Below are 60,948 nucleotides of genomic sequence, written 5' to 3' on the forward strand. Positions count from 1 at the left end.
ATTGTAAGTATTCGCAAATACCATTTCACGCATTCAAGAAGTCACGCATTCAACACTATAACCAGTACCATTTCGTGTCTTCAACAGTAAAAGTATCCATAACACTCGTATTTCGCTCTTGTGCGCTTTCCAAAAAAAGAAGCACTATCTCAGCATCCATCGGGTAACATACTTTTAGGACCATTGTTCATAGGACATTTTTGCCTTATTAGAACTGAAATAAAACGCCCTAAAATTTATGACCTACTTCTTCGTAATACTCTGTATATATTTCAAGATTGAATATACAATCAGAAATAAATCTTATCTTTGTTATTAAAGACATCAACAAGTCATCCCCACCGTAATGTTGTTTTCACATAGAATGTGTAGACCATTAACATTTTCCCTTAACGTGCCGGGAGACAGATAAATAACTCCAATTTGGGTCCCCAGATAGCCTTTATTAATATTTTCCCTCGATTGATGCGTCATTTACATTTGTGGTTCTAATCCCTTCGCAAACTCCAGTGATTCTCCCATGGTGGGTATTTTGAACGTACGGAATAAGTGATTCGCGTATGAAGGTAACTGAATTATTTTCGGGTTTCTTTTTTTTGCGATTTGTTTTATCAAAATTCCGTAGTTTCTTTAAAATCTCCTAACTTTGAAGAAAGCCAGGCTGTATTTCGCCTTTTTTTGTTACCCTGTATATTTTGCAAAATTGGTATTATCTTTATAGATTTTCCCACAGTAAACCGGTTTTGGCTTACTAAGACTCAACATAATACTGTTTATGAAATCTGGCTTTATTTTGAAATCATCCGATATCAATAAATAGAATAATTATAATGTATAAATATTAAAGCTACCTTTGGGTCAACTTCAAACACCTTCCCAACGACGTTATTTGGAATTGGCTTTGGGTTCACGGAGAAAAGCCTAATTTTTGCAGGGTAAAATCCACTTGGAATATGGTTCCATATATTATTCTGATATGACAAGTCTCTCAATATCACGGCAACGTCGTATATCTAAAATCAAAAAGTCAAACTTTTCTTAAAAAAATTCATATAAGACAGAACAATTTAACACTTGTGTGGAATTCAGTCTAAAAATTTACCTTAATAATTAAGTTGAGTCTACGGGTCTACTATTGGTTGGAGCGACTAATGTTCTTTTCGAACATATTTCGGGAAATTGTATTATTTAACTAATATTATATTTTGTAAAACCACCACAATTTCTAACGCAAAGTTTTTAATGTCGGGATCGCCTGCTAGAATGCGTCTCCAAGGACTTCCCCGAATTATATTTGTTTAATTAAGTTCCTTTATTATATGACGTACGAGGAATCTTCCATTATAGTTGGAGCGAAATATTTGATGTATCAACGACTCGTGTTTTTATTATTCCTGCCTTTGTGATCAATTCCTTCTTCAAGAATTTTTTCCGACTTTGGTCTTGAAAATAAATTTTTGGAAAGTTAATTTTAATGATAAATAGGGTTAGGAAGCCCTGTGTGTTATTTATTTGAAAAAAATTACATAAACTGCTATGAGGTTAAAATCGAGGTTCAATGGCGTCAAAAAGGAACCGTTTCAATTTTTGTATAGAAATTGAAGAACATTTTGAATAAAGATACACAGAAAGGGTAAAATTTACGTTATTTTGAAAAGGTGTTATCAGAGTTGTCCGCTCATACTCCCACAGATAACGTAAATCACAATTAACTCTGCAACAAAAATAATAGTTAATTATAATGAAATAATTAATGCAAAGAAATATATTCTGTATAAAAAGTGTTGAGCTCGGCGGGATCTGTAGCTTTATTTTTGTTGACTTTGTGAAATTCCGGACAAATGATTATTTTAAAATTTACAAGCTTCAAGTGCTACCATGAATGTATTCATTTCGACCATGAATATCGAACTGCATTAGGTAGTCTGACCTCAGTCGCTAGGATGGGAGGGGCTTAGCTATCGTGATGTCGGTCACGCGCCACCGCTCAAAAATTGTATTGAAGGGCAACGTTTTGAAACTTGACTAACTTTCAGTGCCATGGCTTAGCGTTAAATTTTGTTTATTCCTTTATTTCTGATTATCAATTGATTTTATAGTAGTAAAGGTATTTTTCTAAGAATCATTAGTCATTTTATTCGCCGGTTAAATCGCGCAATCCAGTAAACGTTTTGTGGATCGATTCAATGACAAATGTCTGTCTCGCAGAAAAGAACCGCCCATCTTAGCCCCAGATGGTAGAAAGGGTGATGTTATAATTCGATATTCATGGTTGAAATGAATACGTTCATGGTGCTACTGTTTAACGTGAAAATTGCAATATTATGCATGTATTGTATAATGAGAACCAATCGGAAGTCACCTATATTAAATATTCAAGATTATTTTATAAAAAACAAATAAAAGCCCAATGATATTACTTCTTATGATCTTAGGAAATGCTTGCACAGTTATATTTGGGTATGCTCACCCTTCAAGAGCGACACGTTTCGTTATGAAAATATTACTTAGTTTTGATTAAAGCAAAGAAAAGAAACCATTCATCAAAAATTCCCTAATTGGAAAACCACCTTATACCAATTTTCTGCTTTAGGAAATTAATAGTTGTTTGAATTTTTTTGCTAAGTGGTTTTACACACCCACTTTGCATTTGAGCGTTTATAATTTTTTTACGAATGAATGCTTGACTAAAGAGGAGCTACGTCCAATTGCTACGAATTGCGCAAGCGATCAAAAATGTTTCTTACGTTCTGTTACATCGTTCAAATATAATGATTATTTGCTTTACTAATCCATTATAGACAATATCGTTGTTCCAGTTGTACTAAAAAAAGATTGTTATAAAAATGATTACTTGATCTATCAGGCCTACGTCTCAAAAACTATTAACTCTATAAATCTGAAATATTTAGGGTATATTTATTCGAAGGAGAACTATTCGAAAAACATTTCGCACAATTAAGGAAATGTATTTTTTCATCAATAGGTTAGTTAGATTTATAGCCCGGAGGTCTCGTCATTATTCCCTACGACGGCGTCCAGACCAAATATTTCAATGAGAAAGCTGGAACTTATACAGAAACATATATATGGAAGCGACTGCCGTTCCGTACCTTCGATCAGGTGCTAGAACCACGAGCGAGACCTTCGTTTGACAATGTTATATATCTGGAGTGTTCTACATCAGCTAGGCTAGGCTAATACGCAAGGCACCATTTTAGAACCAAATCATCTAGCGACTTATAATGCCTTAAACAGGTGGCTGGGTTACAATGAGTAGGAGTGTGGTGGCAAGCCCTTCATGCCACGCGAGCCAACAGCTCCCTACACTAACAATTACCGTTAACATCGTTACAACTTTCATTCATCGTATATTACGCCGATATACATTGTGTAACTGGTTAAGTAATAAGTATGAAGAGTACCCGGATTTCCTCCATTTATTCTTATTGTCCGATGAATGCAAGAGATGAGCCATTCAGTTACCAAAATATTTGTAATGACCACCACCACAAAAAAACAATTGAGACTTAACAATTGGGCAGGTCAGGTTGGTGATCGTATTATTTCTTTCCAAATAAACTTGATGGTTCTTACTTCGAAACTATTTAGCTAGCGTATGGATGATATACTTTCGGTGATTACGTTGTGGCGTATATAACCTCAAAGTCGCTCAGCGATGGAATGGTCCCGTGTAATGGCCTATAACATCCCCATCAAGACGATTTGGAAGACAAAAGGGCCAGTGAGGTGATCGCCAACCAAACCTTCCCAAACGTGAAGTCTAATTTGTTCTTGACTGTGGCATGGAAATAACCAGTGTTCAGCGATTTGGTATCTAGGTAAAAGATAAAAGATATTAGGTAAAAAGATATTTGTATCTAAGGTTAAAGTATCTAGCGTATCTGTTGATTGTTAGTGGAAAGATACTTTTATCTAGTTAATCTATGATTATCTAAACGTGCTATACTGTTTATCTTCTAATACGTATTCGAGAGTTATATTCGCGTATCGGATATTTCCTCGAACATCTTTTATCTTAAAATATAGTACCCAGCTAAAAGTGATTTTATCTAAAGGTAAAAATATCTGTATCTAGGTAATAGCAAAAGTAAATAGGGGGAGAATGTCTGGCACTTGGGTCCAACCGCACGACGTCTTATTTGAGGGGTAAAATTTTTGGGCTTCGGAAATGACTTCCCCCTCGCCTCTTTACAGGGACACAAAGGTATCGGTTGTACTCCGCCACGATGAAAAATAGTTCTCTATAAAATACGTGAATATTAAACTTTTGCTTTCGATAATTTGGTTAATTTAGTTCCTAAATAAAGTAGATATATGATAGAAACTAAAATGCGACATTTTAAAAATAAAAACACGACTTTTGAAAAGTAGTAAACCGTAACTCGAATAACGCTCACTTAAATCGTGGAGAGCGTGGCGCCATCTAAGAGCACAGATCGGGACTAATTGGTAAATTAACGATGTTAAGGCCTAACAATTTGCGAGTTTTACTGAAATAATAGCTATAGCTACGAGCTTTTTTGTTTATTTTACAATTGATATAGTAATTATTAATTAAAATCAACCGTTATCGAAGGAAATAATGGTCAGCATTTGACAGAGAGACCATTTGAAATCGCGAGGCGGTGACATGGTTGCCAGGGAATAAAATTCAAAATTTTCATCTTGAGCGCGGACCGGAAAACCACAAATGCACTACTTCGCGCGTAATGTGCTATCCTTATTGGTTAGAAATATCACGTGATCACTAGCTCTTCAAAAAGGGTGTCCAGCATGGTGGAAGGTAAAATTTGAAGGCAGTTATAGACTTTCTCCCCCTATTTACTTTTGGTAATAGGTACAGTTTAGATGTAAATAACGATTCCTATGTAATTTGAGTAGCGACACGAAATTTAACAGAACATTGCAAAGAAGAGCAGGCATAGACAGAATATCAACAAAGCTAACTCAAGACGTTAAATCGACCGATAGGTAGATCCCAGCTTATGTCATTGGGTGAAAACTTGGAACAACTCCTTCCGCGTTGAGTTTGCAAGTTCTCTCCCCACTGGATAAAGGGGTTTTCCCCTGAGATATTCGGTTTCCCCTTCCATAAAAACTTGTTGAGGTCAACGGTAAAAGTTAGTGTAGGGAGCTGTTGGTTCGAACGCGTGGCATGCAGGGCTTGTCACCACCCTCCTACGCATTGTAACCCGGCCACCTGAATTAATGGCTTCAAAAGTCGCTTGATGACTTAGGCCTAAGGTGGTGCCTTGGGTATTAGCATAGCTGATTATTATTATTATTATTATTATTCAGAAAGCCAGTGGGTGAAAATTTGCGTGAAGTGAAGTCCAACTTCCCAGTGGCGTAGCTAAGGGGGGCGGTCCACCCCGGGTGCCACCCGTTTGGGCGAGATTTGGGGGTGACACCCGACCGTGAAAACACAAACTATAGAGACTAGCCCACCATGATATCCGCCCGGGGTGTCACCCATGCTAGCTACGCCACTGCAACTTCCCCCCTCAGGCCCACCATTATAGAGAAGGAAAAAAGAGGGGGCGCACTAATAAGTGCCGCTAAGTACGGGGGGAAACCAAAAACCCCCGCTAAGTGCGGGATACCAATAAGTGTAGCTAACTGCGGGATCTCAAAACATGTCGCTAAGTAAGAGAAAGTGGCGTAGACCAGGGGTGTTCCGGGTCCAGACTTCGGCCACCCCCTTTGACGGATTTATGCTGGCCCCCAATAAGTGCCGCTGAGTGTGGGACTCTAGGCGGTCACGTTTGTCGCCATTCCCTAGCGCCGACCTTTTTTCCCTTACGTCATATCGTCGACTGTTTCGTCGACTGTTTCGTCGTCTTCTTTATGATAGGATAGCGGAAAGATGGAGAAACACTGAACTCAGCGGTAGTCACCATACTTTCCGTATTAATAGTACCAACACATTTATGCGAAATACTAATTAAATTACATTCATCACTGCAAACGACGATGTCCGTCATGTTAAGAGTAGGCGTTTCTTTTAAAGTCTGACCAGGGGCGGATTGGACAGGTGGGCAGGTGGGCTGGTGAGCGTTATCTCACGGGGCCGCGACCAAAATTACCCTTTAGTTCGACTTGGGACCGCAAGCCTACAGTACCCACTTCACGAAAAAGACGCCTGTCCGCCCCTGAGTCTGACTCTCGCGCTACAAACGTTAATAATGCTCAGTGTTTCTCTCAGAAACGTTTTCTCGGGGGAAGGTAACTAGGCTCAGGGTGGTTTTTACCAGACAAACGTGTGTGTGATGTCCATTGGCAAGCTCTTAACGCCCGGGAGGTAGACATTCCCCCCGAAGAGATGCCTGACAGAAACCCAGATAATGCTTATTCAAACTAAAAACATAATTACGTTCGTTTTCACTCTCTGTACCTGGTATATCTTTTTATCGATGCTTTAAAATATAACTACCAAAACAAGAAAGATACAGATAAGGAAAGTCGCAGATATAGTCCCTCAAAAAAAAAGAGATACCAAAGGGCAATAATTTAGATACATAAGATACATTCTTTGCAAACAGATACGGAAAAAAAGGGTATGTGTAAGAGTTTTTTATTTATCTGTGTTTGCCTGAAAATTGGTAGTATCTTTTACCCAGAATTGTATCTAGTACCTAAAAAAAGTACCTAAAAACGTAGCTAGATCCGTATCTAGATATCGTATATCTAGATATCGCTGAACACTGGAAATAACTAGTGAGGGCTGACGTCATTCCACATGTTTTTAGTGGTTGAATGGCACATCTATCGTAAAATAACATTCTTCGAACACTAAGATAAGACGCGGGAAATCCGGATACTTTTCATACACATACTGAACCAGTTACAAAATCCATGTCGGAAGTGACTGATGAACGGTTACACTATATGGAAGGAAGTTGTAATAACTGAGGTTTCTCTATAAATATGCCATTGACAATCCAAGGTCGTAGCTCTCAGTTCTAACACAAGATCTAGGGTACGAAACGAACTTAACGAAGAATGTGCGGACAGTCTCTAACGTGTCTGTTTCTATGCCCTTGACCACCGGTATCGCTGATATCCTAAACATCTTAGAGAACGGTGGTGTTTGTCGGCCTACTATAAGGATTGTTCTTTCTAAATATCTAACTATATGAGTAGCTTTACGATTAAATTCGCCAAGATAATGAGATAGTTGATTTGAACAATTAATTGTTTATGCCAGCGTTAAAGGTAATTATTGTTATAGCCATATCTAAAGAACGAGTTCCCTCGGTCATAAATTGAAAATAAGGGTCTCGTTCTATAGTTTGGATGGTCACAGATATGCACCGCTTGAAATTTTTCCAAAGTGGCTTCATAAAGAAAGAAGATGCCGGGAAAAGCAAGGTCATCGAATCAACAAAACAGGCGTTATTGGTAATCCGAATAGAATACAGGGGCAACTTCAATACATCCTACATCGGGACGAAGAAGTTTCGGTGTATATTTTTCAGGTGAGGAACATTCAGTAGTGGAATATTCGTGCCGTAATTACCTGGTGGATATTTCAATGCATGTGCGTTAAAATATTTTGGTAAAATCGTTTAATTTTGGAAACATTTCGTAATAGTTTACGGTTGAATAGAAGCGACCAACCAAATTAACGTCCGTTCACCAAACTAAACATTTATGGTGCGTTTTCATTTAACCCTAATCGGTCAATATAACGAGTTTAAAATGTCTAATGAATGTGGATCCCTAAGTTCAGAGATATGGGTTCGCAAAAAAACTACCCCCAAAACTGGTGCTTAGCCTTAAAACGGTAATCTTCCTTGAACCAAATTATTTGTATAAAATCATCAGTTATTTTTACTGGTTAAATTTATAACGTGTGAAAAAGTGCATTAACGAGCTTTTAGAAGTAAGATAAGTCTGACAATAAATTCAAGCTATTTCAAAGTGTTGATTCTGTTCCAAATGAAGTTAAAATTAGATTTTTGCCAGATATTGCTCTCAAATGTTCTAATTATCATACTTAAAGATACAAAAGCCTTTCTCGCTTCACACTGTTACGAGTGTTGTTCCAAATTACCAGCTCTAGCTCTAATACCAGCGTGGGTACTCGTAGAAACGATTCATTTACTTATTCAAAAATTCCAGGTGTGTTACGAACAGTCTCAAAACCTTGAATTATGCATTGTCGCAGATCTACGACTTCAATAATCCTTCAGATAGCGCCAGAAGAAAAAATACACCTATACACTTGAAAGGAAACGTTGCATCCAGATGAGCTCTAACCGAACGACGGAAATGAGTTGGAGCTTCGTCGTGCAATAACCACATCCGCCATTTGGTTCTAATGGCACGTTTTCGAATAACTCGGGTAAATAATCTCACAAGAAAATTAGATATTCCTCTCCATTTAGCCTGGCTGGTTGAAATAAGGTCTTACTTAGTAGAAATTGTTCAAAAGACTGGGAATGTTTATCCATGTGGGAAGCTCTTTTTAGCCTCTTCCTCAAGTGTAGAGGAAAGAGGCTGTTACTTTCGTTGCTGATGTAGGCGGTGGTGGTGTAGGTGAATAATACAGTGTAAGCTAGTATACAGTACAGGCTATAGCTCCGTACCGGACCCAGCGAAACGACAAATACTCTTCAACGGAACTCGATATAAATTTAATTCAGACGTCATTCGATTGGTATTATTTATCTCTATCTAACTATTCCAGTGGTGAGTCGCGGTTTTTAATCAAAGCGGTACAATCAAGAGTGCTAGGAGGAAGAGGCGCTACTATTGTGGCTGTGCCATCTTGTTATTAAATAAATCCAGAATATAAGGAGTCGCCGCTTTCTTTAAAAAAACTAGTATTTGGCGGATCTGCATTCGAGTTCCTTTAAAACTTTGATAAAAGTATGCTCTGCTTAATGTTACTAATTTGAGCCAGCAACGCTACACCTACCACGCCAATTAATCGCTAGAATGGAGTTTGTCTTGATTCTTAGGCGATTATCGAATCTTACATTCAGTTTCTACTTTGCAATGCAAAAATGAAATGTCAAGATACACTCTAAAAAAGGTTGGGTAAAATTTTATGGGGAAATTTTGTTTTTACCCAAATATGGTAAATTTTACACCAAATTGGGTTATTTTCACTAATTTGGGTTGTTCGGTTTTACTCTATGAATTTGGGTTAATATGAAAAAACATGTCTAACTCAACTTGGGTAGAAATTACCCAAAACTTGAGTTACATAAAATTGATCGTCTGCTGCAGTTTCTTCAACTTCAAATTCTGTAATATCATTTGATAGTATTTGGCGCTCAAACTAAAGACTCCGCCTATTTCACCGCCAAAAATTCTTAACATTTCATGGTAGCTAAAGCATAGGTAGCAGCTAGCCAAATATCTTGATTGGTAAATATGTTTTCTTCCCTTTGACATTTCTTTTGTTTATATTTATTAAAACTAAACTTGTGAAATTTACTGTTAGTGAATCAAAACTTAAATAACTATCATATTATTAATGTGTAAGCCTATGAGAAGCTAAGCCTAGTATTAAATACATGTCGGGTAACAAGATTAGAAATATTTGTGGCTATTTTCAAAATGAAAATGTACATAGAAAATACAAAATGTATAATTTAAAATAATGTAACAGTTACACTATTTTAAATTATACATTTTGTCATTTCTATGGATGATGCTCAAAGATGAGTTACACTTTAACTCATCTGTGAGCATCAACCATTGGCGTAACTATAGGAATTGGGGCCTGTAAAATAACTGATTTAATTTTGTTTAATATTAATTAACCATATCTATATTTTTGTGTTAATGCTCAAATTTAGTGTATTTAATATTTGTCGTAATTTTTTGTATATTTTGAAATTGGTCGTAGTTTGTGTTTTTCCATGTTTATATATTTTACCGTTTCTAAAAATTGTGAAACTAGTTTGGGAGAGAGGAGCTGGGTTTTCTTTATTTTTCATTTGGACACTCCTTGGAGCGAAGAATGACTAGAAATTTTCCTTAACCCCCGTCCATAGACTAAATATGCTTATAGACTGGAGGCCGGGATCGGGTGAAATGTTAACGGCTTGGCTTGAGACCCTCTACCGGGTGGTCTTGAAACCTCAGGCCATGTAATTCGTGTCGTCTGCTTAAGTTGTTGTTTCCACAGCTCCACGCTGGTACCACGTGTGCTATGCTTTTGAAAATAAAATTCTGGATAGAAGACAAAGGTATGACTGATTAAAATTATTTTATAAATTAATTTTATTATTACATTTCTTATATTTTATTTTCCATAGTTTTATGGATATCTTCTGTTTTGCGAAGCCTTGTTTATAATGAAATTTAAAATTGGAACCAGAAAAAGGTATAAAAATGAAAATATTAGAAAGTATTGTTATAATATTTTGTCTTTGCTTAAATTTAAATTTTATAGTTTTTTGGATATCATGGCTTCTCAATTGAAATCTCTGGGCCACAATTGCTTAAAAATATTTATATTCTTTTTATTTTTCTATTTCATTGGTGGCTAATTTCTAATACATTTTTCTTTTTGATAGTTTAACGGATATGGTGACTTCCTAATTCTATTTTGAAATGTCTCAAGTTAGAGTTATTTTAAAGAACTAAAAAAACTCAATTTTCAACTTTTGAAATTTTAAATTGGATTCCAAAAAGGTATAAATACTTCAGATGTTTTTAAAATATTTTGTCTTTGCTTAAATTTAAATTTTATAGTTTTTTGGATATCATGGCTTCTCAATTGAAATCTCTGGGCCACAATTGCTTAAAAATATTTATAATCTTTTTGTTTTTGTATTTCATTGGTGGCTTATTTCTTATACATTTTTCTTTTTGATAGTTTAACGGATATGGTGACTTCCTAATTCCATTTATTTTATTAAAGATAATTGGAATGGAGAAAAAGCTAGATCGCACAACTGGAACCAAATATTGTGCTAAAGCAACCTGCAAGAATGCACAAAGAAAAGAGTGTGACCTTTCCTTTTTCAGATTTCACAAAGATCCTGATAGGTACGTATTAGAAAAGCAGTGAAAGCACCTGTTACTGTAATTTTTTCTGTAATTATTACAAATATTTCCATTATATTGACAGGTGTGGTCAATGGATTAATTACTCTCAGAGAGAAGATTTGAAAACCAAAAATCCCACATATTGCTACAATAATCTACGACTATGCTCCTCCCACTTTAAATCTCCAGAATTCATGAATAAGGAAAAGAAAAAGTTGATTTGGAGTGCTGTTCCTTCATCACCAACAGTAATGAAAGAAATTCAACAAAATATAGTGAATATTGAAGACGCACAAAATGAACAAACACTTGTAGTGCACAACACTGTAGTGACTCCAACTCCTAAAAAAAGAAAACAATTTAGCTTGGAAAACGGAACGTCACGAAAGAAGCTTAAGTTTGACGAAGAAACTACAAAAGCTAATACAAAATTAGAAATTAATTTCATTGTGAATGAATATTTATTAGCCCATGGCTATGAAGAAACATCTAAAACTTATTTTTGGAAGCAAATCTTGAAGAATTAAACTCTTTGGGTGAAAAGCCCCTAGACTTAGTGAAACTTTTCGAAACGAGTAGTGATAATGCAGATAACCTAATTTGCAGAGCAGAATCCCCCGTCAACAATGAAACTGAAAAAGTAAAAAATTTGGCAATCAGCGTAAGGAGAACTCCATTTGCAGAAACACCACGAAGGAAAATATTGAAAAAGAAGTTAAGGGTCAAATCTTCTATAATTAGCCGGTATAAAAAACGAATAAATGAGTTGAAAACCCTAAAACCAAGAACACCTCAAGATAAAATATCAAAAATAGTGCAAATTGCAAGAGATTTTCTTAATGATGACCAAGTTTCTTTTTTTGAAACTCAGTTACGGCTATCAACAAAAAATTCCACTGGCAGAAGATGGATTCAAGAGAAAGACAAAGAAATAGCTTTGTCAATTTATCATCAAAGTCCCAAAGCGTATCGATTAATAAGAAAATTATTTTATCTACCAGATCCACGCACGTTAAGAAACTGAATGTCTGCCATTAAGCTTCAACCTGGAATAAATGATATATTGTTTGAAAGTTTGAAGAAAATACTGGAAAATGTTGATGAACGAGATAAAAATTGCATTGTAGCTTTTGACGAAATGTCACTTTTACAAGCTATTTCTTATAATCAGACAGATGATGAAATTGAGGGCTTTGTCACGTCAGGAACAAAGGTGGAAAAAGTAATTGCAAATGAAGCACTTGTCATTATGGTTCATGGTTTATTTAAACAGTGGAAGCAGCCAGTTTCCTACGCTTTTTCAAGAGGAACCATGAATGCTAATGAATTAAAGCAATTATTACTTCAGACCCTGACAAAACTACAAGAAATTGGCTTTAATGTTAGAGTTATTATTTGTGATCAAGGCTCAACGAACCGCTCTTTATATAACCAATTTAATGTTTCCAAAAACCATCCTTTTTTTATCCACAACACTAAAAAAATATTTTTCATGTATGATGTTCCGCATTTACTCAAAAGCTTGAGAAACAATTTTAGGAAATATGTAATAGACTACAAAGGACATTCAATTCATTTTCATTACGTTGAACAATTTTTTAAAAAAGACAGCACCAAACCCATTAGACTTGCTCCCAAACTAAAGAAAAAAATGATCCACCCAAACAGTTATTCAAAAATGCGTGTCAAGGATGCTGCTAAGCTCCTTAGCCATTCTGTTTCTGCTGGCATGTTGACGTACGCAAGTTTGGGAGAACTGGATGCCAATTCTGTGTACACTGCAGATTTTATTGAAGAAGTTGATCAACTTTTTGATGCTTGTAATGCAAGTAAATTCAAAAGTAAAAAGGTTCTACTTGGACCATTCCGAGAAGCGTCTAAACATTTGGATGTTTTACAATCAGGCAAGAAAATACTCGAAAGTATTAAATTTCGACTTCCACCAAATGTAAAAATATATTGTGTGGAAGGTTGGATCCACACAATTAATGCAATAGAGCAGTTGTGGCAAGATTTGAAGTCTGAAAATGTCCAGTTTTTCTTCACTAGAAGATTGAACCAAGACACCTTAGAAAATTTCTTCTCGGCACTTCGTCAAAGAGGTGGAAATAATCAAAACCCAACACCCTCCAAATTTAGAAGTCATTTAAAAAAATTAGTGGCCATGTCATATGTATCTAAAAGTAACAACCAGAATTGTGAAATGGATGATGGTGTAACTCCTTTAAAGCTAAGCACCATAAAAAATCTTGAATCAGAAAATTTCCGAAAAGAAGGAATTGAATATGCAACAGCGCAACGAAAAATTGGCTTAAATATTTTAGACACTTCTGATGCAGAAAAAATTTGTGAAAGTTTTGGATCGAATATAGACTTAAATTGCCTTTCATACATCGTTGGTAGTTCAATGAAAAAATTTCTAAAAAACACAACGCTTGTCATAAAGAAATATGCAAATTTATCCATGAATCGCAAATAATGGAAACTCAATATCAGATTTTTACCCATATGAAAGCCTATTCTCATTCTAAAGGTGATTTTGGTAGTTTAACATCTCCCTCAGATGCAGTGTTACAATTTATGTTGAGGTGTGAAACGGTATTCATTCTAGAATTTAACACATCAATGCACAAACCAAATATACTAAAAAACATCGTATCAAAGTGCAATTTTGAAGATGAAAATATATGTGAAGAATATAAAGAAATGCTTATTCGTGCTTACTGTAAAATGAGGCTTTTTTTATGCTGTTAAATTTGTTAATGAAGCAATAATAATAGAGAAAGAAGAAAAAGCTTACAAAGCAAAACAAAAAAGGATAGCAAATGGGCAAGTACCTATCATACAAACAAAACCGTCCAAGAAATTATTGAAACTACAACATTTACCTTGCTAATTTTGGTATATGAATAATATAGACACTGAAACATCCTAGTTTCGCTAATTGCATTATTTTATTGAACATTGCACTGCTGTTTTAGAGGATGATGTGAAACCACCAAAATCATTTTTTCCTATGAATAAAAATGCTATATACATCATCCCTTTAAAATTAATATCTGTGTTCTTTTTGGCAACTGGTGTTTTTTAAGAAGAAAGCAAGATATTGTAATAATTTCTCATTGCCGGTTTTTTCAAACCTGTTGATTTGCATAAAAATTAGTTCTGTTATAAAGTTTTGACAAAAAAATTTGGACTATATATAAAAATAGTATAATCCTGCTTGTTAAGCTTAGAGTTATTTTTTTTTAATAAAAACGAAGAGTTATTAAGACAAATATTAATTTTCTAATTGTAATAAAAACATTTTCAACAAACCAAAATGTAGGTAATATTTCGCTGATTGAAAATCAGCGTTTTCCAATACAATGTACAAGAACATTAAAACCATTTTCTATAACCAAAAATATTTTTAGCACATAAATATTAATTTTTAATTCTAATCAAAGTTTCAAAAAAGGTTTTTCTTACATTAACAACGGCAAAAATAATTTTTAAGATCTAAATATTAATTTTATAATTCTAATCAAAGTTTCAAAAAAGGTTTTACTTACAATTACCCATTCAAAGTAGCAAATATTTCGCGCCCTAAAGCGGGTATGTAATAGCAGCGGTGGAGGGGTAAAATGGGGGTTGAAACCTAGTTTAGAGACCGGCCGCTAGAGGTCACCGTTCCGAGTTTTTAACAGTTTTATAACGTTAACCCTCCAGTCTATAAGCATATTTAGTCTATGCCCCCGTAGCCCCCGAATGCGCCAGCTCGCTCTCTCTCAATCGCATATCAACTCCTGTGTATTGTATTTCAGCGCTTGCAAAAGGGAAGGAAAATTTCTCCCGCCCTTTCAACGGTTTTGTGTGTCCGAAAAACGGACAGAATTCTTTTAGTCGCCCAAGTAAAAGGGTTAAAATATTTAGACCTCAACAATAATAAACTACTTCAATATCTTAATATAGTCGAAGTTATTTCAATTCGTTTAGTAGAAGAGTAGTTAGTAGTTTAGTCAGTATATAAATTATTTTAGTTCACCTAATTACTGATTTTTCAGTCGGTCAGCAATTAGCAACATAGCTCTCCCAAAAATTAGTTAAAATTAAAGTTAGTGAACCAAACTGCGATAGCAATCCCCAACATGTTGCCGAAACCCGGGAACCTGTAAAAATAAAAATAGTTAAACATAGTGAATAGTGAGTGGATAAACAGCTGAGAAGATGAAAAAGTTAGACGATTTAGCGAGGCAAAAAACACTAAGAATACCGTTAAGATCCAGTTTAACAAAGGCAGTGAACGAACTGGAACGTTTATTGAAGGACACGACCATTGACGCGGGAGACATCGAAGATCAACTAGCGACCGTAATCAAAAGAGAAGAGGCAATCGACCTGTGCGACCAAACCTTAACGGAGCTCATCGATGACAAAGACAAGTTGGAGTCGGAAATGTCGGATATTCTACCCTACCAGGAGAAACACAACATCATCGCAATTAAAAGTAAGGCCAACCGCGTGTTACGAAAGTCAGCGGAGCTCTCATCAGACAGATCACATCACAGCAGAGAAAACAGCGTCGTCACCATCACCAAAGATAAGGGAATAAAGTTACCAACATTAGTGATACCAAAGTTTACCGGAGACATCACCGAATTCGAAGGATTTTGGAGCCGTTTTATATCGACCATCGACGATAAACCTAACATCACCCAGGTAGAGAAGTTTAATTATCTAGCCTCTTATTTAGAAGGCGACGCCAAGCATGTTTTGGCGGGAATGAAAGCGTCAGATGTTAATTATATAGAAGCTGTTAAATTGCTTAAAGAACGTTTCGGTCGTAAAGACCTAGTAGTTCATACCCATGGTAAAAGATTGATGAATTTAGAACCTGTAAATTACTCTAACGATATTAAGGCATTGCGTAATCTTTATGATCGGATAAATTTAAATTTAAGATGTCTATTAGCTCTAGGAGTAGACGCCACATTAAGTGGTACCTTTTTGTGTCCGGTATTACAGTCTTGTTTACCGCGTGATATACGCCTAGAATATAGCAAAAGTCACATAAAAGATGCAGAGTGGAATGTCACCGCCCTGGTAGAGTTTTAAAAAAAATTAAGTTGAAGGCCGCGAAACGTGCGCGTTGTTAGGTGAAGTGTCAAACCGCGAAAGGGTCAATACGCGATTTCAACCGTCGTCGCGAGCGCAAGAAAAATTAGATCATCATCCGAGACCGGCGCGTTACGAAAATAGTTTGAGAAATTATACTACAAGCGCGACTTCGCTTCAAACCCATATCTCCGCGAAAACCGTTTATTGCATGTTCTGCAAGAGCAACGCCCACGCATCCGCAAATTGTACCAACCACACGCTCGACGAAAAGAGAAATCAAATCCGCGAAGAAAGGTGTTACATCTGTCTCAAGCTCGGCCACGACGCGAGAAGTTGCGACTAGAGGATAGCGCCGCCGATCGAACGCCGCCGCCGCTGATTATTTAGATAACGCCGAAACGCCGCCGCCGATAAATTTAATATCGGCGGCGCCGCCGCCGCCGAAACATTTTTATTTCGCCGCCGAATTAATTTCCATTATTAAAGTATAATAATTGCGTTGTGAGATCTAAATTCGAACTACATAGATTTTTCTTTTGGTAGTGCTACGATTCCTAGGCTGTTGGGTGCCCCGTACTAGCGTTATAAAATTGGAAATAATTAATAATTTCCAAAAGATCTGTCACCACTGCACCGCACGCACCAAGATTTTCTGCAGCAGATAGCTGGGATCGGAGAGAGAACCGAATTCGGCTTTGGAGTTGCCTCGCCTCGTATTTTGTAATAAGTACAGAAACATATCAGCTGCATTCAGCAATAACTAGTCTAATATATTTTAAAAATTCCTTTGATACAAAGATAAAATAATTTGTGATAATAGACTTAAATGCGCGGGGGGAAAACGGGTTTTGGACGGATGAAATTTCTGCGGTAGAGGGCTGGCTCGTTGGTTGTCTGTACGATAATGGCGGCGCCCAGTAAAAGTTTCTAAAAAGAGTGTATAGATAATAATACTAGTGAAATGGTAGTAAATAAGTACAGTATTGTTATTACTAGCGTAAATGTTTTAGTTTAATAGTATCATATAACAAAGTTACTCATAAGTGTGCCTCTGTTTAACATCTCTGTATTAAAAATTTAAATGAGACCTTGTTTCACAGCCACCAAAGACTATATAAAGCTACGCGTAGCTTTATATAGTCTTTGACAGCCCCCAAAGAAAATACAGCACTAACGTCGCGTAAATCTGGTTTTAACTTCCTTCCCCCTCCGCCAGAACTAGTTTTGATGACGATAAAACCGTCATCGACTGGGAAGTGACGTCAACTACGTCGTATCCTTGCATCAAGGTCTCATTATGAAAAAGGTCTTTCTGAACACTTATAATTAAATAAGTTACATATGATAGTATGTAACCAAAGTTACCTCTTCTTCGTTTTGGAAACAAATGGTTCCTATTTTAATAAAATACATTCTATTAAACCTGTATTTTTTTAAAATGTGTTTAACAGTTTAAGTTCTAGCGGTCTATTAGAAGGCTGGCGCTATTTCTGAGGGGGGGGGGCAGTTTTTCCCCTTAGGCGCCGCCGCCGCCGATTTTTTTCAACGCCGCCGATTATTTTCTGCAAATCGGCGCGCCACGCCGCCGCCGAACTAATTATCGTTCCCGCCGCCGCCGTTGAAAATTGGTTCGGCGCTATGCTCTAGTTGCGACTCCCATTTTAGAAATTGCAAGATTTGCCGGGGAAGACATAATTTCGTCGTTTGTCAGAAAAACGTTGCCCATAGAACAACTCAGTAGGACGCAAAAACAGAAGCTAAAAGCGGTACCGAAATAGGAGCCAATACCGTCATAGCAATCCCCAACAGGGCCTAAGGTTGAACTTGATAAAAGGGCCCCAACCAACACATTTTTAAGCTGAGCTTTTCTAGTAATTTTAAAATATAATTTTCTAGAATAGTAAGAAATATGAAGAAAATAAATGTGTGATGCCTGGGTGGATAGAAGTTGTAGAATTTCATATTATTTTTATTTAGAATAATTTACTTTCTAGTTCATAGATTTGTTGGCCCTTACTTTTGGGGGCCCACGGAAACGAGTCCGTCAAACGCGGTGTTAGATACGCCACTGGCATTCTCTGACTAAAATGTTGGCTGAAAAATATTACTTAATTCAAAAGAGAGAAAATATAAATTTGTAGTATTTTGAACTTTCTTAAAATTTAACATTGTGGAATCAGTTTTAGCATAGATGGGTAATTCTGACCTAAAGTGAAGGTGACTTACAAATTTAGCCAGGATTATTTTAAGGCATTAATTTGGGATATATATTTCTTGAAATACTGGCCCAGGTTATTTTTGCAAATTTCCAAAAATATCCATGCCAAATTACTACCTTAAAATAATTATATACATTATACATGTGCAATGTACTTCTACATACAAATTACCAAATGCCGGCATTTAAAATAGCTTAACTCATCCGTGAGCATCGTCTGGCTAAAATTTTTGGTTGAAAACATTTTACTTGAACCAACATGGAAAAAAGTTAAACGTTTTAGTATTTTAAATTGAAAATTTAATATTCTGGAATCAGTTGTTGCATAGATGGGTAATTCTGACCTAACATGAAAGCTCAAAGCTAATGCGACTTACAAATTTAGCCAATATTATTTTAAGGTACTAATTTGGCATAGATATATCTGGAAATATTGAACAAAGTTATTTTTTGGGCAAAACCATTTAACCCAATTATCCGAGTTAAAAAAACTTCAACCCTTTTGTGTTGGGTAACTTTGTGGTTTGACTAGTTTTTTGGATTAATTTGCTGCACCCAATTTTTGGGTAATTTCTGTTTGACCCAAGGGTGGGCTATTATTTGACCCAAATTGGGTAATATTTTTATTTGCCCAAACGTTTGGACTGGTGCAATACGGACCCAGATTCTGGGGTCAAATTTGACCCAACCATTTTTAGCGTGTATTATTAAAGCTTCGGATTAAAGTGAAAATCGCTTAATACTTTGTTTCGGGGTCAAAAAAAAACATTTATTTATTATATATTAATATGTTTATATTAAATACATATTTTACCTTGTCTGCTAAAACTACCCAATGAGTTCTATTGCTCTGCAATTCCATTTCATTTGTAGTTTATTTAGTCAATGCAGAAAGCGTGTTTTTCGATTTAAATTTCAAAACCAAAACTTGAATTTCCTTCAAAAATGTATAAACTGGAGTATAGGCCAGAGAAATGCTCCTTGGTTCAGTATGACAGTTCGAATCAACGCTGCCAAGAAGGCAAAAATTAAGCAGAAAAAAGGTTTATAGGTTTTAAACGTCTAAACATGTTCTGATTTTAGACAATGGCTAAAGATGGTGTTTTTTAAGTAAACCGTACCGCGAAACGTACATTTAATTTCTAATTGATCATTCCCTTAGTCTAACAATGATAAACATCATATATAAACATATCTAAGTCATATTTCAAAACTTAAGCAAATCATTTTATAAAACCAAGTTAAACATTGATGTTTTAAAGGTGTATATAACTATAAAGTATACATGAAAGTTTCATATCTTTTAAATAATAAGTTTATTTAAAATTATCGATATTTTTGTTATTGTAATCATTATATTAATTATTTTTATGTTATTGAGAGTTAGAATACTTTTAAAGAAACAAAAATGTTTAAATTAAATAAATAATTTAACTCTAAAACCTTTGATTTTTCTTACTGATATAGCTTAGTACTAAATTTAAACTGCATGAAAATATCGATTTAACATTTTACTATCCTTTATCAGTTGCAACTGTAAATTAAAGAGCATAAGTAAATTGGTTTTACATTATTTGAAATTTCAAAGTGTCAAATACACTAGTTATAAAAACCCTACAATTTTGGAAAATAAAATATGGTCAGAGTGTGTAACTCTGAACAGTTCTAACTCCGAACACTTTTCATTTAAAAATCTATATCTTGAAATTGGTTTAATAAATATTTACAAGAAAGACAATGTTTTACAGCTAAAGAACCGTCGAATGTCATAAACAATATTTTAAAGTTGTAGAAAACGATCCAAAAAATTGTATAACTTTAAAAAAACATACCCCCCAACTTGTTCATTTTAAAAAGTTTTAATTTTGATTCGCGCCAACGACTTGTGGCCCCGTAAATAAGGTTTCGCAAATATTACAGACAGCGTAGCTTAAAAAACTCGTAATTACAAAAAGGTTAGCTTTATCTCTATGAAATCCATATTTTAAAACTTAAATTGCTTCAAAACTAATTTTTTAAATAATTTTAAAAAATCCAACTTAATTTGACAAACTCTGAACACTTCGCGATAAAGGTTTGTTGGCTTTATTTTAGTAGTTTAATAAAAAATACAATAAAAAAATTCTATCAGCTTCTATAACATTCATAGGGGTTAGAAGGTCTTAGAAATTTTTGAATTTTGCGCCTCTAAATAAGCCCCTAGGTGAAAATCTCAATGATTGTTTATCACAGAAACAGATGGCGATACTGCCTTGGGATCTCGAGATCATTTTCGGATGACCTTGAAGACATGAGTCAAGGCATAAGTCTATAATATTGTTCTATAAGTTTGTCACTTTGAGGAATATGTTACTGAGAGCTAGTCACGGAGTGACGTTATCACAATAAAAAAATATCCCCCTATCGAAGCGCTGTTAAAGGCTAAGTGTGACGCGAGAGCAAGAGGACGCCAAACGGTGACGAAGCCCGTAACGCAGTTTGTCTTGCAAATATCTCTCAGTAAAACTTTTCTATGTGAAGAATAGGAAAAGTCACACTTATGTTACAATATACTTATGGTATATGCCCAAAATTCAAATTCGTAACTGAAACACATTGAGATTATCACCCTGGTTCGGTTCTTAATTTACACCCTGTATATACAGTGTGTATACGCATACGGTTAACTCATAAGCTAATAGAAAATAGAGAAGTTCATTAACTTACCTTACCTAGAAAATGGGAAATTTCTTTGGTGTTCAGAGTTACCCAATGGTGTTCGCAGTTGGAAAGAGGGTGTTCGGAGTTTCACGCATTTGTTCGGAGTTAGCCTTCAATACCGTCTTTGGGGAAATTGATTTAATTTAAATTTAATTAAAGTTAGAAGTCTAAAATTGAGGGAGAATGTGTCTAAGGAATGGTTCTTAATATCCCCCTATGAATTTTTTCCCTTCGTTAACAATCATTTCTGTTATTAAACGATTTGTAAAAAGTGTTCGGAGTTATAGCATCCCACCCTAAATACTAAAAATATTTGAAATGGCAAATTAAATAAAAATAAAACACATTTTGCATTTATTTGATAGTTTTATTGAATAATTTAAATTTCGCAACTCTTGTAGTTTTTGAGAAAAATGGTCAGTCAGAGAATTTCCGTTTGAAAACTAGGCATATGAACTTATGTTTTAATCTAGCACATAAGAACACGTAAACAATGTTTTAATAGGGAGCTTGATAACTTATTCGCGTGTTTCATGTCTAAACAAATACATACGTATTCAAACGTTAAATATAAAATAACTTTATACGTTTCAATATGTTACAGTAAAATCTAGATCTAGGTCTTGCTATGACAAAGGATTTCATTTTCTGATTAATTTAGTTTCCTAAATATTACCAATTTTTAATGACCATTATGCAAATTTATGTCCTAATACGCTTAGTTGAAAAAGCAAATTGAACATTTTACACATTAAAGGCGATTGCGTTCGAAAATTAAGATAAATCTTAGCAGCAGATATATTGTTTCAATACGAATATTTTTAATTTCCTATTTTTGCATAAATTTAATAAATGGTCTAATTAAGTTAATTACAAAATATGTCTACGAACTTTCTTAATAGGTTTTTGCTGTACGGTTGCCGGTCGCTTTGATTATCACGCGAAGAGATATTGCTAAAACACGCGGGTGCATCAAATATATTTCACCACAATTTATTTTATCACGCTTATTACATAAATTAGTACCTATCTTGCCGTTATTAATCTCCGAACCAACTGATTAGCGTGTTTCTCCTTATCTGATCTGCCAAGACTGCGCTATTCCAAGATATATTAATTGGATCCAACTTATAGTTCTTAAAGACAAACAAAGTGGTGAAAAAAGAACGCGCTTCGACGAGTTCGGTTAGCGTAAATATTTACGATTCAGAATGACTTTAAAAATGTATGATGTAATAATGGTTTGACTTAGCCAATTGCTAACAAATTTTAAAAAATAATAATGAAAGGATAAGCCTTCCTCAATAATTACGGAAACTTTGATTATATGTATAGTCGTAATGAACATTGGATAAACACGAAATTTAACAACCGAAGACATTAAACAAACTTGACGTGATTTTCGAATATTTCATAATGGCCAATCCCATTTAAGTTTTATAAAAAAATAAGTTCTCTAACCACGACTAAAATGTAATTTAGTGTACACTGAAGTGGGTTTTATGAAAATAATGATTTTCATCGAGTACCAAGAATTTCTGTTATGAAAAGGAAGAATGACTACTCGGGAATGATGGTTTCCGCCGACCCGAGCGCCACGTCACCAGCGTGTGCTTAAAGCGCGTCGAAAGACGTGAGTCTTTGGGAACCAATGATATAGTAAGCTGATTGGATACTTTTTTAGGAGGAAGAATAAGTCAAGCTAACAAGGGCCTCAGGATAGTCATTCACTCTCAGTAGAAAAACACAAATTCTTGTGAGAACGAATTTCGCAAAACGTACCGTCCTAATATCGGTTAGAGCTAATGATACGGCTACAGTTATTACTAGCAGAATTAATTATTTAAAAGATTGACTTAGTTTGATAACAAGTTTTTAACGTTATATATTTCGCCAGCCGTTTGAATTTGATTAAAACATGTCACGTTTTATTTAGTGGCGCTTTCGAAAACTTTCTTTCATGGTGTCCAGAAATGATGCGGGTCTGCTAAATCGAAACAAGGTGCCTCAAAGCAAATTAGACTTTTGAAATCAAAACATTAAATGTATACCGAGATTTGTCATTTAATAATTATCACGCTATAGTTGTAAATGGGCAAAAGCCACAAAGTTATAATGCTTTTAACTAGATAGAAGAATTGGCGCGTTTTAATATCACAGCCTTCGAAAAAGTATGTCGTATATATGAGAAGATATATTTTTTAAACCAGAAATTGGGTAACTCGTTGTATGCCATATGTATTAAATGACGGTCTATTTATCAAAAATCGAACTATAGATATTTTTTACAATTTTTTTTTTATTATAGATGGTACTCCAAACATCAACAGATTCATTCGAAAAAAAGACAATTGCTTCAAGGAAAGTTCGACTTTGGACATCAAAGCGCCACATTATTTCCTAAATTGGAATTTTTCCGTTTTAATATAACAAAGTGCTAACAGTTTTTATAATAAACATAGACCTAGATAATGAGGACTAACGATTTTACAGGGCTCTTCAATGGACAACAAGAGAATTCGTTTTGACAAACTTTAGAAGATAAACAAATTTGAGGCACAATTAGAGAAGAGTGCGACATCATTTATAAAATTTATGTAATATTAACTAAATTTTTTAATAAATAAATACAATCATCAACAATTTCAAAAACACGTTACACTATAAATAAAATATATATAAATTTAAATAATGTATTAAACTTTCAATTAGAGTGGTTCATAGATAGCTCAATTTTTTAATTGTCTCGGAAATAAAAGTAATTTAAAAATTAAATATAAAAAATACTACTGAATTTATAAAACAACAATATTAATTATAATTATAATATTTTAGGGATTTTAATATAAGCCAAGCTCTTGTCATCAAAATGACTTTTATTGTTGAAACGAATTAAACTTTAAAAGTATCGTTGCCCTAATTTTCCTTTTATTTTACGATCTAAACTGCGTTGAAATTTTATAACTGAGGTTTAATAAACTTAATAACTAGAGTCCAATTCAAACCTCGATACTATAGATACACAGTGCAATTTATACGATTGATAAACGGTGGTGTTGCGTCGTTGTAGCCCGGCCACTTGTTTAAAGGCATTATAAGTCGCTAGATGATTTCGGCCTAAGGTGGTGCCTTGGGTATTAGCCTAGACTAGCTGACGTAGAACTCTCCGGAAGCTAATGGGCTTAGAATACAGGGCGTTCCGTTTTGCTCAAAACGTCTATAAATAACAACATGATTTTTCACGAGAGACTAAAGGCAAGTTGTTCCCAGCCCCAAAGTCACTCGACGCACAGCAGTTGGCCGCAATTTCTCTAAAAAGTCATTTAATCTATTTCTGATTTTTTTATTCCAAAAAATATTTTGAAAATTTGCGGGAGCTCACACACTGTACAAGTTTCAATGTAATAATATTAATAGGTTAAGAAGGCAAATATTTATCTAATAGAATTTAGTTATATACCGAGTTATATACTTTTGATAATTTTTATAGCAACTAACGAGGAGTGCTGGGTGAGCCTTTCAAATGGACATAATTTGAGAGGAGTGCTGATTGTGCCATTTAAATGAACATAATTTGTGAGGAGTGCTGATTTTGCCATTTAAATGAACATAATTTGAGAGGAGTGTTGATTGTGCCATTTAAATGGACGTAATATGAGAGGAGTACTGATTGTGCCATTTAAATGGACGTAATATGAGAGGAGTACTGATTGTGCCATTTAAATGGACGTAATATGAGAGGAGTGCTGATTGTACCATTTAAATGGACGTAATATGAGAGGAGTGCTGATTGTGCCATTTAAATGGACGTAATATGAGAGGAGTACTGATTGTGCCATTTAAATGGACGTAATATGAGAGGAGTACTGATTGTGCCATTTAAATGGACGTAATATGAGAGGAGTACTGATTGTGCCATTTAAATGGACGTAATATGAGAGGAGTTCTGATTGTGCCATTTAAATGGACGTAATATGAGAGGAGTACTGATTGTGCCATTTAAATGGACGTAATATGAGAGGAGTTCTGATTGTGCCATTTAAATGGACGTAATATGAGAGGAGTTCTGATTGTTCAATTGAAAGGCACAATCAGCATTTCTCCCTTATTACGTCCATTTGAAATGAGTAATTAGCACTTTTTTCGTATTACGTCTCTTTCAAAAGGACGTAATATGAGAGAAGTGCTGATTCTTTCAAATGGACGTAATAGTGTTTCGACTATCATTTTTTAGCTGGCCAATCAGTATAAATTTCAAATTTCGGGGGTGACCCGGACTGCAGAGTTAAAAGATTTTGGACGATTGTCTTAAGTACATGGAACTAATTTATTTGAAAATAAATAAAATATGTTTAAATTAATTATGTTAAAAATAAGGTTTTTGTGAAATAATTTTAAATTTATTAAATAATGTGACAATCACGCCACCTACAGTGACGCTTAGTCACGACTTGTATCGCAACCACAAACAGAACTGCTTTGTTCGGATCAGCTGATGGGTTTCATTTTGGTAAATTAAAAATATGTAGGTTTTTTATCTTTCAATTTTGTACATGTACGTAACACGAATCAAACGGAAAAGGAAGGTAAAAAGATCATTTCCGTTAAAATTAACTAAATTTTAGAAGTAGTACATTAGCTAAAGCTTACTAATGGCGGGAACAACTGCTTATAAGGCCTTATGTGACCTTTGGTCTAGACAGAAAAGAAGCAAAACAAATTAGTTTATTGGTAACGTTTGTAACCCTCTAATGCTGTTGGATCAAATGAATGCAAATGAGCGTCTAGCTGGACTCAGCCAATTGCACGACAGTCATTCTGTAGATGAAACCACGAATAATAGAAATAGCTCTTTTAATTATAGTAGCGATGATCCTAGCGATGGGAATTTAGGCGTAGAAAATAGTGACAGTTCCACACATGCAAGTAGTGATTGGAAAAGTGTTAGTGAAGATGACTTTGAGTCTGAAAGTGACAATAACAGCGATATTAATGATATTTCCTTGGAGTTGAAAACTGGGCTATTCATCATAAAGTTGCACATGCTACATTAAATGATTTACTCAAAATTTTAAAACAAATGGTCACAAATTGCCTTCACTCTAGAATTAAGAGAAAAGGTTAAAAACTTCGTTAAATTTGCATATATCAGTTTTATTTTATTAAAATGGCCTAAACCTTAGTCTTCCTCAGTTTCAATCTGCTTTGCAGACTATCTTCACCATAAGCTTAGACTATAATGTATAGGTTATAATTAAGGAACCAACTCACAGCTGGAATTATAAACGTGGCATACCTTGATACTGGGCGCAAAACTGTAGACATTTCGGGCGAGACGCGATCGGAGCTGCTGCTTGGGATGACTTCGTAAACGGGAAAGAGGTCTACCTCGGCATACTAACTACTACAAAGGATGGAAGGCTACCTACCCCCCATTCCAAAAGACGCCACTTTATTGCTGACCGGCGCTCACGAGAAACTGGCCAACTCTAACCCTCACGAGAGGGAATGCGAAACGTTCCACTTGATGTAGAAGAAGAGGTCATAACTTCAATTTAAAACTACGTTTAAATTGTCATGAGAATTCTACATGAACATCGGTATCACCCTTACCAACATTCAGTGTGGTATTGACAATTTATTGGGACCCTACTTCGTTCTGCTTAGACTAAATGGAGAGTCGTACCTAGAATTTCTTCAACGAGTCACACCAGAGCTACTGGAGGATGTTCCTTTAGCGACTAGACAACGAATGTGGTTCTTGTACGATGGAGCGCCCCCACATTTTAGCCATGCCGTAAGAGATCATCTTGATGCGACCTTTCCTTTGAGGTTGGTAGGACAAGGACGAGCAATCCCATGGCCTTCACAATCTCTTGTTTTGAAGCCATGTGATTTTTATTTTTGGAAACATTTCAAAGACTTAGTTTACAAATCCGAAGTCCTCTATGCCGATGACTTACGGCAGCGCATAAGTGATGGGTGTGAGACTATTCGTAATACACCAAACCTCTTTGAAAACGTTCGTCAATCATTTTTACAACATTGTTGTTTACGTATTAGAGCCAAAGGTGGGCATTTTGAACAGTTGTTGTAAATACTTTTTTTTTGGTATTTATTAAAAAAGATAACAATTTCATTATGTGTCCTTGGTTTTTGCGTATCACTCACTACTAGGGTTTAGCTGATGTTTTCATTAACTTTAGTAAGTTCATACTTCTGAACGATCTCTTAATAGTCCAAGATCCCATGACAAAATAAGCGACTGATAAGGTACACGATGGGTCTATATGTTTTTGAATTACCATTACGAACGGTAACCAATAATTGTTTGTCTTACAGGCCGGAGCGGGGGCTTTTGGGAGGTATTGGCCATATTACGTCACTTTTGGGGACGCATTTAGCAACTAACTAGTACATGGCTGAAAAATACCTTATTTATTGTATTTCACGAAACTATCAAGTCAGATGGACCAAGCGGGGCCACGTCACCGTCTAACACGCCCATTAAGCAACTTATAACGTACAAAGCTGGAAAAGGTCTCATTCGATAGATCTTGGCGTCTACTTTCACAAAAATATCATTATGACTACCCAAGTGGGGCCATATAGTAAATCTGACTACTTTTATTGTACCCAACCTTATAATTTTCTGTAACGAAACGATTTAGGAAATGGAGTTAAAAATTGGTTCAATATCTTCATAATTAAGGTTTGAACAATGATTTTAGTCAATTTGAGAGAGCTGATTCTGAATATGGAGGTTTCCGGTTTCAAAAAAACTTCATTATTTGAGCTATATCTCCTTAAAGAAAACGACCTCGAATGAGAACAAACGGGTTGATTCTACTCAACGGTGAAAAGAGGTTAGCGATACCTTTCGACATTGAAACTTTCGAAGTTCTCGACACAGTTTGGATGATTTCGTTAGCTTTAAAAATTAAGGGAACGCCCCTGTGGTGTTGCTGAAATTCTAACGTTTTCATTGATAAACAGCCTGAACAAGTCATAAGTTATTTACATCGCTTCAAGTAGTTGTCGAAACTATGAAAAGATCTTTGAAAATCGAAATAAAGATTATCAACACGCATTTTCTTCATTGGGGTTTCCGAATAAATTTCGGAAGAAACTTTACAAACTTTGGAAAAATTTGTTTGTGAGGTATACGGATTTAAAAAGTTAAAAAGAATAAATGACGTTCGATTTCAGAAATTCGTAAGTATATACAAAAAAGATCAAAGGAACGGATGCTAGTACTCTACCGCCCTGCAAAGCCGTTCTTAAGAATAAGCTGATGCTCACTAATTTCGTTTGTGGACAGCGGAATAAAGCTACGGAAGTAGATAGTCTGCTTAATGATCCCCTCAGTCATGGATGGTGCTTGACAAATGGCCAATTTAAACCCAAATGTTTCGACGGGGATCAAGTTCCTTCAACCCTATAGATCACCTAACAACTGATAAAGACGAAACGCAATTGGAAATAGACGAGTTTCTTCGAGAAGATGGTGACTCCGTGAGTAACGAAGAAGAATAATAATTAACGGTTTCATTTCTATTATTGATTAATATGTATTTCTTGTTTCTTGCTTCAATTACTGTTGTGTCATGTTACAATAGCCGAAAAATAAAATTTTCAAACCCTTTTGTTTCATTAAGGATTAGAAAGTAGTGTAATAAAATCAAAGTTTGTTATTAGTGATTCGCTTAATAACCACTAAATATTAACGTAATTCCACCTAATATGCCGGTTTACAAATAGCTCTTGGTAAAAGATTCAAAAAATAATTTTAATCATTTATGGTTTGTTATAACCATATTCGCAATTAAAAATTCGCTTAAAGAAAAATGGTGAAATTTACCCAATGATCATAAGATTTTCGCAAATGATGAAGGTTTTTTGAAACCGAGAAGCTCCATATTCAGAATCAGCTCTCTCAAATTGACCAAAATCATTGTTCAAATCTTAATTATGAAGAAATGGAACCAATTTTAACCCCATTTCCTAAATCGTTTCGTTAAAGAAAATTATAAGGTTGGGTACAATAAAAGTAATCAGGTTTACTATATGGCCCCACTTTGGTAGTCATAATGATTTATTTATTGGTAAAGGTAATTAAAAAATATATAGACCCATCGTGTACCTTATCGGTCGCTTATTTTGTCATGGGCTCTTGGACTATACCTCTCAACTGAAAATAAAAACTTTTTAAAAGTTCGTAGCTCAAACCCATATACAGTAACAATTGGCCTGTGGTATGGCTGGGTTACTTTTCACCACTACTTATTCAATAATTATTTTTCCAAAATAATTATGTTGTTGATCACGAAAAATGTTGGCTCGTGTTAATCGGCCTTTATTGGCTTGAATTCTTGGTTGATCCTACGGCTTGCGATTCTGGCCCATTGTTTATGTTGAATAGATTTGATGAACGATGTGGTTTAGGTTCATTTAGGGGATTATTGTCCTTCCACGGTGGGCTCTTCTCATTTTTGCTTTTAATTACTAACCTATTTCGTTGTTATGATTTAATTTGTTATTTTTATGTATATATTTTATTGATGGAAACCTGCAGTTATTGAATAGGAATTTTAAAACGTGCAGAATTCCTCACACGTTTTTGGCTTTTACAATCTATAGTTTATTTCGTATCTCGCGATCACGAGTTTTCTTTTCAATGGTAACAATTTCAATACTACAAGGGTTATAGGCGTTTCCCTGATAGTTGATTCTGTAAAATAAAATGAATTAAAAAAAATGTTGCTCTTACGTCACTAAACACCACTTTATTAGTATACTCTTCGCACGAGCGATTTGCACGCGCGCCAGAAAAACCTATATATCTCGGGCGACTCTAGCGGCCGCTCGTAGACTTGTAAAAGTAAGAGACTGTGACCGATTATTATAACTTAATATACAGATAGGAATCTCAAAGTTATAAAACATCGTCCAAGTTCGCACTACCCGCTATTCCAATCACCTCTTCTATTTACTGCAACGGTATTTATAGTTTATAAAATCTATGGGAACACTGTCTAGGAAATAGTCGAAGGAAAAATCCAATACTATAAAATCTAAATTAAGTTATATTCAAATTTATTTTGCATATTTTTGATATAATTATTTCTTGGTAACGAGGTATGTAACAAATTTGTAAGGAACGAGAGTTTTGATCTGACAAATAACTTGAATTGTTGACTAAATAGGTTTTGATAATTAATTAACAAATTTGGTATTAGTTAACGAATGGAAAAACACAAAAGAAAGTGCGTAGAGCGGAATAATGCCCAAATTAAATTCTTTAATTGAAATTAGTTACTAACGTTTAAATTGTTCTTGAGTTTAAGAATAAACACTCATGTAATTGGCCGAATGGGGCAATTGTAATTAATATTAAATGGGGCAATATGACTTCATCCTTCGGGAAATCTTATACACAGTGTTTTTGTTTTCATCGTTTTCTGAAAATATTTTTACACTAGGTGCTAGATCAATTTTGTAAATTGAGAATTTGTGGAGCATCATTTGAAACCTACGAATACCTTTGGTTTGTTGGAAAAATACCTATTTTTTAGCGCCGTAAATTGGCCAAGTAGGCTGATAGTTTCTGATGAGGCGAATTTTTCCCATGACGGAACCCACACGCTACTACTTTAAGGGTACATCAACTGCAGTTTAGTCTCAACAACTGGTACGGAAAAGTTGGTAATCATTAAGTAGGACCATATTTTCTACAACCAAGGCTCAATGGTGAGTCGTACTTAAGCTTTATGCAAGACAATTTAAAAGAGCTACTTGAAGACGTACCTTTAGCATTGCGACAACAAATGTGGCTTATGCACGACGAACCACCTCCCCATTTTAGCCGTCGGGTTAGAGTCCATCTTGATGTCATGATTCCTCGAAGGTGGATAGGTCGAGCGGGACCTGTTGGGTGGTCAGCCAGATCTCTCGAATTAAACCCTCGCGACTTCTTCCTTTGGAGATATCTCAAGGACTTAGTATACCGGAGCGAAGTTCGTGATATTGCAGACCTACGACAACGCATATTTGATGGCTGTGGCACAATCAGCAACACGCCAGGAATCTTTCGTTGAATTCCAGAATGTTTCAAAAGACGTGTGAAAGCATGCATAAATGCCAATGGGGGTCATTTTGAGCAGCTCATGTAAATGTTCAAATGTATGTTAACTAACTAAACCTTTGATTGACCAATAAACAAAGCAATTAAATGATGACTGTAGTTTAATTGATACTTTAATCACCTTTGCATTACGTACAAAACATGGATTTAACGGTAGCATACTTCTACATGTATTTGAATGTTAATGCGCTTTTGCTAGTTGAATTTTTATCTCCAATTTTATTAAATGATCCTTTATGGAAAAAAAATGTGGTCAACAACACTTTGCGAGTTTCACATTACAGAATGTTTTCTGGTTTTTGAGTACTACTTTTCGAAGGCCCATAACTCGGAAACGGTACACTCTATTCCAAAATTTTATAAGGCTTTTTAACTAATTGTTACCCAAAGAACACGCCTATTTATTTTTGTCAGATTTGTCACTGGAAATGACAGTTTCAAATAACTGATAATTTTAACAAATAAATGCGGCTGTGTGCGCAATGGTTGCAAGGCTAAAATTTTGAGCAGTGTGAAATATTAAATATTAGACACACAGACGACCGTTTAACATTAAAACCTCTTCCTTCCCCCATCGTAACGCTTTGGAAAAATTAACCCGTTTTTCCACCAAATGCTATGGGACTTACTAATGGGCTTCACGCTATGGCAAAATCAATAGGACCTATACTATTTTTTGTGCATATCTTAAGAACTGTTTGTACGATTGTTTTAAAAAATTTTTAAGGAATCTTCGTTTAAGAGTAGGTTGTGTGCTTTTGTATATTTTGTATATGTAATTAACTACCAAATAAGTCTTTAAAAATTAATTTACAAATGTTCTTGTAAAAATTGATACCACCAGATGTCGATACAACTACAGCTCCAAATATTTTAACCTTGGTTGTCTAGCCTCTATTGATTATGTCTCTACTCGATTTTTAACTAAGCCTTGGCTTACACTTCGATTATTAAAATGTTTGTACTTTCATAGTTGTTATCCGTGCGTGGTCGAATGGTTAAATGTAAGAAATTTGCGTAAATGCAATTGTGGGAAAAACGGATTCGAATCTCATCAAAAAATAATAAATATTTTTATATTTAAGATTTTAATTTGATAATACATATTAACTTATATCCTGTTTACTTAATCTATACAAGGTGGAATCATATTATTTCAATTATTATTATTATTATTCAGTGGCGTAGACAAGGGGGTTTTCGGGGGTCCAGACTCCCCCTCCTTGGCCCTAGCTTTGACTGTACTACATTTCCACCCATTTCTCGACCCCCTCTTAACATTAACATACTTAGACTCCCCTTTTTCGAATTTCAGGCTACGCAGTGTTGGGTAAAATACTTTAATATCGGTATTTAAAAAAATACTGAATACTCAAACGAAAAAATATTTAAAATTATAAAATACTAAATACTCCTACGGTAAAATATTTAAAATAAAATACTAAATACCCACAGCATAAAGTATTTAAAATAAGATACTTTATTTTAGTATTTTAAAATACTAAAATATTCAAAATACTGTGATTTCTTGAAAAGCTGAAAAAATTAAAGACTTCGAAAGATTGAAAATATTCCACTTTTCTGCGCGATCTAAAAGGCAGACTGTGTCTTAAGTCTCGAGTCCTCGCTACTCCAACGCCGCTACGTGCGATAAGCGAATTTTTCACGAGTTTGTGCGTGAGTATTAATTAGACGTATTTCTTCCGCTTGATGGTGTTGTATGGAGACTATTTGATGGATAAAGTATTTTTGCTAATAAAAATCAGTATTTTGTTCAAAATAAAAAAAATGAATTTAAAATATAATACTAAATACATTTTTTAAGGTATTTGAAATAAAATACAAAACACGGAAAAAGTATTTGAAATAAACTACAAAATACTGAACAAGTATTTAAAATACTACCCAACACTTACTGTGAAAGTCAATTATTAATTTAATCTTTCTTTAAAAAATAATGTTTTTTTTGTATCCGTCTAATTTAGTAGTAGTTACGGTATAGTGACATCTTTTATGGCATTAAAAACCTACACTCAATAATTCTCCACTTGTTTTTTTTAATATTTAGATATGAATATTTTTGAAAATGATAACTTTGAAAATAACACTGGTGGTACGATAAACAAATACACTGGTGGTATGATAAATAACCACGCTGGTGGTAAGATAAATAGTCTTGATAGTCATACGAGACATGACCTCAGTAGTTTAAATTCTGATTATAATAATAATGGGAATTTTGAACGGCTAGTTGTTCGCAATTCTAGTGGTAATACAATTTGTTCAGCAACAACAAATGAAAAGAAAACATACAAAAAATTAACCTTCCACCCCTTAAAAAAAGGAAACTAACTTTAGAAAATCAATTATCGATTGAGTGTGGTCTTTGTCCTATAACTAAAGCTAATAAAAGTGTTACAGAAGCCCGGGATTTAGAAATGACTTTACATAATAAGAGAAATTCAGATGAATCTTTGGGTTTTTTAGATATTTCCTATAAAAGAAAAAAACAATTGTCATTGAGAGTTCAGCAAACTTTGTTGGTGGAAGAAATGCTAAAACACGAATTTGAAGGTGGATCAAGTAGATTTATTGCTAAATGTAACCCCAAATATATTGAATTAAAAATTATTTACCAATTATTGTCTAGGAAAGCTCTAAAGTATAAAGCGATAATACAGAAAAGATTTGATACATTATGTAAAACACTATCTATTATATGTAAGGAAGTTGATCGTTTTCCTGCAACTGTAAATGCTGATAATTTGGTTGATTACTTTGGTAGTAAAAAATATCACAATGCTACCAGTGAATCGTATTTTTGGGAAATGTCGTAACAACCATGCACAAATATGATGGATGAAAAACCACTTGTAATTGATGTTAAAGGACGAATACAAAACATATTTCCTCTTATTGTAAATGCTGATGAAGGGAATGGTGAAAAACTAAAAGAGAACAAACATTTTTAGAATTGTGGCGCTATTTGTTTTATTAGGCCTATGTATGTAGAAAGAATTGTAGAAATTATCAAGACAATAGGTAATTCCAAAAAGAATGATTGGCTTGAAATTGTAGCACTATTGACAAGTATGCTGGTTCTCACCAAGTTAGACTGGGTCACCCACTCTACTGCCTTAATGTACGAGTTATTTGAGAACTCTGAGGGAATTAGCTCTACATTTTAGTGTGCTTCGTATTCTTCTAAAAGATATTTACAAGGTTAAAGCTTGGTCTGACCTTTATCAAAAACTGTGTCTGGCTATTAAAATAGGTAATTTTAATAAGCTACAGTGTCTAATAAAGTGCATTGCGGCGTTCAAGATAGGATTACGGAAAGCGAACATTGAATCTGACTCTGACGTAGTGCAACCTTCATTATAGACGAGTCCGATCTGCTATCTAAGTATGGCAAGCAGCTAGTAAGTTGCTATAAAGAGATGTACGAGTTTCATGATTCGCATTGCGATAGTTGTGAAAAGCTTGTTAAGAATAGCAAGCTCAAATCTTTTAGAAATTGTTTTGACACACATAATTTAGATAGCTACGAAGGTTTAATGCTTTTAATTTCTGCCTGGCAATTCAAAGAGCCTCAAATTACAGTGGCAGATATTTTAATGGTTAATATTGCAGATGATGATATGGCACAATCGGAAGGTAACGTTGGAGTTCGTTTATGTTTGACGAAAAGCGATAATGCATGTTATGTACGTAATATTGAGAAATTGAGAAATCCCGAAATCCGACGAGAAATCCAGAAATCCGGGGCTAAAGTTAAGAAATCCAAAATCCAACAAGAAATAGTGAAATCCAGCGTGGAATCCCGTACACATATTGGTGATAGTCCGACACCTCGATGGAACCCCATTCCAAATCAATAGGTTTCTATCATCATTCATGAACTGATGGTCAGAGCATAAATTATGATACTTATCATCTGATTGGGACTTTTCTTAAATATGGTGACGAGAATCAGCATTCATTCCATACTTAACACCTTTGAAGATAAAAGATAGTTAGTAATAGAATTATAAAATATATAATTTATTGTCAAGTCAGTCTTCAAAAGGCATAAGCGTGAGGGGTCGGACATTCACCTAAAATGTGTACACTCTGTCTAAAAAGTCTTCGGCCGTTGCGATTTTTGCGCTTTTTACTTTTGTTCTCGAAACGTGTAGGAGATAGAAAAATTTAAACCCTATAGGCCTTAATTTCCTTTCACGATGAGCCATTGGTTTTGGCAAAAATGTTTTATTTTCGGCTGGAAAGTCAAAGGTCGTTTTTAACAACTTCTTCAATAATGACTTTGCGCCTCTGAAACTTGCATTGTTGTATACAGGGTGATAGATTCATATTTAGAAAGTGTCATTTATATAACTTTACGAACAAACGGTTGAGGGGTTTTTGCCGTTTGACATTTTTGACATTTTTGCGAAACTCTAAAAGGCGTAAATAACAATTTTGACATTCCATTCTAAGAAACGCAACTAACCAACAACCAATAAAACTATATATGAACATATATATATATATATATATATATATATATATATATATATATATATATATATATATACATAGAAAAGCGCTGTGACGAGTGTGAAAACAATGAAATTATGAATTTGGTATGATTTCGCCATTTTACAATTTTTCGATTTCTTGTCGTATTTCTGGGTTTCTTGCCGGATTTCGAGATTGTAAAAATATCCGGATTATGAAGAAATCCAAGCTTTCATTGAATGACCCAAACTATTTGTTGGGATTTTACTTAAAACCTTTCAAAGGCGCTAGTTTGAAACGTCAGGATCCCAGTGGAGGTCTCAGATTTGGTCTGCGACGACCGGTTTTCTTGCTGTAAGCGTTTCAAATGAATGTTCTCAGGTTCTTCGGTTCTCCCTTCCAATTTTCGGATTAAAACCACAACAATTAACAAAGCCACCAGATGTGGTACAGCTGGCGCTCGTAAAGTTATACCCTTGTCAAAGGCGGAACTCACGACGTCAGAGGTAAGAATAAGCTGTAAAAACGATTATACTTCCCAAAATAGGGTTTCAGGGCGTTTCGTGCGCTAGTTGAAACCAAGTTTAAGGCTTAGTTTCCACTAACGCACTTTGTCTCTTACAAACATTTTTATGCGCATACAGAAATATGCATAATGACACGCGCTATTGGAAGCCAATCTTAATAGAGTATTTTTATTTACGCGCGTTTAGTAACGCTTGAGTAACGCGCACAAGTGTAAACTAGAAATTCAGCCTAAACGATATTTTTTTTAATCGACGCTTACCACAGCCCGGTTTTTGTGCTTTGAAAAATGAAAACAAGTTGGCAAGCCAAAATATACCTCTCCTCGGAAGAATTGTCCCTAGTGGTATTAATTTCTCGAGATAACCCTTAAAGATATATCTCCGCAATTTAGAGTTATTTGTTAAAAATATTAACCCATTTCTATCCCGCCCGGTATAAAATTTTAATTATAATTAAAATAATTGAGACGAAACGACCAATTTTAATTTATTCAGAATATCATAAGTTAAGTAGTTACAACAGTAAGTTAGACGTACTATAACAATGCACAATTGAATTAAACCCTTTTACAGAACAAGTTTATCAGTTAAATATAATACGAAGCAAATTTTAATGAAAGAAGTATCTACAGAGGCTTTTTGGAATTACTCGCTTACGAAATACTTGCCGCATCTTTAACGCTCATTTTATTTCAACACTCGCCCTTGATGAAGATACCGTAGATATCTGGTAGTGGACGACTCGTTCACTTCCTGTTGACGTTGTGACGCATACCACATGAAAAAGACCAATGCCGTCCAATTTCCAATATCATATAATGACTCGCACACCCAAGAAATCATTGACTGCGTTAGAAATCGTAGATATCCAAATATCCACACCAAATGTATTTACAAGAAGCAAAAACCTTACCATCAACAAAGCACAGAGAGCCACTTGACAAACCGCCAGCTCTTAAAGCAATTAACGTTAAATTATCTCCTTTGAATTAACAGAACTATATATAGGTCGTTAAGAAAGTGGACCACCCACCTTTAAAAAATACCACCAGATTAGGCCTTCATAAATTCATTAATAAAAAAAGACTTTATTACCTATTATGCTTACGATGCCTGTCTTAATTTCAGTGAATCTAAGCAGCTATCGGTGGTTCTGTGGTAGAGCGCTCGACTGCCAAGCCGAATGGTCTGGGTTCGAAACCTGGGTGGCGCATTTGTTTTTAATCAATAGAGAAACGCTAAATTAGAATTTCTTCGATGCAATAATTTCAATTTCAATTCTATTTCAATTAAACCAAAATTTCCTACTCTATTAAATACGCTTCCAATAAAGCTGAAGGTCTAATTTTCAATAAGGCGTAACAAGTGTCGGTGGTTCTGTGGTAGAACGTCCGCCTGTCAATCAGGAGGTCTCGGGTTCAAATCCCGCCCGATGCGATCGCAAAATGATACTAAGACGAATACCGTGTACAACTGGTGGAAACCCTGCCATTGGACGTTGAGAGGTAGCATTACACTCAGCACTCGGTCCGTCCCAAAGTCATTAAGAAGAAGTTGGAGAGAAAACGCCCATATAAACACAACAGACTGAACATGCACAACCATCATAACACGAACACAACAGACGCAATCGAACAGGCCTCTATATTAACGAATAGACAAATATTATAACGCAATCAAGGAATAAATTAATACCTAAAAAAATGACACTAAGTTTGCTCCAAAAATAAACCATTTCATAAAAGATACTCTACAAAAGCAATTAACAAACATCTTTATTTTATAATTTAATTATCAAAAATATTTTGTGACAGGTCCATCACTACTGTACATTGCCAACTTCTTTTTCAACGATATTTCTAAAAACAAAACAAAAATAATAAAAGGCCATGACTGATACACAAAACAATTCGAAAGACAAGGTAAAATTGAAATCAAAATATATAAACCCTAAGTTGAAAACATGTGAAAGGAAAAACAAAACACCGTAGACGGATTAGTTAGCTCTTTATAAATAAAAACAAACAAACCCAATTGATGAACTGCATCAAACATTTTAATCCGTCAAGAAAACGTTTCAAATAAATTACGAAATAGTAAAAACCCAGCTTCAACCAAATTAAATTACAAGTAAGAGCCCGATGTACGCAACTCGAAATTATCGTTATAAATCCATTACGCCAGAATTTAAATACGCTAAACGCACAATAGATAAAAGTATACGACTGATAACAAAAAACCCGTTCGGTAAAATTTAAAAACCCTTTAACGAAAATATTTTTGATAGAATATTCTCTAGCCAAACAGAACGGCCCAAGTTCGAAACCTGGGCAGAAAATTGTTTATAATCAATAGAGCAGACGCTACATTGAAATTTATTCAATGCAATAATTTAAATTGTACACGTAATCTTGTTCTATTGAAATAAAAGCCAAAATTTAATACTCTTAATTAAAAATATACGTTTCCGATAAAACTGAAGGTCTAATTTTCGATGAAGCGTAATAAGTGTCGGTGGTTCTGTGCCGCAAATTGATCCTAAGACGAATAGGCCTACCGTAAACAATTGGTTAAACCCTGCCATTTGGACATTGAGACGTTTACCGTAACCCTCAGCACTCGTTTCATCACAAGTCAATAAGAAGAAGTAGGAGAGAAGGCACCCATACATACAAAACGCAAACAAAAAACCCAACACCTACCACCGCCATCACACAAACTCAACATTCCGACATTACAATAACAAAATTTCCAATAAAACCGAGTTGAAACCGTCGTGACGATGAGCGTTAACGAAAAGAACATCCAAAACCAACCCAACCACAAATTCGTCCGTTAACGCTCACCTTGATTTGGCCAACTTTCAAACTACAAACACGGAGATTGAAAATAAAACCAATTACTAAACGCAAGCTTGGTGATAACATAAGTAATTGTCAATAAATTTATGTATCTAATTCTTAACATTAGCAAAACCAGAAACCAAACACTTCCTCCCGAAAAGAGTTTTTTGACTAATGAAATTATAGCCAATGAAATTAATCAAGAAAGCACTTACACTAGTTCCGCAAGAAGGTTTTTTATCACTTCGTCTTGCTCAAAAACCTCAAGACTCTGTGACAACATTTCGTCATCGGCTGAACTAACATATTCTCCGTCGTCAGTAATAGCAATTACTTCAGGCAAACTACACATTATAAAAAACAAAAAAATAATAACCAAATTGATACCACACTTGAAATTTTTTTATAAAGGACGTCGAGGTTAAAATCGAGGTGAATATAGCAGGTAACAATTACTTTTTTGGGGAAGAATTGGGAATTTGCGCCCTTATCCCTAATAACGCTTTCATTTCGTCAATTTGAAGAGGTGTCATCCTAAATATATACATTATAAAATTAATCTAAAAGAACCGTCTTCATAAATCAAATCGTAATAATGAACGAGAAAAGTATTACGAATGATATTATAAAAAAATAGAACAAATTGACTTTTGTGATTAGAAAACTGTCAAAAGGCACACCAGGCAATAAAAACCCATAAACCAACTAACAAATACTGCACCTACTGTATAAAATGTAAAACGTTAGCCCATTTAAAAAAAAACAAAATACAAGATTTCTAAACCGAAGACAATAATCTACACCACGTATTTTTTAAGATAATACCAATGGATAACATTTCAAAATACCGAACTATTTACGTTAAAACAGACACTGCTAAATAAGGAAATATTTTAAATTTCATATAGTACTTTTAGCATAAAAACCAAATCGATTAAATTTAATAAATAAAATAAACTAAAAATAAACATTAAAAAGTATCACCCATATCCTTACTTAATTCCATCGACAAAACAGTATGCGTTTTTCTCCAATGAAAAACTACCAATTAAAGTACTGGTTTCCGGACATTCTTCCCACAATTTGTATAAATGTTCTATTGTTTGAAGAGGATCACGGTAAGGAAGAACACCACAATTGAATTTCAAGGCGTTAACTATCATATAACTTGGAACTCCATTTAAATAGCCGAACGCCGCAACCATATTAATTTGATTTTGAAATTCTAATGATTTCTTGAAAAATAATGAGGCCAAAGGAAAAGGCCATTCATTAGAACGATGACCCACAACTCTTTGTAAAACAGCCCACGGGTTATTAACTAGGTCGAACTTTAATTTTCCCATAGACATCCCTATAAAAAAAATTAATCAGCAGAAATAAAAAGTGCATTAAAACTAAACAAAACTCCAAAAACCGTTAACACGTTTTAATTAAACATATGTCCTTTTAAATTTAAAAAGCCATTTAAAAGAAACGATTCTTTTAAATGTCTTTTTTACATTAGCGCTCAAAAACTGCTCAAAAATGACCATCACTGGCCAATACACCCTAAATTCCAAGAAAACATAACACTATCTTATCTCTTCCGCTTAAGGCGAGTTCCTAATTTTAACTGAACCGTTGTATGTATCAGTGGTTCTATGCTAGAACTATTATATCGGCCATTTTTAAATAAAAAGCGCCTTGCCTAGTACTTGTAATGAATCATAACGCAGCTCACGCATTCGCAATTCAACGAAAATGGTACATACTGTATTACCATAACTTTATAATATTTTAATTAAGTATGTATCTTAGGGAAATATTTTACTGAGTTATTCACGGAGTGACGTCATCACGGAAAGAAAAACGCCCCAAGCGACTAGATCTCAGTAAATGTTTTACATTTTAAGAATAAGAAGTGTCATACTTATATTAATATTATAAACTTACGGTATTCCCCAACAGAAAATGGACACTAACGCTACTAATATACACTTTTAAATGTAAAAATAATATTTTCAACACCAGATTGAAAATAAATAAGTATATTAAAATATAATAAAATAAAACTTTATCAACTTACTATTTCAATCGATGAAAGAACGCGCGAACGATAAATACGAATAAGATACTCTACAAGATGCTGAAAATAAACTAAGATACTTCATCCGCGCCCACGCAATATAGTCTTCTTATCCAACACTTCTATTTACCATAATAAATAAAGTCATGTTGTGTGATTGGACGCTGATTAGATAAGCTGTAAGCCAATGTTTGTTAAAAAAAACGTGATTAAAAATATAAAAACAATAAAATAATTTGATGCTGTTATTAGAGATATTCAGCGAACGGTATAAAACTCCAACGGCTAAAAATACACGTGGAAAACAAAAAGTCAACAATGACACTGCTCTCAACGTCGCTTTTGAAGCTTCCAGGCCGTTCGCTAAATCTCTCAAATAAAAAAACCATCTCGAGAAAAACGCAAATAAAATATTTGATAACGTTCAAATATTATCTCCAATATGACCTTTCATTTCTTTCCACATTTCAACCCCCAGACGTTTTTTTCGGTTTTATCCGGAAACTATATAACATCAAACAATACGTAAATTAAATTATAACGTCAAACAACCATGGACAACTTTTTCATTGAAAAATCTGTAATTAATATAATAAAAGGGGGCAGAAGAGGGGGCAGAAGAGGGGGCAGAAGAGGGGGCAGAAGAGGGGGCAGAAGAGGGGGCAGAAGAGGGGGCAGAAGAGGGGGCAGAAGAGGGGGCAGAAGAGGGGGCAGAAGAGGGGGCAGAAGAGGGGGCAGAAGAGGGGGCAGAAGAGGGGGCAGAAGAGGGGGCAGAAGAGGGGGCAGAAGAGGGGGCAGAAGAGGGGGCAGAAGAGGGGGCAGAAGAGGTATGAACGGGAAAAGGTGTTATTTCTGCCGTCGACCCGGCCATTTACAGAATAATTGCCAACAACCAAAGGACGACGAACCAAAAACAGGAGAAAATCTCGAACCACAACCACAGCCACAGGAAATTTCACGTAAGTTACATTTTCCAAAAACAAATGCCGTCCCACATAAGACCGCTTTGAAACTATTTCGAAACGTTTAAAATAGCGTTGAAATTTTTTAAAAGTAAAGTTTATTCCATTTTGTTAAGCATAAAATAAAAGCTGTTTTTATAAGAAGCATATATTTCATTTAGTCACTTTTTAGCCTACATTTTTGGTAATTTGGATACACCAAATACATTGTTAACAAGTATGGTTCCCTATAGTAATATATGTGCATCCCATAATTATTTCCAGGACAAACAAATGAAGAGATGGACGAGGACACAGTACTCGAAGAAGGATGTAATGAATAATATGTAAAAACAATTATTGAATAAAACTGTTTAAAATAATGAACGCTCATTTTCTATAGTAAGCGCAACATTTAAAGCACGGTAACACAAAAAACCGTTTTCGAGGGATATATTATCCCAATTGGCTTTTCTACAGGCTGTTACGGATAAGAGTTCCGAACTTTTATTATGTGTTCAATGGGTCAATACGAATTGAAAATGTCTAATTAACCATGGTCCTAAAATGTACCGTTTAAGAGATACAAGCTTACCAAATTTGACCTAAAAAACACCGAAATTCACGCAAATGTGACATCCTTATTAAGCCTTGATCACAATAGTTGTCTTAAAATGAACGGTTGTTTTTTAGAGATAATAATAATCAGCTATATAGGCTAATACCCAAGGCACCACCTTAAGCCTAAGTCATCATGCGACTTTTGAAGCCCTAAATTAAGGTGGCCGGGTTACAATGCGTAGGAGGGTGGATAATGATAAAAGGATCGCTGAATATCAAAAGATCATTACTATGTCGTCCAGAAGTATGCACCTCCAGATTGTGATTTTACGAAGAAGCTTCAAAAACAAGACTTGTAATAATTTTCGACGTTTAACGGTAACCTAGTCGTGTTTGATAGTACAAAAACCAGCAACAAATAATTAATGGTATTCTTTTATTTATCAAAACAGAACAATTATTGACATTGTTACACGCACCGTTCACATTATTTACAAGAGTTGTTCGAAATGCCCACCTTGAACTCTAATGCACAAACGACAACGTCGTAGAAATGATTGGCGAACGTCTTCCCAGATGTCTGGTGTATTTTGAATTGTCTCACATGCATCGATAATACGCTGGAGCAAGTTGTCGACATCTCGGACCTCTGTTTTATAAACTACGTCTTTCAGATGTCCCCAAAGATAGAAATCACAAGCGTTCAAATCGGGAGATCGTGCTGGCCATGGAATAGTTACTCCTCGTCCTATCCACCTTAAAGGAAATGTCGCATCGAGGTGGTCTCTCACGGCACGGCTGAAATGTCGTGGCGCCCCATCGTGCCAGAACCACATCCGCTGTCTAGTCGCTAACGGAACATCTTCCAGAAGCTCTGGTACGGCTCGTTGCAGAAATACCAGCTACGACTCTCCATTCAATCTTGGCGGAAGGAAATAGGGTCCCACTAAGTTGTCTCTAACAATGCCACACCACACGTTTATCCTTAATTTTTCATAGTGAGCTGCAACCACAGTTCCGTCAGGGTGTTTTTGGCTTCACTGATGGGTATTGTGTAAGTTGAGAATACCATTTCGCGAGAAATTGGCCTCATCGCATGCTAAGATGACGTTTGTGAACTGCGGATCGTCTTGCACTCTGTCCACAATCCACTGACAGAAGTTGCGGCGGTATGGATAGTCGGCTTCGCTTAAGGCTTGAACTTTCTGTAAGTGGTAAGGGTGATGAAGATGACCATGAAAAATCCTTCAGACCATCACGTGACGGGTACTTGCGCAGGAGTCATCATCAAAAATTGTCAGTACCTGAAACATTCCAGATGTTTTTTTCAGTGAAAACACTATGTTATAAACTACATCGCGCAAACAGATTTCAAATAATAACCTGTTCTTCTACGTCGAGTGGAACGTCTCGCACTCCTTCTTGAGAGGGTTGAAGTTGACCAGTTTCTCGTTAACGCCGGTCCACACTTTTGAAAGTTCGTCTATTCGGTAGTCTTCTGTTAGGGAAAGTTTCTTGGTACAATCGTCGGGCTTCATCTCCTCTTCCTTCGGCTCGTCCGTACATCAAGTGCATGTCAGCGTATTCCATGTTGGTAAAATGCGCCATCATTATCGAAAGTCCGATGTCGAAGTAAGTACATTTCCAAATTAACGGGTTTTTTTTTTAACGAAAATTGCAACATCACTAGAACATCATTTACGATTGAACGTGTTGATTAAAAAATGATTTGTAAATGTATTCACAAAACCCACTTACTTGCCGTAGCTTTGACTGTACGAATTTTCCACCCCCGCCTCTTCCATCCGAGTTATTTCTGGCTTCGGGTACTGCGAATTTTTTGCTCTTGCAAGTCACAGGAGCTATATGAAGGCTGCCAGTAAAGTAAACAACTTGAAGATTAAGTTTAGGTAGTACGTGGATAAAATATACTAAAGAAACACTGTCTTTGAAAATAAACATTATAAACGAACCAATACACAGCTCCAAAGATCTACGAAATAAAACCGAGGCGTGCCTTCAAAACGAAAAAAGCTAGGGCGCACCAGACAAAACGGAAAAACCGTGCCTTTAAAAATTACGCCAAGGCAGCCCCGATCCGTCTAGACCTGCATGAAAATGAGAAAAGTAAAATATAATTCGACGTTTAAACACAAATATGAAAAGGAAAATTCTAATGAAGATTACTTACTCGATTTAGCAAAAAGGGGATATCTTGTTAGAATACAAAGTAAAGCCGTCAGCACAAAGCAAGGCCGTCAGCACAAAGCAAGGTCATCAGCACGAAGCAAGGTCGTCAGCACAAAGCAAGGTCGTCAGCACAAAGCAAGGTCGTCAGCACAAAGCAAGGTCGTCAGCACAAAGCAAGGCCGTCAGCACAAAGCAAGGCCGTCAGCACAAAGCAAGGCCGTCAGCACAAAGCAAGGCCGTCAGCACAAAGCAAGGCCGTCAGCACAAAGCAAGGCCGTCAGCACAAAGCAAGGCCGTCAGCACAAAGCAAGGCCGTCAGCACAAAGCAAGGCCGTCAGCACAAAGCAAGGCCATTCCACAAAAAGGCAAAAGTTTTAAGAAATACCTCATTAAAATTAACATTTTTTTTATAAATACATATGCTTTTATGGTACGAAAAATATGATTCTCTATAACAGGTTTCGTAACGATCTCGAAAAGCTTTATTCGCAAACGCCAAATCTAATTGACAATGATAATCGGTGGAATATTTATCCACAAGACCTGGTAAAAGAGATATGCCAAATGGTTCAAAAAACGTCGTTAACGCCGTCTGACATTTAAAAAAGTTAATATTAAAGTCCCCAACAACAACCGTTGGAACCAAAGAATCGTACTTAACATCAAACAAAGGATTAAAATCTTCAAAAACTGTTCTTAAACTTGCTCCGGGAGACTTGTACAACAGTATTAAAGCAATGGCCTCATTATAAATAGAAACATTCAACCAACAACGTTCAACATGAGCATTTCTGAAAGGTCTATCTCTTCTCAAAACTCGGCCATCAAACTCATTTAAAATGTTTTTAGCCCTTTCCTTTAAATAAATAGACGATCCAAAAGCCTTTCTGCACGCCGTTCTTGCTAAAGATATAGCACCGACTTCCCTAAAGGATGGCACACTCATGCTATCTGTCTCTTTTTTCCATGTCTCAACGAAACATAATAATTCACTCCCTAATATTACATTGTCGGCTAAAATATCGGCTAAATGAGCATTTAACGACTGTACGTTATGAATATAAATACACACCTTCCTTTCTAAAAAAGGCAAAGCAATACGTTTAGTTTCACGTAACCTTTTGAGTTCCAATTCAACAACATCGTTTTTAGGGGCATTTGGAACTTGAAACTTACCATCAATATACAAACCAGAAGCTGATTTTGCTCTACTACAAGCCACGTACAAGTGAGACTTTTGTAACTTTTTCGATGGCTGACAGTGCACTACAACCGACGTGTACGTATCACCTTGGCTTTTGTGTATAGTAATGGCTTCGGAAATAACGAGAGGAAATTGTTTCCTAGTCACCGAAATGTTTTGTTGCTTCCATTTCCTCGAAAACGTTTTAGTAACTTTCTCAACGGGTGTCCATAACCTGCTAAAATCATTAACTTTATACAACCCATAGCTTCTTTGTCTTAGTTTTTTACCAACATCGTTGTCATCAAATTCCAACCAAACCCTAAACGGAAATTGAATTCGTTTCTAATTCTGCCATACTCAATTTTCCTTAACCAGCCCGTTGCCCCATTCGTCAGTCCGTCCGAGGTGTCAACGTTGTTAGTCATCATATATCTTACATCGCAAGCTAATGTATCGGACGTCGCCAGTGTAGCAACTTTGGTTAAAATATCACTTTTTACCCTAGGACTCAAATCTCCGTTGACCACATCGACTGCAAACGAAGAAGCCTTTTCAGTTTCCATCCTAGAAAGTTTCTCCGAGTTGAACCGATTTACTTCAACATTAGTGGCGAAAAGATGGATCGCATCAACTGGAGGTGTACGTTCAGCACATACCTCCAAACTATCAAAAAGTTGTACATCGTTCGAAGACATTTGACCAACTGCCATTCTGTTTAACGCTTCTGCGAAAATTTTATCGTCTTTCTGTCTCATAATTTCATCTAATTCAGAAAATTGGAATTGGTCCCAAATAGGATTATCGATCAGCGAAGTGTAGACGTTATCAAACTCATTCTGATTTTGAAATGCAAAAGAATCACACACCGGGCGAAGTTGATTAAAATCGCCAACAAGTAAAACGGACACGCCACCAAAATAGTCGGGACACCCCATAATTTCCTGCAACCTAGCGTTGACTCGATGAAAGACTTTCGACCCAACCATTGATATTTCATCTATTATTAATAATTTTAATTGACCATAAAGCAACCTACACTTGTGCAGAATTTCACTTTCTAACCTTGAGATATTTCCCGCAAATTGACTTACCGGTAGGCTAAATGTACTATGTAAAGTTGCACCACCAATATTAAAAGCCGCTTTTCCCGTAGGAGCGCATCTAATAACCTTTGCTTCTAATGGATTAGATCCTGGTTGTTTGTTATAAAATCTAGTAACTGATTCGTAAATTGCACTTATCAAAAGGCTTTTCCCAACACCGGCACCTCCCGTTACAAACAGACGCAAAGGACTTTCCTTCGTTTTTACATGGAACAGGACCTGGTAAAAAATCTCCCTTTGCTTGGAATTTAACTTACGAAGAATATCATAATATTCTGAATCGTCCACTAAAGTAACTGAGGGTGAAACGGTTCTGTCAGTATTACCATCAACAACCTCCCTATTGATGTCACCTACAGCATCTTGCTCGGTATTCACTAGGAAATCGAGATCAACCCCGACCACTAATTTATCGACTTCATTTTGGTGTTCTAATTCCGGTTGAATATTAGTCAAATCGGGTTCAACCAATTCATTCTCAAAATCTTCTAAAGCCTTCTCAAATGCTAACTCGTCAAACTCATTGTTAAATTCTTTTCTTACTTCGTTAATATTTTCTAAGTTTACCTCATACTCTGTTTTAAAGTCCTTCCCCAAAATATCTACATTTTCATCACGCCAAGGCACAAATAACATTATTTGCTCCCGATAAAAATTATCCGGATCTTTAATTAAACTAAAATGTCTGTGTCGGATAATTTTAGACCGACCTCGTTTTCTAACAAACCCAGAATCACCTTTTAACTTCAACCAGTTACCACACGATACGCCATCACAACTTCCGTCAACCTCATCATCGTGCATTTGGGCAGGAGTAGGTTTACGACTTTTGGCATATTCATACCAACCCGAAAACTGCGCTAACGTCATGGCCTCCATTACATCTGGCCTCTGTACATAATGGTCCACCAAACCACAGGAAAACACATCAATACTGTCCTCCGGCAACTCACGAAGCTCCGTACTAGTTTTAAGAATGCGCACACGATTCTGTGGCAAATTCGTGTTAATGAAAATACAAGATCTACTACTCCTTGATACTGGAATTTGTAAACTACTATAAGCAGCTTCCTGCGCACTAACTTCGTGAGCATTTAAAAACTTGTTAGCTATAATTTTTAATTTTTCCTTTACAGTACATTTATCTTTTTTCGCTTCTTTCGCAGCGTCACGTAAAAGCATTGACACTCCACGTTGCGACTTTCCGATAAATGAAACAATATACATAACACAGGCGTATGCGTCGAGAACAAACTGAACATCTATATTGGCTTGCCAAAGGCGCAAAATATCCTTATTATAGGGATTCACTCTGGTATCTTTCGGGTCTCTTTTCAATAAAACAGTTTTCTTTTTTAAAGCGTATGTTACAGCTGAAATGTATTCGACCTCCGTCATTTTAAATTTGATTAGCAGCTCCTCAAATGTATCGACCCAAAAATCGGCTTCCTTCGACTGCAAAGTATCGTAAAGCAATTTACTATTTTTTTTGCACTTGAATTCTTCTCCTGGTGCTCCAACCTTCCTAAGTTTTGGATCGTACCCTACGGTACGAGGCATTGGTGGAAAGGGAATTCCAAAACGACAAACAGAAATATTTTTCACTTTCTTTCTGCACGTTGTCGTGTGTCTATGCATTTGTAATTTGGTCAAAGCATTCAGATTTTCATTACCGAGATCAGCAGCGCAAACTATTATTTTATCAATAAAGTCTTCTATTACCATCGCATTAGACAAATCGTCCTTCAGTTTCGGTGCCCCTTTTATCCATATAGGCCCATGTTGATGGGGAGAACCTCTTTGCTGTATTTCAACCCTAAAGTAGTAATCTTCAATGATACCCAGAGGACCTAATTTCTGAAGAGCTTTAAGTAGAGCTCGAAAACGATGATCAAAATAACGAGCGCAAGTAACGGGATCTTCCTGAATTAATTTAGCTTTTTCGGCGTAAGTTAAATTTAACAGTTCGGGAACCTCTAAAATTCGTTGACCAGAAGTCACGCGCAAAACGTTTATAAGTTCAGGCCACCTACTTTCGGCAGCAGAAAGCGTTATAAAAAGGGTTGGAATACCCAATTGTCTAATCATGGCCAACATTTCCTTCTGCCTGTGTTGCCAATAAGAAGGAGACGACTGTAACCTCTCAAGCACTCTAAAACCATCATCCTCTTTGACAAGCGTGTCAAGAGCACCTTCACTCACAAGATGCCCAGCTGTATAATTCGAACCATCCTTTTTTTTAGATTTCCTCATGCAAACCTGGATAGCTTGACTCACTTTCAATGTTTCCAATTTCACAAAAGAATAAAAAAGTTTCGAAGAGTTCTTCGCGCATCTGCGATCAGAATTACGAATCTCCCACTTAACAATATCCCCATAGCTTCCTTTAACTTTAAGTTCTCTTTTCTGACCAACGTAAATACTTGGAAACGACAATTCTTCGGCGTCCTCATCCAACAACAGAGACATCGGTTTCTGCCCTTCTCCAGGAGCAAATTTAACATGCAAAGTACTCGTTGGCAAGAAATCAGCCGACGATACCAATAACGTATCTTGATTTCCAACTGGCACGGAATCAACCAAATCGGGTTCATTCCAGAAACCATCGCTGTCTCTATCGGCCTCACACGTCAACAAATCAGCATTACGCTCTCTTGTTTGCTGATCAATTTCATCAACAACAAAGTCAAGCTCTTCTTGAAGTGGGTCCAATATTCTTCTGTTTATTGCGATTTCATGCTTCTGATACAACGGAGATGTTACTAAAACATTAAGTGCCGCCATAATTTTTTTAGGTCTAACTGTTTCATACATAAACGGCGACTTGTATTGCATTCTTCTCATAAATTCAATCTGAATAGTATCCGTGTCACGGGGCAACCTGGGTAAAACAGATACCGTAGACTCAATATTGATTGGCACATTGACAACATTCCCCTTAATTCCTCTTTGTTGATCACATCCCAACCTTCTAATTTGCATAAAAGGTATTCTTGGTGATATCATTCTTTCTTCTAAATTCGATATATCAACTAACTCGTCTGGAATGGAGTGAAACACAAAACCGTTTTCGGGACTAAATTTTGGTACTTGTTTTTTCTTTACAGCCAAATTGCAAGCGCTGCACAGAAAAACCACTTCGGCCAGTTCGCGTGGTTGAATATCAGGCACAGACAAAAATATATTGGACTTTACTAAACTTCCAGATGCTCTAAAAAAAAGATTTGAACAACCTTCACATTTCCAAGTCGGTCCTTCTTTGATGGCCTTAAAATAAACGTCTTCAATATACAATGAACTAGCCCTCCTTTCTGCCACAGAAACTCGATTTGTAGCACGTTCCGTAATCCTATGCGCAACGTCCTGCCGCTTGGCAACTTTCTCTTGACGGTTTTGAACACGTTCTGCCTCAACGTATGCGGAGTCCTGACGCTTAGTAGCCATCGCTTCTCGTTTTTGAACACGTTCTGCCTCAACGTATGCGGAGTCCTGACGCTTAGTAGCCATCGCTTCTCGTTTTTGAACACGTTCTGCTTCAACGTAATCGGAGTCCTGACGCTTAGCAGCCTTCGCTTGTCGGTTTTGAACACGTTCTGCCTCAACGTATTCAGAGTCCTGACGCTTAGTAGCCATCGCTTCTCGTTTAAGAACACGTTCAGCCTCAACGTATGCGGAGTCCTGACGCTTAGTAGCCATCGCTTCCCGTTTTTGAACACGTTCTGCTTCAACGTAATCGGAGTCCTGACGCTTAGCAGCCTTCGCTTGTCGGTTTTGAACACGTTCTGCCTCAACGTATGCGGAGTCCTGACGCTTAGTAGCCATCGCTTCTCGTTTTTGAACACGTTCTGCTTCAACGTAATCGGAGTCCTGACGCTTAGCAGCCCCCGCTTGTCGGTTTTGAACACGTTCTGCCTCAACGTATTCAGAGTCCTGACGCTTAGTAGCCATCGCTTCTCGTTTTAGAACACGTTCTGCCTCAACGTATTCAGAGTCCTGACGCTTAGTAGCCATCGCTTGTCGGTTTTTAGCACGTTCTGCCTCAACGTAATCGGAGTCCTGACGCTTAGTAGCCTTCGCTTGTCGGTTTTTAGCACGTTCTGCCTCAACGTATTCGGAGTCCTGACGCTTAGTAGCCTTCGCTTGTCGGTTTTTAGCACGTTCTGCCTCAACGTATTCGGAGTCCTGACGCTTAGCAGCCTTCGCTTGTCGGTTTTTAGCACGTTCTGCCTCAACGTATTCAGGGTTCGGACACTTAGCAGCTTGGCTTTCACCAACCGGAATTTCAACACCGTCATTTCCATCAATCGCTCTTCCAGGAATTTCTGGTATTTCATCCACTAAAAACAATTCGTCATTTACATCAGGTACTGCCTCAAGAAGATTCCCCGCGGATATTTGAACAGACACCAAACTATCATTTTCATATACACATAAATTAGTAAATGGGATGTTAGACGCATTGGCTATTTTCTGAGCTGCTAAGAATTTCCTCCTTTCATTTTCCTTCCTCCGAAATTCGGGATCCGCCCTTCGTTCTCTCATCCTATCTCTAGCTTTACGCTTTCTTAGTTCCTCTTTAGATAAACCCTCGTCTCCTGCCATTAAATATCTAAATTTTAGAACTTATTTTAAAATACTAGACCAATTTCAATTAATGCAGAAATAATAACTTACCTGGCAAAAAATATTAAGCCATACAACTATTTTAAGTGCCTTCCAAGGAATGTTGCCATACATATTAATTTTCAGTGCCAACCAAATAACAATACCGAAAAATCCCAATATAAACTATTTCACAAAACATTATCAACAAAACAATATCACCCAAAAGCTTAACACAATCAAAAAATTAAAATATGCCAAACTTCGGAGCCAAAACCACCAATAGAAAGATATGTAATAAGCCAGACGATCAGGGCTCAGAACAAAAATATGCAAAATAAAAAAAATATATAATAATAACCTAATCGATTAGGCTTCAAAGGCAAAAGAACGAATAGAAAAAATATATAATAATAACCTAATCGATTAGGCTTCAAAGGCAAAAGAACGAATAGTAAAATATATAATAGAAACCCAATCGATCAAGCTTCAGAGACAAAATAACGAATAAACAAATATGATAAAAACCCAATCGATCAAGCTTCAGAGGCAAAATAACGAATAGAAAAATATATAGTTGTAACCCAATCAATCAGGCTTCAAAACCAAAATATGCAGTAGAAAAATATATAATAATAAGCCAATCAGTCAGGCTTCAGAGCCTAAATATGCAATAGAAAAATATTTCATAATAACACATTCGATCAGGCTTCACAACCAAAAACGCAATAGAAAACTATATAATAAACCCAATCGATCAGGCTTCAGAGCCTAAATATGCAATAGAAAAATATTTAATAATAACACATTCGATCAGGCTTCACAGCCAAAAAGGCAATAGAAAAATATATAATAATAACACATTCGATCAGGCTTCACAGCCAAAAAGGCAATAGAAAAATATATAATAATAACACATTCGATCAGGCTTCACAGCCAAAAAGGCAATAGAAAAATATATAATAATAACACATTCGATCAGGCTTCACAGCCAAAAAGGCAATAGAAAAATATATAATAAACCCAATCGATCAGGCTTCAGAGCCAAAATAACAAATGGAAAAATATTTAATAAACCCAATCAATCGGGCTACAGAGCCAGAATAACAAATGGAAAAATATTTAATAAACCCAATCAATCGGGCTTCAGAGAATCAATCCAAACACCAACACCAATAAAAAAATTAATAGCAAAAAACCAAACACACCTTACCCTTGACAAAGCACAGAAAAGGCACTGAATTTTAAATATTAAACGCCAAACCAACACCACCGCAAAAATACAACAGTATCACAAATTTAAGTCGATAAGAATAAGCATTAATAAATTACGAACTTTCGACCTAGTTATAATCAAACCGCAGAGCTTGAAAATGCGACGTATACACTTTGAAGGTTCCGTCAAAAATTATCCTTTCCCAAACGTAAAGGTTCTCAAAACATTAATACACAAAAAATAAGTAAAAAGGTTCCTCCAAAAAATGAACCATTTTGCGGAAGAAGTAAATAATTTTAAAAGAATAAAAGATAAAACAAATATACAACCGCAAAAATAAAACGTCAAATAATAGAAGAAACAATCTTAAACTCCATTCATTAAAATAAAACGTCAAATAATAGAAGAAAAAAATCTTTAACTCCATTCATTAAAAAAACCCTAAACAAAAGTATCAAATTGAAATAAAGCAACTTATTATATTAAACAAGATTAAGTCTTTATAATTTTTTCGTAAAAAAACCACATTAGGCCTTCACAATTTCATTCGTAAAAAAATTCAAGACTTTGTTAACTATTATGCTTACAATGAGTGTCTTATTTGCAGAATAGCTTGAAGTTATCGTTGGTTCTGTGGTAGAGAAATTAGAATTTCTTCGATGCAATAATTTCAATTTCAATTCTATTTCAATTAAACCAAAATTTCGTACTCTATTAAATACGCTTTCGATAAAGCTGAAGGTCTAATTTTCAATAAGGCGTAACAAGTGTCGGTGGTTCTGTGGTAGAACGTCCGCCTGTCAATCAGGAGGTCTCGGGTTCAAATCCCGCCCGATGCGATCGCAAATTGATACTAAGACGAATACCGTGTACAACTGGTGGAAACCCTGCCATTGGACGTTGAGAGGTAGCATTACACTCAGCACTCGGTCCGTCCCAAAGTCATTAAGAAGAAGTTGGAGAGAAAACGCCCATATAAACACAACAGACTCAACATGCACATCCATCAGAACACAAACACAACAAATTCAACACTCACAACCTACGCATAAACATTACAAAAACCGTAATACACCAAACCGTCACGACGGTGAGCGAAAAAACACCATCCAAACCAAACCGCAAATGCATCCGTTAACGCTCACCGTCACACGGTGGTTTTGCCAACCCTTTGAGAAACTGCGTACGCAGTGATTACACTTTGCACCGAAAATGCGAACGCGTTCGCAGTCCTGACAGACAGACACACCCACAGACCCACCCACAGACCCACCCACAGACAGACACGGTCGTTGTATAACCCCTCCTAGGGGACTTTGTCCCCTCGGAGAGGTAACTAGCTTTAAAGAAAAATTAACGTGTATAAAGCGATTGTCGAACCTAGTTCACCTGGTTTAACACGCGTATGGATTCTAGTCAAGTTGTGGGCTAGCCAGGGGAATCTGGTAACCGATCAACCTAAAATATTTGTTAATTGTTCCAGAGTATAAAATATAGAAAAGCGTCTCTTCCTTATCCCGTAATGTAAAAATTTGGTCACCCGGTTTTTTGTTACGAGCGCGTAGGAGGAGCAGACGATCAGTTTCGGTAGTTCCAAATACACGATGTCACCACTTAAAAAAAAATTATCAACGTATCGGAACAGTGGAATTTGAAAATCCATGAAACAATCATCAGTTAAATGAAGAGAGATGAGTATACTTGGTGCATAAATATTCGGTATTTTGGTTTTTCAGCTGGTCGTTTTTCACATTCTACAGCCACAATGCCGAACTGAAAGTTTTAAAGTAAGTAAATATACAAGAATAGGCTTATCTTATAAAAACGCGTATTCAATAGTCTTTATTCTTCGGAAAGTTAAAAAAATAAACGATTATTTTATTTTTTAGTTGATGTACAATATCACGCTGAACAATACATTTTTTTTATAAACCTAAAAGAATCAAATATTTTTAGTCACAATTAAAAGTTAGAACTTAATTATATCATCTATAACATAATTATAAGTATTTCTAATCGTAAAACAATTAATAAGCAGGTTTAATTAACATATTTTTAATGGGGGGAAGAATGTGAGTATTTGTGACGTAATTTCTTCTTTCTTATTGTAACTCTTTGTTACGAGGGGATGACTGTCGAAAAAGTACAACGTTTTCCTAGTCGAGATACTAATTACCTATCATTAACGTTGACATTAAGTTAACCAAATATTACCAAAAATTATAATTTAGGGAAATACTAGAACGCGAAAAATTTCAAATAATAAAAAACTTTCAATATTTAAAAAGGAAATTAAAATCACAAAACCATAAAATATAAGCCTGAACATTAATTGGACAAAATCCCTATTCAACTGATTGGGTTGGTAGTGGAATTTCATATAGTTCCGATGATGATAGACAACACATGAGTACCCTCTTCATTGCGCGCTGTCAGGTGAATAGAAAATGTGGAGGTTTAAATAATACACGTTTACGCGGAGAAGTGGCGATACCTGGCCAGTAAACACCCGTTAGGGTGTCTGGGAGAGAAATTAAAGTCATACATGGGAACACAGGCGCCATCTGGCAATAGTTGGGCGTACATATAAAATAGTTAACACTGTCAGTTTTTACACACAATCCCTATGTAGACTTTATGGAAATTCTGGTGCTAATTTTGATACAGGGTGAATGTTTTATATCGGGTTTGATTATTTACTGTGTTGGACATTTTCTGGTGCGAATCTGCATGCAGGGTGAATGTTTTATTCGGACTGTGGTTTTTGAAATCTGGGACAGGGTGAATGTTTTATATCGGACTGTGGTTTTGAAATCTGGGACATTTAATTGTCTTATTCGATACTATTTTTTTGCACAGGGTGAATGTTTTATATCGGGCTGTAATTATTTACTGTGTTGTGGACTTTATGGAAATTCTGGTGCTAATTTTGATCAGGGTGAATGTTTTATATCGGTCTGTGGTTATTTACTATGTTAGACGCTTTCTGGTGCGAAATTTGATACAGGGTGAATGTTTTATATCGAACTGTGATTATTTGCTTTGTTGGAGACTTTCTGGAGCTAATTTTGATAAAGGTGAATTTTTTATATCGGACTGTGATTATTTGCTTTGTTGGAGACTTTCTGGAGCAAATTTTGATATAGGTGAATTTTTTGTATCGGACTGTGATTATTTGCTTTGTTGGAGACTTTCTGGAGCTAATTTTGATAAAGGTTAATTTTTTATATCGGACTGTGATTATTTGCTTTGTTGGAGACTTTCTGGAGCAAATTTTGATATAGGTGAATTTTTTATATCGGACTGTGATTATTTGCTTTGTTGGAGACTTTCTGGAGCTAATTTTGATAAAGGTGAATTTTTTATATCAGACTGTGATTATTTGCTTTGTTGGAGACTTTCTGGAGCTAATTTTGATAAAGGTGAATTTTTTATATCGGACTGTGATTATTTGCTTTGTTGGAGACTTTCTGGAGCAAATTTTGATATAGGTGAATTTTTTGTATCGGACTGTGATTATTTGCTTTGTTGGAGACTTTCTGGAGCTAATTTTGATAAAGGTGAATTTTTTATATCGGACTGTGATTATTTGCTTTGTTGGAGACTTTCTGGAGCAAATTTTGATATAGGTGATTTTTTTATATCGGACTGTGATTATTTGCTTTGTTGGAGACTTTCTGGAGCTAATTTTGATAAAGGTGAATTTTTTATATCGGACTGTGATTATTTGCTTTGTTGGAGACTTTCTGGAGCTAATTTTGATAAAGGTGAATTTTTTATATCAGACTGTGATTATTTGCTTTGTTGGAGACTTTCTGGAGCTAATTTTGATACAGGGTGAATGCTTTATTCGGACTGTGATTATTTGCTTTGTTGGAGACTTTCTGGAGCTAATTTTGATAAAGGTGAATTTTTTATATCGGACTGTGATTATTTGCTTTGTTGGAGACTTTCTGGAGCAAATTTTGATAAAGGTGAATTTTTTGTATCGGACTGTGATTATTTGCTTTGTTGGAGACTTTCTGGAGCTAATTTTGATAAAGGTGAATTTTTTATATCGGACTGTGATTATTTGCTTTGTTGGAGACTTTCTGGAGCAAATTTTGATATAGGTGAATTTTTTATATCGGACTGTGATTATTTGCTTTGTTGGAGACTTTCTGGAGCTAATTTTGATAAAGGTGAATTTTTTATATCGGACTGTGATTATTTGCTTTGTTGGAGACTTTCTGGAGCTAATTTTGATAAAGGTGAATTTTTTATATCAGACTGTGATTATTTGCTTTGTTGGAGACTTTCTGGAGCTAATTTTGATACAGGGTGAATGCTTTATTCGGACTGTGATTATTTGCTTTGTTGGAGACTTTCTGGAGCTAATTTTGATAAAGGTGAATTTTTTATATCGGACTGTGATTATTTGCTTTGTTGGAGACTTTCTGGAGCAAATTTTGATATAGGTGAATTTTTTGTATCGGACTGTGATTATTTGCTTTGTTGGAGACTTTCTGGAGCTAATTTTGATAAAGGTGAATTTTTTATATCGGACTGTGATTATTTGCTTTGTTGGAGACTTTCTGGAGCAAATTTTGATATAGGTGAATTTTTTGTATCGGACTGTGATTATTTGCTTTGTTGGAGACTTTCTGGAGCTAATTTTGATAAAGGTGAATTTTTTATATCGGACTGTGATTATTTGCTTTGTTGGAGACTTTCTGGAGCTAATTTTGATAAAGGTGAATTTTTTATATCAGACTGTGATTATTTGCTTTGTTGGAGACTTTCTGGAGCTAATTTTGATACAGGGTGAATGCTTTATTCGGACTGTGATTATTTGCTTTGTTGGAGACTTTCTGGAGCTAATTTTGATAAAGGTGAATTTTTTATATCGGACTGTGATTATTTGCTTTGTTGGAGACTTTCTGGAGCAAATTTTGATATAGGTGAATTTTTTGTATCGGACTGTGATTATTTGCTTTGTTGGAGACTTTCTGGAGCTAATTTTGATAAAGGTGAATTTTTTATATCGGACTGTGATTATTTGCTTTGTTGGAGACTTTCTGGAGCAAATTTTGATATAGGTGAATTTTTTGTATCGGACTGTGATTATTTGCTTTGTTGGAGACTTTCTGGAGCTAATTTTGATAAAGGTGAATTTTTTATATCGGACTGTGATTATTTGCTTTGTTGGAGACTTTCTGGAGCAAATTTTGATATAGGTGAATTTTTTATATCGGACTGTGATTATTTGCTTTGTTGGAGACTTTCTGGAGCTAATTTTGATAAAGGTGAATTTTTTATATCGGACTGTGATTATTTGCTTTGTTGGAGACTTTCTGGAGCTAATTTTGATAAAGGTGAATTTTTTATATCAGACTGTGATTATTTGCTTTGTTGGAGACTTTCTGGAGCTAATTTTGATACAGGGTGAATGCTTTATTCGGACTGTGATTATTTGCTTTGTTGGAGACTTTCTGGAGCAAATTTTGATATAGGTGAATTTTTTATATCGGACTGTGATTATTTGCTTTGTTGGAGACTTTCTGGAGCTAATTTTGATAAAGGTGAATTTTTTATATCAGACTGTGATTATTTGCTTTGTTGGAGACTTTCTGGAGCTAATTTTGATACAGGGTGAATGCTTTATTCGGACTGTGATTATTTGCTTTGTTGGAGACTTTCTGGAGCTAATTTTGATAAAGGTGAATTTTTTATATCGGACTGTGATTATTTGCTTTGTTGGAGACTTTCTGGAGCAAATTTTGATATAGGTGAATTTTTTGTATCGGACTGTGATTATTTGCTTTGTTGGAGACTTTCTGGAGCTAATTTTGATAAAGGTGAATTTTTTATATCAGACTGTGATTATTTGCTTTGTTGGAGACTTTCTGGAGCTAATTTTGATACAGGGTGAATGCTTTATTCGGACTGTGATTATTTGCTTTGTTGGAGACTTTCTGGAGCTAATTTTGATAAAGGTGAATTTTTTACATCGGACTGTGATTATTTGCCACCTGAAGTGGATTTTCCGGCACAACCAACAGAGGTACAGAGGTAAACTATTATTTTCGGATTGTATGGCACCTTTTTCAACCAGAAACCGTTGAGATTTTTTCGGTTCCAATTTTGTCTAGGTTAATTACTAGTGTTAGTGCACTACTACTACTCGAGCCATGAAACCTCCGGGACTAGTGGCCATTTTCATGGGAAAATCTTACTATTCCCTCTCTGATTATTCTCGATTTCGCTAAGATAGGATGATAAAGGCTATTACTGAAGCGTCTATTAACACTAAAATTTCTCAAAATAATAAATAAGGGTCATTCCACGTCAAATCGAGAGGTTGGGAGGCACTACTTCGCCGATTTTTATATAATTTTTTGTGTCAAAGTAGGCTTGAAATAATGACAATTTCCGAAATTTGGGCCCTCTATCGGTAAAAATGGCCGTTTTATGATTTATTGAAATTTGGCCACCACGAAGGCTTCGCGACCCCACAAATTCAAATATTTGACCATAGCTGGCAGTGAAATTGCCCAATACTAATAGAAATAAGTCACTTACATTATGGTTTTGGATTTTAATTGTGTTTTTTTTAATTACAATTTGAATATTAAATGAAATGTAATGTTAAAATTGTAATATATATAAATAAAAAACATATACATTTTAATTTATCTATTTTAATTACAATTTCATCAATAAGTTTCATTGAGTATAATTTAAGAGATTAGTTCATTTGCTTCTCACTTGATGTAGTGACGAGAGTAGTAAAATATAAATCGCTTTTACGGGCGAATTTCAAGCCGCAATTTTTGATGTTTCACCAAATTTTGTTAAAAACAACCAAGTTTACATCCAAAATTTATAGCTATGGCCGAATTTATCGATGATGAACTACTCCCTTCGGAATCTACACTCGGTAACGGTTGTACTATTGGTAATGTAGTAAATGACGCAAAAAAATGTAGCAAGTTTTGGAGCCAAGGCTTCGCGAGTCTTAATATCCGACTTGTCGAACGAATCCAATGAACTACTCTCTCTACGAGTTAATTTTAAACTGGACGACCCCGATATGAGTATTGGCTTTCACCACAAGACGGTTCTTTTAACAAAATTTTCTTGGCTGCAAAAAAAATGCTGTAATCCGTTTGATTTACATAAAACTCCAGTCAAAAATGAATTGCGAGAAATATCAATAAGCATGTCAAAACTTTGGTCAGGATTATCTCAAAACTAATTTTGCTTGGTTGGAAACTTTGTCAAAGAGTTCCAAAATACACATGAAAAATGTCTGTTTTTACACACAATCCTAGGGATTTGTGTGTATTTGTTTCACGTACAGTGTAGCCGATGCCGATGCCACCGATGCCGCCGTATCGCGCATATCTCTTGAATAGTTAGGTCTAGAAAAGTCAAATGTACATACCTCGGCATCGATAGCCTTTCATATTTTTTTTTAAATCGGAGCCCTAGAAGTTGTGAAAATGCCCAGTTTACTATTTTCGGTGGTTTCGCTTTGTGTGGTAGATATTTAATTTAAAATTAAGTCCGATAACGTTAAAAATATTTTTGCTTAGGTTATATCAGTAAATATTAAATTTAAGTATAGTTTCCACGGTAATTTACGGGACCCCTATTTTCGCGGTTTTATATTTTCACCTAAAATTCTACATAACGTTCCTTAATTTAAGTCCGATTTTCACAAGAGTTATATTTTTGAATAGCTGTGGTTTCCATATAACCTAGAATTGCAATTACGTTGCTTAATTTTAATTCCAAGTAAGGTTTTTTTGGGCAGCGTATACGGACCACCACAGCTTCCGACATTGTAAAACGGCGTGCTTATAGAGGTCTACCCGCGAGTTTCCCTCTCGCAAGATTCAAGTCCGTTCGCGCCGCGCTTTCAACTTATGACCAGAAGTAAAAATGAGTGTGACACTCAACGTTTGCGCAGAAGTAGCAATTAAGTGTGACACTCAACGTTTGCGCAGAAGTAGCAATTAAGTGTGACACTC

General features: G+C 35.5%; 1 long non-coding RNA gene across 1 annotated transcript; it reads left to right on the forward strand.

Moving 5' to 3' along the window:
• Positions 1-40,699: 40,699 nt before the first annotated feature.
• LOC149921059 (uncharacterized) lies at positions 40,700-42,402 on the forward strand. The gene is made up of 3 exons (XR_016477185.1): positions 40,700-40,812; positions 41,978-42,093; positions 42,361-42,402. It is a non-coding gene; the product is annotated as an uncharacterized LOC149921059 (long non-coding RNA).
• The last annotated feature ends 18,546 nt before the right edge of the window (positions 42,403-60,948 follow it).

This window comes from Leiobunum rupestre, chromosome 11, assembly GCF_980474605.1.
Source record: "Leiobunum rupestre chromosome 11, qqLeiRupe1.1.hap1, whole genome shotgun sequence".
Lineage (NCBI taxonomy): Eukaryota > Metazoa > Arthropoda > Arachnida > Opiliones > Sclerosomatidae > Leiobunum > Leiobunum rupestre.